The 72089-nt window shown below is 36.2% G+C and overlaps 4 protein-coding genes and 1 pseudogene across 4 annotated transcripts in view; 1 reads left to right on the top strand and 4 right to left on the bottom strand.

Moving 5' to 3' along the window:
• Positions 1-21973: 21973 nt before the first annotated feature.
• Positions 21974-22981, bottom strand: LOC126722909 (uncharacterized). The gene is made up of 2 exons (XM_050426065.1): positions 22726-22981; positions 21974-22642 (listed from the first exon to the last, which is right to left on the bottom strand). Exons 1-2 carry the CDS (start codon positions 22948-22950, stop codon positions 22109-22111), a joined length of 759 nt encoding a protein of 252 aa, XP_050282022.1. The 5' UTR covers positions 22951-22981; the 3' UTR covers positions 21974-22108.
• Positions 22982-26366: 3385 nt separating this feature from the next.
• LOC126722146 (uncharacterized) lies at positions 26367-31079 on the bottom strand (annotated as a pseudogene).
• Positions 31078-38210, top strand: LOC126722144 (uncharacterized). Its single transcript, XM_050425298.1, has 4 exons — positions 31078-31097; positions 34115-34271; positions 34489-34554; positions 37072-38210. The coding sequence occupies exons 1-4, from the start codon at positions 31078-31080 to the stop codon at positions 37246-37248; spliced, it is 420 nt and encodes a 139-aa protein (XP_050281255.1). The 3' UTR covers positions 37249-38210.
• A 14116-nt stretch (positions 38211-52326) lies between these two features.
• LOC126722908 (putative pentatricopeptide repeat-containing protein At1g12700, mitochondrial) lies at positions 52327-54618 on the bottom strand. Its single transcript, XM_050426064.1, has one exon. It carries the CDS (start codon positions 54350-54352, stop codon positions 52556-52558), a length of 1797 nt encoding a protein of 598 aa, XP_050282021.1. The 5' UTR covers positions 54353-54618; the 3' UTR covers positions 52327-52555.
• Positions 54619-66289: 11671 nt separating this feature from the next.
• Positions 66290-72089, bottom strand: part of LOC126722907 (RING-H2 finger protein ATL38-like) — a 5819-nt gene continuing 19 nt past the window's right edge. Inside the window, exons 1-3 of the mRNA XM_050426062.1 lie at positions 71259-72089; positions 70326-70423; positions 66290-67073 (exon numbers count right to left, since the gene is read on the bottom strand). The exon at positions 71259-72089 is cut by the window's right edge and continues 19 nt beyond it. Coding sequence (XP_050282019.1) covers positions 66644-67073; positions 70326-70423; positions 71259-71417 — 687 coding nt within the window. The 5' untranslated portion in view covers positions 71418-72089 and the 3' untranslated portion in view covers positions 66290-66643. The remainder of the gene's footprint in view (positions 67074-70325; positions 70424-71258) is intronic.

Below are 72089 nucleotides of genomic sequence, written 5' to 3'. Positions count from 1 at the left end.
TCATAGACTTCGTGTTTCTCGTAATGTTGTCTTTTGTGAACATCGATTATTTGTTGAACTCTCTCACTTTTGTTCTTCCCTGACTACCTCATCTGTTTTAGAAATATTTCCAGATGAGTCTCTTGTTCCTTCTACAAATACTTTTGATCCTCCTTTGAACTTCTCTCCAGATATTTTTTATGCTTCTCCCAGACAAGTCGAAGATGAACAAGTTGATGACGAGCTATCCCACATTGGGCCTGGGTCCCCTACTCCTACTCTGCCTGAGGATCCTCCACAAGACATTCAGCTCCACTATCTTTCGCTTGGGTTACACTGCTAGTCCATATGATTCTGCATTATTTCTTCGTCGCACTGATACAAGCACCATTTTGCTTCTTCTATATGTGGATGATATGATCATAACTGGTGATGACCTCAGAGGCATTCAAGAACTCAAGGATTTTCTTAGTCAGCAGTTTGAGATGAAAGATCTTGGACATCTCAGCTATTTCTTGGGTTTTGAAATTACTCATTCCACAGATGGTCTCTATATTACTCAAGCCAAGTATGCTTCTGACCTTTTGTCTCGAGTTGGACTCACTGATAGCAAAACTGTTGATACTCCAGTTGAGCTTAATGCGCATTTGACACCCTCGGGGGGGGGGGGGGGAACCATTGTCTAATCCTTCTCTTTACAGACGATTGGTTGGCAGCTTAGTTTATCTCACAGTTACTCGTCCAGACATTTCTTATGCTGTTCATCAGGTGAGCCAGTATCTGTCTACTGCACGATCAACTCACTATGCTGCTGTTCTGCGCATACTTCGATACCTGAAGGGCACTCTCTTCCATGGCCTTTTCTACTCAGCTCAGTCTCCTCTTGTACTTCGTGCATTCTCTGATGCTGATTGGGCAGGAGATCCCACTGATCGCAGGTCCACTACAGGTTATTGCTTTCTCCTTGGTTCTTCCTTGATTTCTTGGCGAAGTAAGAAACAAACTTTCGTGGCCCACTCCAGTACTGAAGCAGAATATCGTGCTCTTGTTGATACCACATCTGAGCTCCTTTGGCTACGATGACCTCAGAGGCATTCAGGAACTCAAGGATTTTCTTAGTCAACAGTTTGAGATGAAAGATCTTGGACATCTCAGCTATTTCTTGGGTCTTGAAATTACTCATTCCACAGATGGTCTCTATATTACTCAAGCCAAGTATGCTTCTGACCTTTTGTCTCGAGTTGGACTCATTGATAGCAAAACTGTTGATACTCCAGTTGAGTTTAATGCGCATTTGACACCCTCGGGGGGGGGGGGGGGGGAGGGGGGAACCATTGTCTAATCCTTCTCTTTACAGACGATTGGTTGGCAGCTTAGTTTATCTCACAGTTACTCGTCCAGACATTTCTTATGCTGTTCATCAAGTGAGCCAGTATCTGTCTGCTCCACGATCAACTCACTATGCTGCTAATCTGCGCATACTTCGATACCTGAAGGGCACTCTCTTCCATGGCCTTTTCTACTCAGCTCAGTCTCCTCTTGTACTTCGTGCATTCTCTGATGTTGATTGGGCAGAAGATCCCACTGATCGCAGGCCCACTACAGGTTATTGCTTTCTCCTTGGTTCTTCCTTGATTTCTTGGCGAAGTAAGAAACAAACTTTCGTGGCCCACTCCAGTACTGAAGCAGAATATCGTGCTCTTGCTGATACCACATCTGAGCTCCTTTGGCTACGATGACTTCTTAAGGATTTGGGTGTGTCCACATCCTCTACTACTCCCCTTTATTGTGACAACCAGAGTGCCATTCATATTACTCACAATGATGTCTTCCATGAACGGACTAAACACATTGAGATTGATTGTCATTTTATCCGTTATCATCTTGTCCATGGTGCTCTCAAGCTGTTCTCCGTATCCTCCAAAGATCAACTTGCAAATATCTTCACCAAGTCACTTCCTAAGGGATGCACTCGTGATTTGGTTGACAACCTCAAGCTGGTCTCACATCCACCTTGAGTTTGAGGGGGGCTATTAATGTATATTATGTTATGGGCTTTAGGCCTAGCTAGTTTACTTGTTTAGCACACTTGTACTTGTATTACACTTTACTTGTACCGTACACATAGGCTTACTTGTACTACACATATGCCTCTTATATAAAGGCACACGTGTATATTCTTTGATTTACGAAATACAATACATTCATTCTGTATTTCTAACACTAACATTGCCAGTAAACAAAGGTGCTAGACCTTAATGGCATTGAAAAGGCAACATAATGTCAATTTACACAATTGCTAAAATCATCACTTTCCACTATTGAGAGAGAGAGGTGACTGTTGTGTTGCATCTCTTAAGAAGAATCTACTCTTTACAATTTTTTTTTTTTTTTTTTTTTTGATGTAATCGACCCATAACAAAATAGATGTACCACGTTCAAAGCATGCTATTTGGGAGATTAAAAGTAAAGGAAAATGAACCCATCTAAAGTTTTTTGCTCTTCCTCTTGATGTTGACGTTTCCAACATCATCCAGAATCAAATTTATGTACTCCTCAAAACCCTGTAAGGCATAAAAATTAACATTTGAACAAATTTACATGTATTCACTTAAAATTGTGAAAGATGATAAAAATTAGGTTGATATCAACCATTTAACCAAAATTCAACATTTTAATGATGCACATCAATCAGCAATTTTGCCATTGTTAGTTGCAACATATATCTTTTTATTTGTGACAAATATGTTGCAATTTTGGCCATCAAATTTTACTCAAAAGCCAAGATTAGACAAACAAAAAAATTACATGTTCACAAAGATTTCAAAGTTCTCAAGGTGTAAATTTGACAATATCGCCCCTAAACTTGCTTAATATACATAACATATAGCAAAAATACTCATCATAAATGTGATTAAAAAACTCAAGCAATAAATTAAAATCCTCTGCATAATATATATATATATATATATATTTATTTATTTATTTATTTTAAAAAGACTATCCTTGACATTTTATCTTCAAAACATTATAACAGGGAATGCTGCAAAAATTTGGAATGATTTAACTATATATATCTTAACCATACTTGCTACTCCATATAATTCAAATCAAGACGTTTGATTTTCCCCCTCATTACTTAAACAAATTATCAACTAAAATTTTAAGAATAGCATTACATGCAAAACCTAGAAAAGCCCAACATTGAAAAGGATAAAATCAAAAATTAAAAGTCTCTAATAAACATTACCACTATCATGCAATATCCAATACAACCACTTTTAATAAGCACTATGAGAAGCAAATATACAACAAAATACCTAATCTACAAAAATCTGTAAAACCAAAACAAACAGTTGTTATTTATCTAACTCTCTCATGGGAACCTCTATTTTTAATAAGATCATCAAGTGACATCCAATGCAGTAGACAAAGTAATAGTCTTTGAGAGAGAAATGTGAACCTGTAAAAGGAAAGAAATGAGAATAATTATTAACAATGTTACTATAAAAAATTAGACACCTGAGGATTGAAATGTAACGTGTATGTATACTACCAATACACAAAGAAAGCAAAGGCAACAACACAAATCACTTCACTACCATTTCATTAATATTGAAGTTTCAAGGGAATCATCACAGTAACAAGTCAGCATGAACTGGATAGACCAATTTCATTACTGATTCATGTGCCTGTTAAAGTCTATATATTAACCATGGTGGATCATACATCCCATTCACCTCAAGATTTTTAATGAGATTCCACCCATCTACGGTAGGTTATTCCAAAAGTCTTCCAATATATATTAAAAAGACAGTTTTATTTATGATCACAATTAAGCTCTTTAAGATGCATGATGCACAAATTATTTTGGATAGTGACAATAATAAGTTCTTAATTTATTTTGTTCATAATAATAATAATAATAATAATAATAATAATAATAACATGTGTAATGTTTACCTTGATGAAAAGATTGTATCTTTGACCCCAACTTTGTTATTCCTGACACAGCCTAGTATTGGGAATTCAACAATTCCCAAGGTCTCAGCCTTCTATAAGCTAGGGAAACATGATGTGAAATTAGTTGTAACATAGATATGGTCAAGTACACCTTAACCTCAACACTATATAAAATTGTAACAAAAGAAACAAATAAATGATTTAAAAAAATATAAAATAAAATAAACAGAACAAAGCAATACAAAGGTAGGACTAATATAACCAAAGAGAAGACTATGAAATTCCACATCGATGATGAGAAAGTTATATATTTCAATTACATCAAGAAGATAAGGAAAATCAAGAGAGCCCCATCCAAACTATATATATATATATATATATGCATGTGGAGCCTTTTCACACATAATTATAAATGTTCATTTAAGAAATCTTCAATTGTTTTATAGAAGATTTACATATTGACTTTTTTATTTATTTAATTTTTATGTAAGTATGTTACCATGTGATTTTGTTAGCAAGTCTTCACGGCAATATAAAATCTATGAATATTAATCTGTTGACAAACTATGGAAAATATATTAATCTGTTGAAACCATTATTAATAGTAGTTGTTTCACTTCGTAAACAATTGATATACACTCTTGATCAAAATTAAGAGGGTTTTATGAACTTGATCTCATGGCTTCCATCAGATTTAAGAGGGAATCCTCTTTTTAAGTAAAATAATAAAACGTTCTAAAAGCTTTGATTCCTTTGAAGTTATTAAGGGTAAACAACTCTAAAATCTTAATGCACAAACACACCATGAAATAAATCATTAAAAAAATCAAACCTACTTCTCAAACGGAATCATATCAAAATCTCTTCCAAGACTCCAAACCCACATATCTGTCATGCTCAGAATTGGGGGACCATAGGCACTTAAAACACCAACTTGTATTGATCATCCACACACCTAAACTTACATAAACTGAATAATTTCCCACAGCCCCGTCAAATTTCTCTACTACTCTTCTAGTCCACAGCAATAGCAGCCCAACAAAGGCCCTTAAAGCTCCAAAGTGACACAGTCCACTAATAATCAAGATGGTAAATCATTGTTACAATAGTGCAGCCAAAAAATAAAAAACCATTTGTACAATACTAAAACCAAAACATTCCCAAAAAACCACAATACATAGTTTTGTTGCAAACAGAATGTAATAAACCATTTAAAAACAAAATCCCAATACAAAATTTTCTCGGTTGAGTCTAAAATTTTGAAAGCGAAAACGAAATAAAAAGCATATTAAGATCCATTTAACAGACAAAAAAGCAATTGAAAGATCTAAACTTATATGTATGTATATTATAACTAAAAATCAAAATTTTTGTATATAAAATCAGAATTTTTGTTTTTTCATAGAGTAGGGTTTTGATTGCATACTGTTACCAGAAGAGATTGTCTCAAATGGAAGTGGAGACAAAGGAGAAGGATTTGTGTCTAGGGTTTTCAGTTTTGGGGTTTCCTGCATATTCTCTTGCAGAATCCAATTGTGTTTCCGGGCTGAGTTTGTGTTTGTGTCTATCGGGTTTTTTTTAATTATTTATTATTATTATTTTTAAGATAAGTATCTTTTTTTTTTTTGAGTGAAAAAGAGTTTTTAATTTTATTTTTTAAATATTGTGCCAACGTGGAAAATTGTGGGAGCTTCAAATGTTTCGATTATATATATATATATATATATATATATATATATGTTGACGTGTTTAAGTTTTACTGGCCAAATCTACGCTTAGATGGATAATAATTAAAAAAAAAAAAAAAAAAACCACATCAGCTTCTAAAAATCTCTTTAATTTGTATGGCATATAGTTCACCATTTTGGAAGCAAGGCCACCATGACCTTTGCTGCAAAATGCAGTACGGCCACTCAAAACCCCTTCTTTCTCTTTTCTTTTTCTTGGCTCTTGCCCAACTCTAATATTTCTTGCTCTATGATTGTCTTCCTCCCCTCCCCCCCACCTGGGGATGCACGAACGCGGCAAAACGGCCGCCGCACCTGCGTCCAACGCGGCGATGCGCGAGCGACGCTGTTGCCTCCGTGTCGGTGTTGCGTCCTTTTTTTTTTTTTGTTTCCCGACTCGTGCCGACTCACGTCGACTCGGCACAAACTCAGGCCGATTCGCGCCAACTCGGGTCGTATTGGCCACAACCACCGATATCGGTGCCGAACCGGCCGATTCATGTCAAAATTCAAAAAGTAAGAAAGGTGCAAAACGCACCATTTGGACAAAAAGCCTATATCACATTATCTTAATTCACTTCTCATCTTCAGACTTTAGCTCTCTCTCACTCTCTGGTCTCTGTGCTCCACGCCACGGCGTGTCCCCTCTCTCACACAATCTTATTCTCAACTCACTCTCACACTCACACAATCTCACTCACACTTTGCTTTCTCTCCCGCCTCAGGTATCAATCTCAAGCTTTCAATCTTAGTTTTTCATAGCTCTCACATGCTCTGACTTTTTTCATAGTTCTCACACTCTTAGTTTTTCAATCTTAGGTCTCTGTGATCTTATTTTTTTTATTTTTTATTTATTTTCTATATAAGCTGTAATGTAATAATGTTGTAACTTGGGTTTGATTTTTTATTTAGTTAATAGTTATTACTCATTGTGATTTGTGATTGGGAATCTGTGAACACTGAACTGTGATATGATTTTTTTTAATTTTTTTGATTTTTTATATAGCTGTCTGTAATGTTGTGAGTCTTGTGACCCTAGCGTTTGATTTTTTATTTAGTTAATAGTTATCATATATTTGTCAAATTTGGTATATGTTAATATAATGTAAAAAAGTATGTTGAGCAATATATTAAAAATATAAATAAAAATATTTTTAAATAATTACCCTACTTTTTCAAAAATTACCGAGTCTCGCACCTGCACCCAAATCCGGAAACGCATCCGTGCTTCATAGCCCCCCCCCCCCCCCCCCCCAAGTGATAGAAAGTTGTTAGATCTAGAAGTTCTAGGTGGGTTTTGAAAATATACTATATGGCGAGATTGCTTAGTGGTTGCAAGGTCCTTAATAGCGTGATTTGGCCTTAGGATCGCTGGTTATGGGCAACTTTTGTCTTTTATGTGGAGGTAATCAAAACTCAAGACCCACGGCAAAAATAGGATGGTCTGTACATGCTTCTAAAACCAAATTAGAGAACAAACCCCCTAAACTGATTTTTCTCTTCTTATTTTTTGGTTTTTATACCTGACCTGCTAAACCTTTAACCGGTATAGCACTAACATTAACAAAACGGTCAATATCAAAACACTTAAAATCTACGGTTAAGATCTAAGGTGGGAACCGTACCCACTAAAAAACACTGAGGGTAGCGTATATAAATGAGAAGATGTATTGCCAAACTGCACCATCGGCCTTACCCTAGTGAGTTTCTTACGTGAGGGAAAAAAAAAAAATATTCGTCTTCTGTTTCTGTTTGCTTTCTTACATTTGACAATTTCATCATCACATTGAGCAATACCAACATCACATGTGACAATTCTTTTGTCACATTCAGTGGTTCCATTAATTTTTTTTTTCACATTTTACAGTTCCATCCTCACATTTTTCTGTTCTAAGTTCTAACATCACATTTAACAGTACTTTTATATTTGAGCCCACCACTAAAGTCACTTTTTTACTCACTAATAACCGCTCATTACAATAACAATTATTTTAAAAAAAAATTGTAGCTCTAACATTTTCCTCCTTTTAAAAGCTATTAAAAAAAATTTAGATCTAAAATCTAAAACAAAATAAATATCCCAAAAAATTAGCCCAACCACAATAATTACTAATAGTAAAGTTAAAAACAATTCAACTCAATTAACTAATTTTAACAAAAACAAATAACCCGACCCTTTTAAAAATTTTAAACTAAATATTTTTGTCCTTCATTGTTTACATTTTGACCATAATGAAAAGTGTCAGCCTCATTTGAGTTAGCAAAGCCTCCACCAGCTAAGTCTAAGAGAGCCATAATAGCAATGAAATGTTTTCTTTGTTAAAGACATATTAGTGCTACAAAATGTCAATTTTAACATAATTGGCTATTAAAAGGTCAATTGTCATCTCTCTACTTTGTTCATTCACATTTGTGGCTGACAATAACCCACACTAACTCCTTAGTGTAAGCAAGACCTATTGACATATGTATTAGTATCATAAATAATATGATGTGGTAGATGACCACTTGAGAAGAAGTAATTCAAACATAATGTTTGCTCTTGTATTTCTTGATGAAGTTGTTTTATAGACTCTAAGTGTGTGTTTGCGTCCAAATTAAAAGACCAGTTTACTTTATTATTCAGCTTATATTTGTTACTATTTATGAGCCCCATTGCACTTTTTGGTACTATTCATGGGTCTTATTATACTATTTCAGCTAACTTTTACCTTTATCTACAATACTTTCAGCAAAAAGTTTTCAGTTTTAGCAAAATAAGCGGATCTCAAATAGACCTTAAGGATTCTTATATATGAAAATGTGATAGCCTTGAAGGACTCAAAATGGTGGTCTTGGTCAAGCTTTGATTATTTTAATGTTTTTAGCCCTTGAATATTCACTTCATTAACATGAATCAATCAAAAGGTAGCAAGGTCCCTACCATTTCGCCATTGGGCCTTGTAGCCTAGTAGCACCCGGTGTCATTGTATACCTTTAGCTTGGGGGTTCTATCCCCCTCATTTACCCAGCAAAAAAAAAAAAAAAAAAGGTCCCTACCATTTTGTTCTTCTGACGGAGGAATTTGATTCACACATGAGACATATGTGGCTCCCACCATAACATAATGGCTCTTCTAAGACCACAACTTTTTTTCTTTTTTTTTTTTCAGAAGTGCTAAGACCACAACTTTTACCATAATTTGATGAAGTAGTCAAATGTGAATGATATACAATTACTTTCATATGAATTCATCACTTTATTTCCACTAATCACAACTGACCACTTCAAAGTTGTGTCTAAATGCTTTATAAAAACAAAATTCACAAAGAAAATAAAAATAAAAAATCAGCTAAAATTATCTTGATTTCTTCCATAAATCTTTGAATATATCAATTAACTTTCTACGTATTTCCCTTGGTAGCTCACATCACATTCAGGGCTCACTCTAAAATAACATAGTTGAGGTCATTTTCTTGATGTTTATATTTTTCTAATTAACATTAATGTGTGGAATTGATAGGGATATATTATTTATTTATATCTATTTATATATGTTTTAAGATATGCTTTACATCATCTTAGTGGCATTAGCTTGCTAGTAATACAGACATGGTTTTGCTAAGCAGGTACATGTTCCAGTAGGGTAATTTGAATAGGCTTCCTTCAGAGAAAACACAAATGTTACACAACCTGCAAATTTCCAATAAAGTTTTATTCGCATCAGCTGAAAATCGATAGTCATAAAACAAAAGCAAAGCAGTTATTCAAAAAAAAAAAAAAAAATGAGACTTCTTCTAGATTGCTACAAATACAGAAAAGTCTGCTCAAAGACAAATACATTGAACAAATCTCTATTTCTTTAATATGGCTCAAGAAAGACTCTAGCTAGCTTGGTTCATTTAGAAAGAGTAAAATAAAAATCCAAAAATGTTACAGTTCACAATTACATGAGCTGCCAGAGAATCTCATGAACCTAATGTACCAAATGTTATTATGTGACAAGATTGTTCCAAAATCATATTCCAATAGTCCTACTATTTGAGTCACTGATAATATTCCACATTCAAGAATTGTTACTAAAGGATTTAGTTTATTGAACAAAAAAAAGCATTATGTGGGAATCAATTATCAGTCTCCACAAACTAGAAAAGAGAGTAAAAACAAAAGTCATGATTAAATTTAGAATGTTCTTAGACTATGTAGGTAGCACGCCCAATTCTATAACTGGCAGATTGCATGCAAACCCTGCAATATTTGCTTGACATAGATTATATGCGTGAATCCAAGGTGTGGTTAATCATCTTGATGTTTTCAGAAATTGTCAAAACTAGGAATACTAAGAGTTGACCTTGATCAAAACAAATCATTTTGGATGATTGATTGTTAAAGCACTACTAACAAATTTTAAAATTTTATTGTGCTAAGTTGCCAAGAGAGTATAAGTCTATATTTGAAATAGAGATAGTAACTACAAAAATAAGCAAATACCTTGGACCCAAAATACTGACATATATATACATAAGAATAACTTTATTGCAAAGAGACTACTTTACAACTGAAAAATATTTACATATAAATTGACTCTATGAAATTTTGAATAGAAGTACTATCTATGAGACCCAAAGCAAAGGACCACTCATAAAGAGAACTACTGAAAGATGTTAGCAATTGATTTGATGTGCACTCCATATCTTCAAAACACTAACATATTCTTGAAATTGCCACTATATATCTATACACATTACAGGTTAGACCTATCACACTTGATTGAAGAAAGGTGAACATGCAGCAAGAATTTCAATAGAAAAACAAGCTCTCACTACATAGCCTAAGGTATTTTTCAAAAACGCAGGTATACTCATGTATAATGGTCACTTCAGGCCTTGAAGCACTTGCACATGTTGAACTCATCCTAAAGAAGCATAGTGACCACAAAGGATGCTAATTTCCAACATAACAGAAACTCTCAATGCCTAGAACCATAAACCAAGGTTTTGGAATCTCAAGACTCCTTTTTTTTGGGGGGGGGGGGGGGGGGGGGGTGGTAAGTAAACCTAAGACTACAGATTTCAAAGTGCATTATTTATATTCTCTCTTATTATCACTTCAACTTCTTCTGAAGGACATTTGGCACTCATCTTCCAAGACATAAATCTCATGCAAAAGGAAAGAGTGGAATTGAATTGCTCATCGGATGTAACAAATCCCAAAAATGAAAGCTATAAGGAAAATAAGGGGAATGTAGCAAGAAAAATTCTAATAGCAATAGCATACCCAATGAGAAAGGGAATCAAGCCTCATAAAATTAAAAATAATTTACACTTTACATAAACCATAATTCTCAACCATATGGTTATTGTACTTTTGTCACATTCAGTGCTACCCTAATTTGTTTTCACATTTGATAGTTTCATCGTCACATTAGGTAATACCAATATCACATCTAATAGTACTTTTGTCAAATTTGGAGTACTCTAATTTTTTTTCCTCACATTGGATAGTTTCATTGTCACTTTGGGTAGTACCAACATCACATTTAACCGTACTTTTGTTACATTCAATGGTTCCCTTATTGTTTACTCACATTTGAAAGTTTCATCTTACGCTAGACAATGCCAAAATTTTTGGGGAGCAACTTAAGATGCTACATGACCTAAACTAATATATATATATATAAGAAGCTTATTTGAAATTTCCCACTGGTGACCTCTCTCAATTCTCTCTCTCCAAGTATTTTTTTTGTTATTTTTCTATTTTTATATCTTAATTTATGATTTGTGTTAGTTTCTAAATTTTAAATTTCAAATAAGTTTGATTATATTCTTAAGAGAGATGCTACGTTCACAACATTTTTACAACAAATCATAGGTGGTTAATTGTTATTGGTTCAAATTTGAACCTATCACTAAGATTACTTTTTTGTCCCAACAATAACAACCTGCCACTTAAGATTTGTTGTAAAAATGTTGTGAAAATGTTGTGGACATATTATTTCTCTATTCTTAATGTTAAATTTCAAATTATTATTTATGGATATTAAGTTGTGTTATATTCTTTAAAAAAAATTGTGTCATGCATATATATGCATAATTAAATTAAAAATCTATTTTTCTAAATATTAAGATTTTAATTCAACTATTTCTTATTTTTATTTTTGTTGTTAGTGTTCTCGAGAAAGTAATTGTTGAAAAAGGTTGTTAGTGTTCTTAACTGGTTTAATTTTTTTTTTTTTTCCGTTGAAAAATATTTAATAGTTAATTGGATTTTTTTAATTTAAAAAATTCTATAGAAAAATTAAAAATTTGTACACAACAACATTTAATAAAAATGGAGAGACCTTAATAATTAATGAACTTGAAATATAGGTGACTTAAATGAACAAAAATAAAATTAAAGTCTTAAATAAATTTTGGTCAAATATAAAAGGTGCAATTTGCATTTTTGGCAAACGATATAAATGAAATGTTGACGTGTAAGTTTTACTAGCCAAATTAGCGCCGAGATGGATTAAAAAAAAAAAAAAAAAACACATCAGCTTCTAAAAATCTCTCTAATTTGTAATTTGTATATGGCTTACAGTTCACTATTTTGGAAGCAGGGCCACCATGACCTCCACTGCAAAATGCAATACAGCCACTCAAAACCCCTCCTTTCTCTTTTCTTTTTCTTGGCTCTTGCCCAAATCTAATCTTTCTTGCTGCGAAAATAGGACGGCCTATCTGTGCATGCTTCTAAAACCAGATTAGACTAGTTGCTAACTTGTGCGATGCACGGTAAAATTATTGATAATGAAACCTAAAGAAACATTGGATTATTTTCTTATTCAACATAAATTTAAAGAAACATTAGGTTATTTTCTTTTTCAATTGAATATGTAAATCTTTTCCATTGTAGTTTTACAGGTTGTCAATAGAACCTATTGAGGAGATATGCATTAAGAAATTAGAATACAAAATACTGTGGACAAAGTTTGGTTATAATCACTTGAAATGATTGTATGGTTTGTCTTCTCAAAAAATAATTTTAAGTATGGTTTAATAAGTCATGTGCATTATACATGACAACGATACTTGTCATTTTTCTATTGTTAATTGTAGCCTTAAGGTAAAATAATTTTTAGGGGCTTTAAGTACCATTGGGGTGTATAAAGGAACTTGTGAAGTTTCTATTTTGATATTCATCTAGATGTCAGGCTAAACTCTTCTACTCCATAGATTCTATAATTAAACTCATGTTTTGCAGTAAATTACGTTATACCCTTGTAAACTTCACTGGAGTAACATTCAGTTCAATCTGATGGTTGTATCCCAATTTGAGAAATGAGAGGCGTCTTGTAAGGTTTCACAAATTATAACAAAAAAAGTGTTTTTATGTTTTTGCATTTGAAGAACCTTTATTGAAAAACAAAGTTGGAATCTTGAAGAAACAAATCTCTCTCTTTCTAACCTTTTGAGAAATTAATAACTAAAACTGCAAGTGGATATAAGCTTTCAAAATTAATTATTTCATTTCAAAATGTAGAACTTATTCAAATTTCTTTGATCATGAAAACACCATGAATAAAACCTAATATCTTTTCCTAACTCTTCCTCAAAATATCTGTTTAATTGCTAAAATGAGAAAATTTCACTACATCCCAAAAAACTTTGGAAGTTAATCAAGATTGATTTTGTTTGCTTTATTAATGTATCTTAACGTCCAAATGTGGTATATAACGTCTAAGCTAAATAGAAACAAAAGAAGATAAGATTAGATGAGTATAAGGAATCAAAATACATATCTAGGCCTTTTATCTAACACCTACCATATATAATCAATTGTTGTAACATTTGATCAAGATAAACGGCCATTTGTTCTTCCTGATTTGGAAGGGAAAAAAAATAGAAAACTCAAAGCATGACAAAGATGCAATGGAAGAATTATGTATTAGCATTGTTAAAAGCATATAGTATGCGCATCAATTAATTATTTGAAGTTTTCATTAATAAAATGAAGTGTATTTTTCTAAAGATTATCTAAAGCATATATTGCAGCCCTTAAATCGTAGTCCATTGTTGAGCAACAATGAATCCTCCATCATAATAAGCATGCATAAGGTAAGGTTGATTAATCAATATAGAAGCAAAAATATTTAAAAAAGAAAAGTTCTATTCACTATAGATAACTTTGAAAAAGCATATACCACACTCATTGTTCATCAAGCAGATGATGAACAGATGTATAGCTCAGAATTTATGAGAAGCGCATAAATTCTGGCTAAAATCCTAAACTTATGTAATCAATTATTTTCTTTAAACTACACCTCAATATAGATTCAACCTATACAAAAGTCACGCAACATTGATCACATTTAAAAAATTCCCGTGACCAACAAATCCAATTGTGTGTGAATGTATACATATGAAGTTATGGAATTTTACTCAATTACAAATTAATAAAGAGATTCACCCTTTACAAAGCTACACAGTGTTGTTAATTTAATAATTACTCTCCTTACAATTAAATTTCAATTGTGTGAATCTATACATCCAAAGTCATGGATCATCATAAGAGCAACTAAGTTCTAGATGTTAATTATGAGGAAGGTGCATCTCACATATTAAAAAAATCAAAATTAAAATTCACTTAAGATACCACTAACAACAAAAGTAAGAAAGAAATGTACAATCAAAACCATTCAGACCTCAACCATTAGTAAGTAAATAATGCTTCCATAGCCTAAAATTCAAACACCCATAAACAAAAGCAAATATGAAATGTATGTACCAGCATAAATTTGACAAAAATAACCCATCTGCTACATTTGGTTATGAATGATTATATACCATGAAGGAAATGACCGCAAAAAGAAAAATAAAACATAGGACTCAAATTAAATTCATCTCCTTTTTGTCCATTTTTAAAACAACCAAACAAAATTTGAAGCTACAAATTTTCAGACAATCTTTCTTTTGTAACAAAAAAACACAAGATTGAGAAGATAAACCACAATTCAAAAGATTTAACACAAGTTAGATAATCATGTAGGTTACAAATTTTTGGAAAAATTTAACTTTTAACACCAAAATAAACCCAAAAAAAAAGAAAAAAAAAAGAAAAAGAAAACTAAAATCTCAGATATTAGAACTTCCAAAGGGCCAAAAAATTTAATAATCAAACTAAGAAATTATTGAAACTAAGCAAAAAAAAAAAAAGTATGACTGCAAAACAGAGGAAAAAAAAAAGATAAGAGTAGGTACCTGAAGATGATAAAATATTGGGTATGGTGGGCTTACCTTAATGGGCCTGACGGATTGGGTCTCTTGGGCCTGCGTAGGTATGGTCCCAGCTTTGGAGGCCCATCACTACTGACGCAGCAAGGGCCCATGATCCGGTAATGAGAATCCTTGCTCACCACGTTTGGAAGAATTGGGAATAGAGTCCCACATTGAAAAGATGTGAGAACCAAAAAGGGAAAGTCAACCCCTTATCACTATAAAAGGCGTAATACCCACAGAAATCGAGGTATGCTTTTATGAACCCTCTCTAACGCACTAAGTAAAACAGAGGAAGTCTAACTTGACCGTCGGAGAGTCTTTGGCCGGCACCACACCGGTGCTCTCTGAAGGATTCTTTAGGTTGTTTCGTCGTGCAGGTTCAATTCGAGTCGCGAGTACGGTGTGACCCATTGGTGACGGTAATCGACGTCATCAGTTGGCGCCGTCTGTGGGAAGTCGACGACCGGGTACGGTAACATTTCCTAGATAAAGGAGTTACATGGTACTCACGCGCTCGATGGCAACCACAAATGACGTCCAAGAAGAAGCTCCTACGACTGCCCTTGAGAGACAGGTCAAGACGCTCGCCGCAGCTGTGGAGCGCCTCACCAAACAAAACCACGACCTGACGGAACAACTGAATCAAAAGAGTGCAGCCGTGAATAGCCAGGGAGATCAAGAAGGGAACAGTGCGGAGAGGAGAAATAATGACGGACCTCAGGAGAGCAACGCACCGAGCAAACAAGTGCGACGGGACGCTAGCATCCCCTCAGTGACGGACACAGCTCCACAACCCATCATCGCAGAGATGCAGGCGATGAAGGAACAGATGGAAGTCCTGATGAACGCTCTCAAGGGGCGAGTGTCCAGCGATCTTGACGACCTTGTCAACCGGACTGACTCGCCATTTACGGCGTCCGTCAACTCCTTCCCCCTGCCGAGTAAGTTCCGCATGCCGAGCATGGACAGTTATGACGGAGTCAAGGACCCCCTCGATCACCTAGAGACCTTCAAGACCCTGATGCACCTCCAGGGAGTGGCGGACGCAATTATGTGTAGGGCATTCCCTACAACCCTGAAGGGCGCGGCAAGGATTTGGTTCAGCCGCCTGACACCAAACTCCATCGGCACCTTCAGAGAGCTGAGCGCTCAGTTCACTACACACTTCATTGGAGGACATCGGTACAAGAAATCCACGGCTTGTCTGATGAACATCAAGCAGAGAGAGGAGGAGACGTTACGGGCCTACATATCACGCTTCAATAAAGAAGCGCTCACGATCGACGAAGCCGACGACAAAATATTGGTGGCCGCGTTCACAAACGGGCTGAAGGGGGGTAAGTTTTTGTTCTCCCTATACAAAAACGACCCAAAGACAATGTCGGAGGTGCTTTACAGGGCCACCAAGTATATGAACGCTGAAGACGCTCTACTAGCAAGAGAAGACAGACCGAAGAAAAGAGACAGACAAGAGGATCCCCGACAGGACCAGGGGCGAAAAAAAGGACGGATGGGAGATCGAAGGGACGAGAGACGTCCAAAACCCATGGGTGGAAGGTTCACAAGTTTCACCCCGTTGACCGCTCCGATAGACCAAGTCCTAATGCAGATTAAGGACGAAGGATCCCTGACGTTTCCGGGAAAGCTGAAGAGTGATCCCAACAAAAGGTCAAGAGACAAATATTGCCGCTTCCACCGTGACCATGGTCACGACACTGCCGATTGTTACGACTTGAAGCAACAAATCGAAAACCTTATCCGACAAGGAAAGCTGAAGAAGTTCGTCAGCAAGGAAAGAATGGATCAACCCCAACAAGAACAACACCCCCGTCGAGAAAACGAGCGGCCAAGGCCCCCAATAGGGGACATAAGGATGATAATTGGAGGAACAACTGCGGCCGGATCGTCCAAAAAGGCTCGCAAAACGTACCTTCGGATGGTACAGAATGTCCAGCTGGCGGGCACGGTACCAAAGATGGCTAGAAGGGAAGGCCCCATTATCGGGTTCTCGGAGGAGGATGCAAGACGCCTACACCATCCACACGACGATGCACTCGTCGTCACCTTGCGGGCAGGCGACTACAACATCCACCGGGTGTTGGTCGACAACGGTAGTTCGGCCGACATCATGTATTATCCGGCATTCCAACAAATGAGGATTGATAGAGAACTGCTAATACCGACAAACGCCCCGCTCGTTGGCTTCGGGGGGAGTAGGATATTCCCTTTGGGCGCCGTCACGTTACCGGTGACGGTAGGAGACTACCCCCAACAAATCACTAAGGACGTAACATTCCTGGTGGTCGATTGCTCGTCAGCCTACAATGCTATTATTGGACGGCCCACTCTCAACTCGTGGAAGGCGGCAACGTCAACATACCACCTGATGATCAAGTTCCCAACGGAGTATGGGGTAGGAGAGCTACGCGGAAGCCAAATTGCCGCACGAGAATGCTACGTAGCTATGATGGAGGTGGAAGACCAGATCCAGGCCTTGAACATAGAAGAACACCGAACGACGGCAGAACCTACTGAGAAGCTAGAGGAGATAGTTCTCGACAGTTCCAATTCAGATCGAACTACCAGGATCGGAACGCTTGTCAAACCCGCAATCCGTCAAGAGCTCGTAGCTTTCTTGAGGAGCAATAAGGATGTGTTCGCTTGGAGCCATGACGATATGCCAGGAATCGATCCCTCGGTCATGGTACATAAGTTGAATGTGTTGCCCTCGTTCCCACCCGTCCGACAAAAGAAGAGAGTATTCGCCCCGGAGCGAGACCAAGCAATAGCGGAAGAGGTCCGCAAACTCCAAGATGCAAGCTTTATCAGGGAAGTCTACTACCCCGATTGGCTGGCGAATGTGGTAATGGTGAAGAAAACGAGTGGCAAATGGCGGATGTGCGTGGACTTCACCGATCTTAACAAAGCATGCCCCAAAGATAGCTATCCCCTCCCAAGGGTCGACATACTAGTGGACTCGACGGCTCAACACCAATTGCTAAGCTTCATGGATGCTTTCTCGGGTTATAACCAGATCCGCATGCACGAGGACGACCAGGAGAAGACTTCGTTTGTAACCAGTCAAGGTCTCTTCTGTTACAAAGTAATGCCATTCGGTCTGAAGAATGCAGGGGCAACATACCAGAGACTAATGAACAAGATGTTCGCACAGCAAATCGGGAGGAACGTCCAAGTTTATGTCGACGACATGCTGGTGAAGAGCCGGAAGGAGGAAGACCATTTGGAAGATCTCAAGGAAACATTCGGCACACTCCGATCCTACAACATGAAGCTCAATCCAGGAAAGTGCGCGTTTGGTGTAACGGCAGGAAAATTCCTAGGATTCATGGTATCTCAAAGGGGGATTGAAGCTAACCCGGACAAAATCCGAGCCATAATGGAGATGGCCCCCCCGAGAAACGTGAAGGAAGTACAGAGCCTTAACGGCAAGGTAGCGGCATTAAATAGATTCGTGTCGAGAGCGACGGACAAATGTTTACCTTTCTTCCGAACATTGAAAAAGTCATTCGAGTGGACGGACGAGTGTCAACGAGCATTCGAGGAGTTAAAAACCTATCTATCTTCACCACCTCTACTGAGCCCCTCGCAACCAGGTGAAGAGCTCTTCCTCTATTTGGCCGTCTCCACTGTGGCCGTCAGCGCGGCCTTAATCAGAGAGGAGGACAGGGCACAGAAGCCCGTGTACTACGCCAGCCGGGCGCTCCGCGGTGCCGAGGAAAGATACCAACCTATGGAGAAACTCGCTTTTGCGTTGGTCACGGCGGCTCGCAAGCTCAAGCCCTACTTTCAAGCCCATACCGTGAACGTAGTGACCGACAAGCCCTTGCGAAGGGCACTAAGTAATCCTGAGGCCGCAGGTCGACTGACGCTGTGGGCAATAGAATTGAGTGAGTTTGACATCAAGTATCGTCCACGTGTGGCCATCAAAGGACAAGCTGTAGCCGACTTCATAGCTGAGTTTACGCATGACGCGGACAAGGGGGCAGAAGAACCCCCTCAGTGGAACATCTACACCGACGGATCATCCAATAAGCGAGTTGGAGGAGCCGGCATAGTATTGCTGTCACCTGAAGGAGACAAGATTGAATGTATGGTCCGTCTCGACTTCCCCATTACCAACAATGAAGCAGAATACGAAGCAGTAGCAGCAGGACTCGACCTAGCCAAAGCCGCCGGAGCTGAAAGTGTGGTCGTGCATTGCGACTCTCAAGTCGTGACCAATCAAGTAAACGGAGATTATGAATGCAAAGGGGAAAGGTTGAAGAGATATCTCGATCAAGTGAGGGCTAGAGTCGACGGGCTAAAAGCAACGTTCGTCCAGATCCCCAGGGGAGACAACGAGCTCGCTGATCGGCTAGCCAAAGCCGCTTCAGCAGAACACATGATAACACTGGGTAATGTACTTCCCTTTGTTCAAATCTTTCCGCTAATAGACCCCGACAACATGCAGGAGATACGCTCCGAAAGAAACTGGACTACGCCGATAGCTTCATACTTAAAGGACGGGATATTGCCTGAGGAGAAGGAGGCAGCGAGAAAGCTAAAAGTCCGAGCGGCAAGGTTCGTCTTGATAAAAGACATTCTTTACAAGAGAGGTTTCTCCCGTCCTTACCTAAGATGTCTCGGGGTTGAAGAGGCAGACTACGTGATGAGGGAAGTACACGAAGGAATATGCGGGAACCATTCTGGATCGCGGTCGTTGGTGCACAAGCTGTTACGAGCTGGTTATTACTGGCCGACCATGCAAAAGGATGCTGAGTCCTATGTTAAAAGATGCGACAAATGCCAGAGGTTCAGCAATTTTATCGGACAGCCAGCTGAAGAGCTGACCCCCATAACGGCTCCATGGCCGTTCGCTCAGTGGGGACTGGACATCATGGGACCTTTCCCAACGGCGATAAGGCAGCTAAAGTTCTTGGTAGTGGGCATTGACTACTTCACGAAATGGGTAGAAGCGGAAGCCTTGGCCACCATTACAGAAAAGAACATTAGAAGTTTTGTCTGGCGGAACATAGTATGTAGGTTTGGTATTCCTAGAGTCCTTGTCTCAGATAACGGGAGGCAGTTCGATAACGGCCCCTTCCGTGATTTCTGCTCACAACTAGGAATAAAAAACCACTACTCATCCCCCGCCCATCCTCAGGCTAACGGTCAGGTTGAGGTCACAAACCGATCCTTGCTAAAGATTATCAAAACTCGGCTCGAGGGGGCAAAGGGCATATGGCCAGAAGAACTGCCAAGCATACTGTGGGCATATAGGACAACGGCGAGGACTCCGACAGGAGAGACACCGTTTCGACTGACCTACGGGAGCGAGGCAGTCATCCCAGCGGAAGTTGGGCTCACGAGCTACAGGGTTCACAACCACGACGAGGGAAGGAATGACGAATCCATGAGGCTACAGCTGGACCTTATAGACGAGGTCAGGTCGGAAGCAGAACAGAGGATCGCTAGATACCAGGATCGCATGTCCAAACATTTCAACTCCCGGGTCCGACAAAGAAGCTTCCAAGTTGGAGACCTCGTACTCAGGAAGGTCATGGGTACAACTAGAGACCCTACACAAGGAAAACTCGGCCCCAACTGGGAAGGACCCTACAGAGTTACGTCGTGGAAAAGGAAAGGGACATACCACCTGGAGACAATAGACGGAGAAAAGCTACCACATCCGTGGAATGCCGAGCACTTGAGGAAATACTACCAGTGATAGCGACACGACAACCAGTTTCTCTTTTAAGACTTTTTGGGAATTATTAACTTTTATTGGCACTGTTTAACTATTTTTGCTACAATATTGTCGTGCCTTTTTTAAGCCCAAGGGGGCAGGCACTTTTCCTTTACGCATTCTACAATCAGATGCAATTTTTGATCTTCTACTTGAATGTATGTCATTGCAATTGCCCACAAAAGTTAACGGAAACGATAGAAGTCCGCAAGATGGACGGATTATCCTACAGGGACGATCCCACTACGTCCACAAGGTGGACGGATCATCCTACATGGATGATAACCATAAGTCCACAAGATGGACGGATACAATATGAAGTCCACAAGATGGACGGATCGTCCTACAGGGACGATCACCCTGAGTCCACAAAGTGGACAGATCACTAAGGTGATGAAACAAAAGTCCACAAAGTGGACGGATCACTAAGGTGATGAAACAAAAGTCCACAAAGTGGACGGATCACTAAGGTGATGAAACAAAAGTCCACAAAGTGGACGGATCACTAAGGTGATGAAACAAAAGTCCACAAAGTGGACGGATCACTAAGGTGATGAAACAAAAGTCCACAAAGTGGACGGATCACTAAGGTGATGAAACAAAAGTCCACAAAGTGGACGGATCACTAAGGTGATGAAACAAAAGTCCACAAAGTGGACGGATCACTAAGGTGATGAAATATGAGTCCACAAAGTGGACGGATCACTAAGGTAGTGAAACATAAGTCCACAAAGTGGACAGATCGCTAAGGTGATGAAACAAAAGTCCACAAAGTGGACGGATCACTAAAGTGATGAAATATGAGTCCACAAAGTGGACGGATCACTAAGGTGATGAAACATAAGTCCACCAAGGTGGACGGACTACTTAGGTGATGTGACATAGGTCCACAAAGTGGACGGATCACAAAGGTGATGCAATTAGTCCACAAAATGGACAGATCACTAAGATGTTGAAATACATGAAATAAAGTCCTTGAGATTGACGGACCGTCCTACATGAAATAAAGTCCCAAGGTGGATGGATACAATAGATGGACGTTTTCGCAAAGTGGACGTATACTGGCTACGTTAAAATTATCTACAAGTCCGTTAAATACGCGATATATTTAAAAGTGATGAACAACGCCACAAAGTGGACGGTCCGCATAATAAACCCCTCAAAACAGACGGAGAAGGAAAATCCTCACCGATGTAAAAGCTCAATCAACACAAGATAACAAGTCTGCAATGTGGACGGATAATCACAGATTAACAAATATTCTCACAAAAATAATCCCTCAAGAAGGTAGACGGAGTTTTAAACAGAGCACCAAACAATTATAAAAAGCATGTGAACTTTTAAGCCAAAAGCCCCAAAGGCAAATGTTCAATACAAAAAAAAAAGGGACGGTTTGTCTTAACAAATGAATAAAAAAGAAAGACGGATTGTTCACAAAATAAAGTACATATGCATCAATCTTTCTTTTCTTCAGCATCTGGGACATCCTTCGACGGGGCGGACTCTCCGTCTCCCTGAGCAGCACCGTCTCCAAAAAGGTCCTCCGTATTTTCGGAGGCGACGGGGAGGGCAGAAGTCTGGGCTTGGTCCTCAAGTTTGACCATTGTCAAGTCCAGCTCTGGATAAGCCTTCTTGACTTGACGGAGGGAATCATCGAATCCTTGGAGGAAGGAGTCCGACAGCTCGCCCAAACAGGACTCCGAGCATCGGTACTCCTCGACGGCTGCCACTTTAGCCTGACGGATCTCTTCTTTGAGTTGTTTTATCTCAGCTTCTTTGTTCTCTATGACCGTCAGCGAAGTGGCCGTCTTCTCCTCAAGCTCCTTCCTCGCCTGCTCAGAAAGCTCCAGCTTCTTCACCATCTTAGACCTCCATCTCTGAAGTTGTCCGAGCTCTTCCTCCGTCTGCTGCGCCTTCGCGCGCACCCGGTCCAAGCTACTCTCACGGTTGAGACACCGGTCAAGTAGTCCCTTCATCATAACCAAGGACTGCAAGTAGAAAAGAGACCGTCACATAATGTAAGTAACAGGAAGAATGAAAAACAAAAACTTATTTGACAAACATAACCAACCTGAGCGACGGCGAAGAGGCCCGTCTCCCCCATGGCCTCCGTCGAATGGTTTCCCAGGTCTTCATAGTCTTCTGCCGTGATGATGGACGACAGTTTCTCCAATGCATACTTGGAGTCATCACGAAGAAGGGAAGGGGGTCTCTCTTGCTTACCGTCTGGGACCGCCATCAATCCTTTGCCCTTCCCCTGCTTCGCTGGGGTGACGGCCTTGTTACCCTTAGCCATTAAGCCAACCACAGGTTCAAGAGAGACCTTTGGTTGCTTAAAGGGACGGTCGGATTTTGTCGTCAGTTTCCTTTTAGGGATTGAAGCTAATGCCTTAGGAACCTCCTCGCCGGATTCCCTCTTCTTGACGGCTTGGGACTTGATCAAAGCCCTCCTCTTTGCGTCATCCATCTCTGCAAATAATGACGGATGAAATTAAAACAAAATAAAGCAAAGTAAATGACAAAGTAAAGTTGACGGGCTTACGTTTGTGAACTCGCTCGTCGTATCTTATCGCTTCTTGGGTGGGCTCAGGACCGTCGCAGTACCAATGTATGGTCCTCGGGTTCACCAACTTCGCCCAAGTCCTTTCCTCCGGCGTAGTCTTCTTGCAAACCTTTTCAAGGAAGCTAAACTCCTCGAGGCTGACTTGTGGGCGCCGTCTACCTGCAAAGAAAGATGATCAAGATATACACATATAACTGGACGGATATGAAAAGCAACACAAAATTTAGACGGATGCATACGTGTCTGATTTATAACTGCCCAAGTTGTGTCGACGGGCATGAACTCCGTCTCCCCTGGATGGTTCATCCATCTATCACCCTCCAGGAAGAAGTACCGACTCTTCCAGTCTCTATTTGAGTCTGGGGTCTCAAAGATCACCTTCAACAAGGGGCTCCGACTGGCAAAACTGTACATCCCCCTCGATCCAGAAATCTTGTCTGGACGGTAACAGTGAAGAAATTCACGGACCGTCAATTTCCTTTCCCCGTTTGACATTGCACCGTAGAGAATCTCCATGGCTATGAAGACCCTCCAGGCGTTAGGGGATATCTGGGTGACGGACAACCCCAGATACTGCAAGAGTTCCCTATGAAGGGTAGAAAGCGGGAATCGAAGTCCAGCCTTCAATGCCTGTTCGTACACTCCTACACCGTCTACCCCTTCGTAATAACACTTCTCCGACACATATGGTAGACGGATGGAGACATAGTCTGGGATTTGGAAGTTGGTCCTGAAGGTGCTGAAATGTCTCTCCCTGATGACGGATGTAAACCTATGGACAGTCCACTCTGGCAACATGATGAACTGCCTTAGTCCATCAGCGCCTACAACGGACTCCAGTTGTTGATCCCCGTCATCATCGGAACCCTCTACTTCGACTATCTCCACATCCTCATTTGTTGAGGATGAAGAGGAGGCAGACGGACTCCTACTTTCGCCGGGGCTCTCTTGGTCTTTATGACCGGACGGGTATACATCCTCGTATTCCGTCCCATCACGAACCACCGACTGGTTACTTGACGCACTAGACATTTCCTACAATTGACAATAAAACCTAAGACCGACGGGTTTGAAAGTGTTGACGGGTATGGAAAGCCTAACAACAATGCATGGAAGAGAATGTAACTTGACTATAGTAAATTAGAAGCACTTACCAAACTTAGCAGAGGACAGGTAACGGTTGGTGTAATCAGCGAGTATTCGTCCTCGACGGATTGCACAGATAAGGTTGACGGCTTTGCTCTGACAGGGTTGACGGCTTCGCTCTGACAAGTGTTTTCTGAGTGAAAATTGAAAAATGAAAGAGTGAGGCGCCTTATATATATAGGAAGTGCACGGAAGACGAAGCGACGCTTCGATCCTATACAACGACCATTCAGAGAGTGACACGTGGCATGCTTAATAAATGCTGACAACCTGTCAGTACGTACCAACAGATTTGTACCTGCCATGTATCCGTCAACTGGATGATTCTTCCTTTGACGGGATGATCCAGCTAGGACCGTCGTTCTACTTTGCATGAATCCGTCATATCCATATGTAAGGACCGTCACCCCACTGATCCTTTGACCTTAAAGGTGACGGATCATCGGGGTGAAGGGGGCAACTGAAGATGATAAAATATTGGGTATGGTGGGCTTACCTTAATGGGCCTGACGGATTGGGTCTCTTGGGCCTGCGTAGGTATGGTCCCAGCTTTGGAGGCCCATCACTACTGACGCAGCAAGGGCCCATGATCCGGTAATGAGAATCCTTGCTCACCACGTTTGGAAGAATTGGGAATAGAGTCCCACATTGAAAAGATGTGAGAACCAAAAAGGGAAAGTCAACCCCTTATCACTATAAAAGGCGTAATACCCACAGAAATCGAGGTATGCTTTTATGAACCCTCTCTAACGCACTAAGTAAAACAGAGGAAGTCTAACTTGACCGTCGGAGAGTCTTTGGCCGGCACCACACCGGTGCTCTCTGAAGGATTCTTTAGGTTGTTTCGTCGTGCAGGTTCAATTCGAGTCGCGAGTACGGTGTGACCCATTGGTGACGGTAATCGACGTCATCAGTACCCTTTGAAGAATAATCGATAATCATTGATTGCAGATCAACCAATTAGTTTCAGAAGTGACATGTTCCACGGAAAAGAAATCCATGGTTGCACCAGAAGACATAATAGTAGAGCATGGACTAATAATGACAATGCACTCATGTCTTACCCTGCATAAGAGTGTATAGAGGAATATCTACTGTTAGATAGACTACCAAAATAGGGAACAATGACTACAAAAATTGTTAAAATATAAATTGAACATATTCAATGCTAAAGTGTGATTCAAACTACTCCAGTTTTCTATTTAACATAAACAATGCTTGGGACTCACTTTGTAGTTAAGATATCATTGGTGGATTTAGTGTAGTTTAGATACAAAATAACTGTAAGAAAGGATAGAAAACTATAAGATTTTTTCCCTTATAATTCCTAAATGACAGAAAGTTTTGCCTAGGCATTTCCACGAACACTTAGAGGGAGCAGATAACACAAACCTCTAAAGTAAATCTTCAACATTTGAAAAAAGGAAAAAAAAAATTAGAATAAGCCTGGAGTTTTGTCTACAACCATTAGGCACTAAAGTTGGCTGCCCAGAAAACCTTTTTATAGTCTAATTACATATTTTCTGATGTGAACCCCGTCAGGAATAACAAGACCCAACAACGAAAGGGAACCCAAGATCGTTCTATGGACAGATTCAAATGGGAGACCTCGACCCGTTGTTTATGACAAATAAGAACCACGGTATAAGGAAGACGCCACAAACGGTGGTGGAAACTCCGTTTGATAAGTCGAGATGAACGCCACGGGAATTCCCGATAAGTTCGAGTAGTTCTTCAAAGAACCAAAGAGAATAAACCTCACAAGTTTTATCAATAATATCTCAAAAACGTTTACAGACTTAGATGACTATTTAAGAGCTCCTTAAAACTTGACAGACAAGAAAATATATTTTAAAATAACTCCTAATTGATACCTAACCATATTAGGAATAAAGTTTGACCTAAAAAGCATTAAATGCACCTAAAAACAAGGAAATAAATCACCTAAACCTAGAATAACGTTTTTTACATAGACCCAAAATATTTCATGCCAATTCTTAGCCTTAACCGGATCCTTCTAGAACTTGAATCAAGGTGACGATTTTTTGTTGCTCACGTGGATCATGCTCAATTGGCCTCCACGAGTTTGCTTGAGCCCATAACTCTTGGATGAGTCTGTTGAGTACATCCTTGAACTTCTTTGCTCGTGCTCTTGTAACCGGCCCAATTGGTACTTGAACGAGATCCTTCAAAGCGGTGCCTTGATCTCCATCATTCCCCTCCTCTTGAAAAGGATTTGCCCTTAAATCATCACCTACATCAAAATGACTCAAATTAGTAACATTAAAAGTGGCACTTACATCGTACTTACCAGGTAAATCTAGCTTGTAAGCATTGTCATTGATACGCTCAAGGACTTGGAAGGGACCATCTCCTCTTAGGAGCAATTTGGAACATCTTTCCACCGGGAATCTTTCTTTTCTCATATGCAGCCAAACCCAATCTCCGGGTTCAAAAATCAATTTGCAACGTCCCTTGTTGGCTTGTGTGGCATATTGCTCTGTTCTTTACTCAATGTTGAGTCTTGCTTTCTCATGAATCTGCTTCACAAAGTCATCTTTCTTTTTGCCATCTAAATTAACGTGCTCCGTCAAAGGTAAAGGAGATAAATCCAATGGAGTTAAAGGATTAAACCCATACACAATTTCAAATGGCGAAAATTTGGTAGCAGAATGAACAGCTCTATTATATGCAAACTCAACATGTGGTAAACATTCTTCTCATGTTTTGATGTTCTTTCTAATGATTGCCCTCAATAGAGTAGACAAAGTCCTATTTACTATTTCAGTTTGACCATCAGTTTGTGGATGACAAGTAGTGGAAAACAATAGCTTAGTACCTAGCTTACACCACAAAGTCTTCCAAAAATGGCTCAAGAACTTAGCATCTCTATCCGGAACAATTGTCCTAGGCATGCCATGTAATCCCACAATCTCTCTAAAGAACAAATCAGCAACATGTGAAGCGTCATCCGTTTTGTGATATGGAATAAAATGTGCCATTTTAGAAAATCTATCCACGACCACAAAAATTGAATCTCTTCCTCGTTTAGTCCTAGGCAATCCTAACACAAAATCCATTGAAATATCAATCCAAGGCTCATTAGGAATTGGTAAAGGAGTATACAAACCGTTGGGCTGCACTTTGGATTTAGCTTGCCTACATGTGACACATCTACCACAAATCCGTTCGACATCTCGTTTCATGTGAGGCCAATAGAAGTGTTCCTGAAAAATAGCTAAAGTCTTTGCAACTCCAAAATGTCCCATTAATCCCCCACCATGTGATTCCTGCACTAATAACTCCCTCATAGAACAATTAGGCACGCATAGCTTATTTTCTCGAAATAAGAATCCATCAAGCTTAAAGAACTTACTAGAGGCGATTTTCTCACAAGCTCGATATTCCTCACAAAATTCGTGGTCTTCAGCATATAATTCTTTAATGTGTTCAAAACCAAGCAATTTTGCATCAAGTGTGGAGAGTAAGGCATACTTGCGAGAAAGTGCATCGACGACTACATTCTCCTTACCTTGCTTGTACCGAATGACGTATGGAAACGCCTCTATAAACTCCACCCATCGCGTATGCCTTTTGTTTAGCTTGTGTTGGCCCTTCAAGTGTTTCAAGGACTCATGATCAGTGTGAATCACAAAATCCTTAGGCCATAGGTAGTGCTGCCACGTCTCTAAAGCCCGAACCAATGCATATAACTCCTTGTCATAAGTTGGGTAGTTTAAGGCTGCCCCACTGAGTTTCTCGCTAAAGTAAGCAATTGGTCGTCCTTCTTGCATAAGAACGACTCCTATACCAATACCTGAAGCATCACATTCAATTTCAAATGTTTTAGAAAAGTTGGGCAAAGACAACAAAAGTGCGTTAGTCAGCTTCTTTTTGATTAATTGAAATGCCTTCACTTCAGTAAGCAGTGCGGCTAAGCTACTGAAGTCCTTCACAAACCACCGGTAGAAACTAGCAAGTCCATGAAAACTACGAACATTACCTATACTTGTGGGACTCGGCCAATCTTGGATTGCACGTACCTTCTCTTCATCAACCTGTATACCTTGTGCACTAACAACAAATCCCAAAAATACAAGCTTATCAGTGAAAAAAGTGCACTTCTTTAAATTAGCAAACAACCTTTCTTTCCTTAGCACATCTAAAACGGATTTCAAATGTACTACATGATCATCTGTGTTTTTGCTATAAATGAGTATATCATCAAAATAGACAACAACAAATCTGCCTATAAATGCACGCAAAACATGGTTCATAAGTCTCATAAAGGTGCTTGGAGAATTACTCAAACCAAAAGGCATAACTAACCATTCATACAAACCATATTTTGTTTTAAAGGCAGTTTTCCATTCATCTCCTTCTTTTATTCTAATTTGATGATAACCACTTTTTAAATTAATCTTAGAAAATATGCAAGAACCATGCAGCTCATCTAACATATTATCTAAGCGTGGAATAGGATGACGATACTTTACCGTTATGTTGTTGATGGCTCGGCAATCAACGCACATTCTCCACATCCCATCCTTCTTAGGTACAAGTAAGACCAAAACTGCACATGGGCTCATGCTCTCCCTCACGTGCCCTTTCTCCAACAATTCACTTACCTGCCGTTGAAGCTCCTTTGTCTCCTCGGGATTGCTCCTATAAGCTAGTCGGTTTGGAATGGTTGCACCGAGAACAAAATCAATTTGATGTTCAATCCCTCGGTTTGGAGGTAACCCATGTGGTGTTTCCTCGAGGAAGACATCCTCGTACTCCTGCAAAAGAGAAACAATAGAACTAGGCAAAGCAAGGTTAAGTTCGTTAGTGTTTAAAAGTGCCTCTTTGTACAAAAGTACAATCATTGGCTTATTTGAAAACATTACTCGCTTGATCTCACTCACCTTTGCATAGAAATTCTTTTGTTTTCTCTCTTATTTTCTCTCAATGGCTGAACTTTGATTTTCTTTTTCTCTCTCATTTTGCTCGGCCTCTCTCTGATTTTCACTCTTTTTCTTTTGCTCACTCTCTTTCTTTTGATCACTCTCCTTTTGTAATCTTACTTGATCCTCGTATACTTGCTGCGATGTCAACGGTACAAGAGTGATTGATCACTGATTAAGTACAAAAGAGTACTTGTTCGTAAAGCCATCATGCTTCACTTGCCTATCAAACTGCCATGGATGCCCTAGCAATAAGTGTCCTGCTTGCATCGGTACTACATCACACAACACTTTATCTTCAAATTTACCGATTTGAAATGCAACTAACACTTGCTTGTTCACCCTGATCTCACCACTATCATTTAGCCATTGCAACTTGTACGGTCTAGGGTGTTTTACCATGGGCAATCCCAATTTCTCCACCATAATTATGCTTGCAACATTAGTACAACTACCACCATCAATAATCACACTACATACCTTGTCTTTAACGTAGCACCTAGTGTGAAAGATGTTCTCCCATTGTATTTCATCAACTCCTTTTGCTTGCAAGCTCAATGCTCTCCTCGCCACCAATGTCAATGCGCCAGGGGCTAAATACTCCTCCTCAAAAACATCCTCTAATGGCGGCATGTCGTCGATGTCAGAATCTTCATCATTGGTCACAATTTCACCATTGGCTTGTAACACCATGACTTGCTTGTTTGGACATTGACTTGCTATATGGCCCCTGCCTTGACATCTAAAACATTTAATATCACGATTCCTAGAGGTAGAGGCTTCGGTTTTAACTTGAGGAACGTGGCTGGTGGTCGTGGACTTGGGCTCGAGTTTGGGCGTTTGTGACTTGTCCAACGGCTTAGCAGGACTCGATTTCCAAGAAGTAGAACTAGAGTTATGGCCTACACGTGTCCCATTCCCTCTCTTGAGTTGTTGTTCCACTTTGATAGCCATATGCACCATATCTTCCAGTTCCACATAATGCTGCATTTCTACCTTACCATGGATCTCCCGGTTTAAGCCAAGCAAAAATCTAGCCATTGTAGCCTCCCGATCCTCCTCTACATTAGTGCGGATCATAGCAATCTCCATCTCCTTGTAGTAGTCCTCTACGCTTCGACTCCCTTATCTAAGACCTTGTAGCTTTTTGTACAACTCTCGGTAGTAGTAACTTGGAACGAATCGCTTTCTCATCACTACTTTCATCTCCTCCCATGTGTCTATTTGGTGTTCTCTATTCCGCCTCCTATTTATCACAAGCTGATCCCACCAAGTAATAGCGTATTCAGAAAATTCAATCACGGCTAATTTTACATTCTTTGTCTTGGAGTAATTGTGGCAATCAAACACGAACTCCATCTTCTTCTCCCACTCAAGATATGCCTCAGGATCAGACCTAACTTGAAAGGACGGAATCTTCATCTTAATACCACCCAAGTTGTTATCTTCGCGATTCCTAGCTTCCCTAAATCTTCCTCCAGGTCTCCTATTGCTATCAATGGAATCCCGATCTTCTTCTTCATCAAGACCAGACCCATAACGCTCTTCATCCTCCTCCCTCGGTGGAACTCTTTCCTTTCTACGCAAATTACGACCGTTTTGTGGTTGCTCCTCACGTCTATTCTCCATTTGATCTATCCGTTCGTGAACCTGCGTCATCTCCATCTTCATCACACGCCTCATCTCACTCATCATGGCCTCCAAAAACACTTTCGGATCAGCCAATTTTGTATCATCTTCGGCAATGCTCTTACCACTCTCACGAGACATGATTGCTGCAAAACAAAGGTTAGAAGAAAGAAAAAAAAAAAAAAAAAAAAAAAAAAAAAAAAAAGAACCTCACGAATCACTCCCTTATGTGTTTACACTTAAGAATGTGGATCACTCTCCACTCGTGTTTCACTCAAAATAATATGGCTTTTACCCTCTGATGTTCTCACCACTCTTGCCTTTTTCCACTTGATAATTCTCTTTTAGTTCTTTTGAAACTAAACAAACAACTCAAAATTTCCAGCAATAATTCACCAAAAACTAATCAAGGAATCTCAAATTTGAACGTAAGGCATATGGAAATTTTCAGATTAGAATTAGAAGGAATATGGCAGCTTTGGAATTTTGGAAGCACAGAATAGTGAAATTTTTTTTTTTTTTTTTTTTTTGTTCGGACTCCTTTCTGTCTTCTTCTTCGAGTCTCTCTCTTTTTTCTTTTCTTTTTTTAATTTTTATGATCAACAACTAGCTTTTGAGAATAATGAAATAAGATTTCGAAATAACTAAGAGATGTGAGACCAGACCAATAGTTTAGACATCAACAAGACAAACAAAGATTGAACAGATAGGGTAAAGGAAATTCGGCTAAGAAGAGATAAATATGTTAAAGGATAGGCAAACCTGAACTAGAAACCTTGCTCTGATACCAAATGATGTGAACCCTGTCAAGAATAACGAGACCCAACAACGAAAGGGAACCCAAGATCGTTCTATGGACAGATTCAAATGGGAGACCTCGACCCGTTGTTTAAGACAAACAAGAACCTCGGTATAAGGAAGACGCCACAAACGGTGGTGGAAACTCCGTTTGATAAGTCGAGATGAACGCCACAGGAATTCCCGATAAGTTCGAGTAGTTCTTCAAAGAACCAAAGAGAATAAACCTCACAAGTTTTATCAATAATATCTCAAAAACGTTTACAAACTTAGATGACTATTTAAGGGCTCCTTAAAACTTGACAGACAAGAAAATATATTTTAAAATAACTCCTAATTGATACCTAACCATATTAGGAATAAAGTTTGACCTAAAAAGCATTAAATGCACCTAAAAACAAGGAAATAAATCACCTAAACCTAGAATAACGTTTTTTACATAGACCCAAAATATTTCATGCCAATTCTTAGCCTTGACCGGATCCTTCTAGAACTTGAATCAAGGTGACAATTTTTTGTTGCCCACGTGGATCATGCTCAATTGGCCTCCACGAGTTTGCATGAGCCCATAACTCTTGGATGAGTCCGTTGAGTACATCCTTGAACTTCTTTGCTCGTGCTCTTGTAACCGGCCCAATTGGTACTTGAACGAGATCCTTCGAAGCGGTGCCTTGATATCCATCATTTTCACTCAATTTTCGACATAGTAGGACATAATGTGATCCATTCTGCGCTTACAACAGAGTAGCACAAAATGCAAAGAATTTGAATTAATTTTCAGATTAAATTCGGGTTTTGAATAATCAAGTACAGTAGATTTAAAATATTTTTTGACCTTTTCATCAAGGAGATAGAAGGGCGATATCCTTCTTCCTTTTCACTATCTTTCTCTTCTAAATCAAGATTTAGGGATTAAGACTTGATAGTATATATGTACAATCAATGAATACCTGTACTAGTTGCGGTTGCGCCCTTAGATTTCTCATTCTCTTTCTTTCTCTTCCTACGCCATTCGTATGTTTTCTCCATGCAGTTTTTTGTTTTGATGTTTATATACTGAAACGGAAAAACCTAAAGTCACAATTGTTTTTTTTGGTTTTTATACTTGACCTGCTAAACCTGTAACCGGTATAACACTAACATTAAATAAACGGTCAATATCAAAACACTTAAAATCTACGGTTAAGATCTCAAGTGAGTACTGTACCCACTAAAAAACATTGAGGGTAGCGTATATAAATGAGAAGAGATGTATTGCCAAATGAGTAATTCTTAGGTACTCCTGGAGCATGGAGAATGGTGCTCCCTCCTCTCACATTCATGGTGGGGTCCGCTCATTAAATTCGTGGTGGGGTCCACCATAAATGTAAGAGGAGGGAGCACCATTTCATTATACTCCAGGACTACCTAAGAATTTTCCTTGCCAAACCCAAACGGCACCATCAGCCTTACCCTAGTGAGTTTCTTCATTCGAAAAAATAAATAAATAAATAAATAAATAAATTCGTCTCCTGTTCCTCTAGAACCAGGATGGTCTGTAGATGTAGACCGCAGTTTGTATCTTTTAGATGCAAGAGACCGTTACTGAGGCCCACTAAGCTGCCAAGACCAGTGGTGGAAAATGCCCCCTTCGTGCTCCCTATCAACATTCGCTGCAACGCCTGCTCCCAATATATTTACTAGGGCACCCATCTCGTTGTTTACAAGGAGGAGGTTCTTGATCAGGTACCGTATTTCTTTCTCTATCTCTCTCTCTCGATCTTTATAATTATTTTTTGATAAGTAACGAAAATTTATTGATCCAAAATTTTCCTTAACTGAAAACTCAAAAGTTTTGGATGCAACGAAGAAAAACGCAGATCCTCCCATTGAGGTTAGAAGAATAGGAAAAAAAAAAAAAAAAAACTATGAAAAAACTCAATATCTATGGCTGATTTGAGGGAGTCATATAAATATATATATATATATATGACTACCAGACTTTATAAATGAGCTGTCTTATTCTATAAAATGAACAAGGTGGTACCTTATATTAAGAATTTTTTTTTTTTGGTTATTGTTTCCTAGTTTTCCCCATGTTCTATCCCACGACTCTTTTCTTCATGCAAGATTTGAATATCCTACATTTAGTGAACTGAATTTTTAATGGTTGGTTTCTCATTGCAGAGGTATCTAGACTTTGAATGCTGCCTGCTATGCCTCAAGTGTACAAATTGCTCTGCTAAGATTTGGATTAGGTCAAACCCAGAAAACAGAGACTATTTTGTTGAGTCTAGCGCTACCAAAAAGCGTCAAGTAAAAATTTAGATTCCCTCCCTAATCTTGACATCACAATGGATTTGATTTCGTCAATAAATTAAAATTATTCCTTTTACCAGGCTGCAGTGTCGAAAAAACCGAATTACGAGGTTGCAGTGTCCAAAAAAAAGGAAAAGGGAAGCTGAAGAGGGTGGAGATGCACTGAAATCTTTAGAGAACACAACCTTGGGCTCTAAAATAGAAATTGCTGCGCTGGATGAGATGAAATCCATGGAGGTACTTGTGTTAGTAATTTAATTTTGATTATTTGGGTACAGATGGCATCCTTAAGGGCTCAAACAGCCTCTGTAATTTGTCTTTTACACATGTTGCCTGAGATCATCATCACTGTATGTGTATCACATTTTTCCTTAATGGGTAATTATGTATAAAGTAACACTTTAATGGGAACTGAAGTCGTATAGTTTGCCTTTTTTTTCCTTCTGTTTTGCAGTCCCAACATGCAATTGTGAGTGCAGATGCTACGCTTGAGGACTCGCCAACCAAAGTTGCCAAGAGGGTTTGATTGATGTGCTATGTGTATCTAGATTAGAATTTTTTTTTTTTTTACCGCACACACTTTTGTTGACCTCTTTTCGTGTTGTGAATTCATGCGTTACTTGTCGTGTAATTGGCGAGCATTTGTCCTCTGCAATCAACTGGCCATGGGATCTTATTAAAGCCAATAGAATTGTGTGGTTTAGATTTTAGCGGGTACCGTACCCCAAAAAAATAAGGGGTACAGTATAATGACCCATATATATATATATATATATATCACCAAAAAATTCTAATCCTAATCATTTTGCATCTATTACTGCAAATTTCAAAAAAATCTACATGTCAAAACAAATTGCAAGAAATTAAGGAAACCCTGAAAAACCCATTCTTGTCCTACAACCAACTCTCTCATTCTAAATTGTATGCTATTTATAATATAGATTAGGGGTGTCAATGTTCGACCCAGCCCGCGAACACGACACGAACCCGACACGAGTTTTTTCGGGTTAGGGTTAGGCCTTAATGGGTTTGGGTCGTAAATGGGTCAACCCGAAAGCGACACGATAAGAAACGTGTCATAAGCGGGTCAACCCACGTAACCCGTAATAGACACGTTTAACATGCCAATTTAATTGTGTCAACCCGAAATAACCTACTTAACACAACCCATTTAACTCGTATAACAAATAAATATTTATTTTATTTTAGATTTGTTAAATAACTTTCATATGCAACATATATTTTAAATTTGAAAGGAAAAGTGAGTAACTACAACAATTTACAAGGGATATAATTGGAAATTAAAACTTTACAAACCCTAGAACTACTAATACTTTTTTTTTTTTTGGGCATAGAACTTTGCATTTGGCGAGTTCCAAGGATATTATATTTTTGTTGAACTATGTTATTTTATTTTTGTTAAACTTTGTTCTTTTGAATTTGGGTTGAATGTCTTTTGGAGTGTAAATAACTTATTTCTAGATGAATGTTATATTTTTGTTGAACTATATTATTTTGAATGTGAGTTGAATACTTGAAGTATATGCATTGTTTTTTGGGATGTAAAAAAAATTATTTCTAAATAGATGTTATATTTAATATTATACAGGTTAAAATGGGTTGTGTTATATTCGTGTCAACCCAACACGACTCTTTTATTAAGCATGTCAAATGGGTTGGGTCAGGTCAACCCGCCTTATTAACAGGTCGGGTTAGGGTTGAAGAATCATGGCACGATTATTAAATGGGTCGGGTTAGGGTTGAGCCATTTAGTCGAATACCCCTACCTCAACACGACACGAACCCGACACGCTAACCCGAATTGACACCCCTAATATAGATTCCGCTCCTTTTAAAATATTTTCCAAATCTATGTAAAATTGTATAGTTAATCTTTATCAAAATATGCATGTGATTTTTTTTTAAAAGCACACGTATCAAAACAAATTGCAAGAAATTTAGGACGTAAAAGCCATAAAAACCCCTTCCTATCCTGCGCCCAACCCCCTTATTCGGAAGAATAAAAAAGAACTCAAAACTAGTCACCATATCCATTGGTAGCCATAGCACAACAACATTCAAAGAATACATATAACTAAATTATAAATTTTAAATTTAGATTCTTAAATGTGTGACTAATTCGTGAGGAAACTATTCACAATTGTTGTATATTTTAAGAGAAAATTTGCTTAAGATTTAGATGTTACTACTCAATATAGAAGTTGGGACTATAAACAATGAATTTTTGAGTGATGGTTTAACTGTGTAAACAAAAAAAGCTAGAGTTCAAAATCCTTTTAGTATCAAGAAAGAATGTAGAGCACAATTTTGTGAAGTTATAGCTTCTTTTTTTTTTTAAAGAACTTTACCATATTTAGTTTGGCCCCGAAAAACATTTTTTGCTCCGCCACTAAATGCATGTAGGTAGGACACAGTTACACTTCTTTTTTTTAATGAGTGTACAAGCACACACGTTAACTAAATCCATTAACTATTATGAAAGTCAGTTAAGTAGTAATCTATATATGGAAGCCTCTTTATTCATGGTTTCCCTAAATACTACCGTGGCAAATAAACAGTCCAAAAACATTCTAAAACTAAGTGGTGCATGAGTGCATCATGGTTTTAGTTTTGATAGTTATATAATTATATGGAGGGTTAACACTTGGCTATAAGTGATGCCCATATATGTTATATTAAGGCCTCAATTGGAGTTTTCCTAAGATAGTTCAATCCAAAGATAGAAAGCCCTTGCCATAACAGGCTTTACCTTTTGAATTATCTCAAGCATGTGCCTATTCCAAATTGTAGTAATTCAATGGCCAAAGAGTTGCTAATCTATAGTTTATGGGAAGAGCTTAAATAGGATGTGCGGCTAAATGAAGAAGTTGCAAAGTTCTCAGGTGAGTGTCAGTCAAACAGGTGGCAAGAATGGAGTTTTAGTACTGTTTTTGTGCTAAAAGCAATATAAATTTGTTGCAGAAATAACCAAGCAAATGCTATAATTTGAAGTTTTTTCACATCTGTTGTGTTGCAGTATTCGGGCAAGCATCTGATAGCTTCAATGATGAAGGGCTTAGCTCTCCACCTAGTAAAATGGAAGGGTAAATGCCAAGGCACCACTTCGAAATCACCAGCAACAAGTGAACTCACTTTCTACCGAATACTTATGTCAGCATTGTCATGGGTCGAAACACCATTAGTCATTACATGAATAAGAACTAATGAGATTGAGAAAATTTCAAAGTAAAACTAAAATTGGTCATGTTACCGACTGTTAACAGCAAAAATTGTTAACCAGAGATACTGTTGCGGAGTTGTACTAATGGGAGAGAACCAACAACTAAAAAAGGATTCAATCCAAATTGACACAAAATAAAGATGAGTCAATATATTTCGAAAATTTTTCCATACTACTCAGAAACATAAGTGATTGTCTTACAAACTTTTGGGACAACAGACATTGGTAACTATTACATAACTTGAGATACGTAAATAAAACTGTGTCAATAGCATTCATCTTTAAGCTTTAATTACATTTAGCGATTCAGGAATTTTAATATCAAAGCAAGATTATTTGTATGAAGGAATTGCGGGAGGTGGAGTTCCTAGTGCAAACATCCTGGCAAAGATGCAGTAGCTGATAGAATTGACATTATTTTTGTGTCCCTTGGTATCTACCAGCCACTCTGCTTCTTTCCATGCCATAAGAGAAGGCATCTTGACTTCAAGTTCCACTGGAAACTTAGGGGCTCAGCCATTAAGCCTCTCCAAGTATGGACCTTGGATATTAGCTGCTGCCGCCAGCACCATTGACAGGAAATTTGTTGCTCAAGTTTGCTTGGCAAAGGACAAGTGTACATTCTGAGCTTTTCATTGAAGTTGTACCATACTAATTTTGTTAAATGATCTAAGAAGGGCCTCTCCATTAATAGCTTCAACTTCAATGAAACATCATTTCCCTAGATTTAGGCTGGAGATGCTGCAAACTACTCTGCAGGTGCTGACCTAGATAATTCAAAAATATTTCAGAAATGGTTCCATGAATTCTTACAAAGTACAAGGACAAATTGTTTTCTGTGAAACCTTATGGGATGACACTGTTAACTTTTTTACCCAACAGTGTAGAAACCATTATGATTGACTTTTCCATTAACTGATTTTAGCTTCAACTGCTCGTTACCATCAACACTGGTAAGTGTAGAAGATGACCCAAAGTTTGTTACTACATCAGATCAACAGAGTAAATAAATTTCTATACAAATTCTCTTCAAATTAATCACCAATACCCAAAAATAAAAAAGAAATTTCTTAACGAGAGAAGAGAGAGAAATTTAATAAAATATTATTATTTTTATCTTCTTGTTACAGTGCACATCTATAAATAAATGTGCACTGTAGCAAGAAGCTAAAAATATTTAGGTATGCCTCCACTGCTGCAGCATATATTTTGGTGGAGCTAAAATAGCTATATAGCTATTTAGAGCATCCACAGCAATGGATCTATAATTTTAGCTATTTAGTTTCACCAAAACTTACTTTATCTATTTTACCTACATACATGCTGCAGCAATGGATCTATTTTAGCTTTCAACACAATAAAATAATATAAACATCACAATAAAATAATATAATCACTACAATAAAATAATATATCCCACTATCCCAAAAAACCAACCACAAACACCTCTACCATCAACCACAGCCACAACCACCGCCAACACCACCACCACTACCACCATCGGTCCACAGCAGGAATAAATAAAAAAATTAAAAAAAAAAACCCCAAATCTCCAATCGTTTTCTACAGCCACAACCACCACCAACACCAGCACCACCACCAGCAGTCCACAACAGGAAAAAAAAAAAAAAAAAAAAAAAAAAAAAAAACCCAAATCTCTAATCTTTTTCCTCAATCACGGCCACAACCACAGCCACTAGCACCACCACCAGCAGTCCACAGAAAAAAAAAAAAAAAAAAAAAAAAAACCCCAAAACTCCAATATTTTTCCTCAGCCACGGCCACGGCCACAACCACCACCACCACCACCATCACTAGCAGTCCACAGCAGAAAAGAGAAAAAAAAATAATAAAAAAAAACCCACAACGAGCAAGCACCGATCACGTCGGCGAGCCGGATCGGCAGAAAGGGTGGATCGACGGCTTGGGTGATCGGAGTTGAGAGAATGAGAGATCGGAGTGACAGAGCGGCGGCTTGGGTGATCGGAGAATGAGAGATCGGAGTGACAGAGTGGCGGCTTGGGTGATCAGAGTTGAGAGAGTGAGAGATCGGAGTGAGGGAGTGAGAGGCTGGAGTGCGAGAGTGGGAGACCGGAGTGAGGGAGTGAGAGGCCGGAGTGAGGCAGTGAGAGACCGGATTGAGAGAGAGAGTGATGTTCAGAGAAGGAAGAGAGAGGCTAAGACTCTTGAGTCTGAGATGAAAAGAAAGAGAAGGCAGAGAGAGAGGGAGAGAAAAAGAATATTTTAATGGAAAAGGGGAAGAGAAGTTAAATAAAATATATATATATATTTTTTAGCTTTGTGCTATAGTGCACATCTATAGATAGATGTGCACTGTAGCTGAACATCTAAATTTTTTAGATATGCCTCCACTGCTGCGTGTGATTTTTGTGATCAGTGGTGCTAAAAAATAGCAATATAGCTATTTAGCACCACTGCTATGAGTGCTCTTAGCTTCATTGTTGCAAATGCTCTGAGAGTACTGGTCTTTCATACATTGTACCTAATAAGCTGCAATAATATCAGTCAAGAAACCTTAAAACCATGGTTTTTAATTTTAAACATGTTTAAAAATGGATTGTCCTTCCATGATGAACAAGCAAAAAGGAGACGAGAGCACCAATGCAATTTCAGAGAATATAATGAATGTCCAAATTTTGTTTATGTAACATATGTGTCAATGTGTGTGATATTTTGCAACTAAGCACTCCTTGTGAGTGCCCAATGGACAATACTTGTAACAGTGCTCCTTAGTTAATAAATAGATCCTTTGTTTTATCAAAAAAAAATATAATATAATGAAACTATATATATATATATGAAAAATTTTGGCTACAACTCCCACTAATAAAATTAACAAGACTACATATTTTGGAAATCAAATCATTAAATTGCATGTTTTTTTTTATATATTTTCTTTAACACATATGTCGAATTTTGTGTTAATCGGATTTTATTTACTATACAATCTATAAACTTATTTTTTATGCAACATTTTGGACCACAAAACTTGAAATTTAAATATATGATTAATAACATAGCTATTGATCTTTGATCTTCATGAAAATTTGAAAGCATGGAGGATATTAGAAGAAAATGTAATCTAATGGTGGTTTTATCAAAATTCACATCCAATAAAAAGATATTGGATGGAGTTATAGCTCTAAGTTATAACTAATTTTGTTTCCGAACTTTTTCCATATATAAATATATAAAATAATTAGAATAATATAAAATAGAAATTATTTCCCTAAAAATACTTATATTTTTAGGTAAAGTTTTAATAAAACCTTGAACCCACATCCACTTTGCAAACAAACCTTTTCTCTTTTTCTTTTTTGAGAATAACTTTGCAAACAAACCTAGTCAGCTTTAAACTAATTATTTGTTTTAAAGTTCTAATAATGTCTAATAACTTTTCTTTAATACAACAAACTTTTCTTTAATACTATGGGCTTTGTTCATATATATGTTGTAATATAAAACCCAATTTCAAATAACACATACTGAATTTTTAAAAATATACAATATATAATATATTAATTTAATAATGTTCGAATAAAAAATTATGATATCAAATTTTCCTGCGCACTGCGCAGGTCTGCGACTAGTTTTGTTAATAGCAGAAGCTTGGTATGTAATGCACTTGAAAGTTCTATAATCACTTGTTACTTGAAATTTATGCTTACATTTTCTATATCCTTGAATTTTTTTCAAATTTTTGTTTTCTTAACTATGATCAAAAGTGAAATTAATGTTTTTCTTGTTGCTGCATTTTATAATAAGTTCATTTTGCTTACTCCTTTGGCCCTCCCCATCCCCAAAAGAAAATATATATAAAAAAATAAAAAAATAAAAAATAAAAACTGAAAGAAAGAAGGAAAATGAATGATTCTATAGCTAATGCACTTAGTCATAACCTTTGAAGGTTGAGGAATCAGTTGAACAATCTTACAGTTATTACTCTAGATATAATGGAAGTGACAGATCCTCAGGTACACTTAAGTTCATCTTGTGTTACATGTCTCTCTCAACCTCTCTTTTATTTATGTTCTGAAATTGCATGACTTAAAAGTTGAAAGAGTTGTTGAATTATCCCTTTCCAAGTTATTTTTCAGATTTCTTGGGCATATGTCTTTTGTCCAAATGGTAAATTTCCCATGAAGCATGAAGAACAGGTGTGTGATGCCTTCTGATCAAGGTTGTCAAAATTAGGATCCTACGTAGAATCGTTGAAGGTAGGTGGGATGGTAAACCGTAGGATCAGATCGTGAATCGTAAGATCCTACATATTTTCAAATTTAAAGCAAAAAACATATTAATAATAACTTTGCATGTTGAATAATCACGAAAATTATAAATTCATTCATAAAAAAACTAAGATTTGCATCATATGATGTAATTTGCATGTCATATATTGCTAAGTCTATACTAACAAAACAACTATATTTAAATTTTGACCCAATGTATTTAAAATGTTCAATAAATGTTTAATTAGCAACCAAATACCAAAATATTTATCAAAACACATGGAAAATATTTTCCAAGTTCTAAGTTCCAAGTTTTAAATTCAAAATAAGTTAGCAAATAGAAACTAGCTAACTACAATATAAAATCCAAAAGCAAGATGAATATTAAGGTAAAGTGAACATTTAATTATTCACATTCTAAGGTTCTTATAACCACCGTCCTAAATTCCTAATCATCATCACCCATTTCATCATCTATGTAGACATTATATATTTGTATACTAGAACTGCAAAAGACATCAAGATACAATTTCATACTTAACTATTGAAGTTATACCACTCAACAACAATTAAAGAGCATGCTCAAAAAAATCAATCAATCAATATACAAATACAAGCATAATTGATAAAATTATATAAAAAAAATATTTAAGTAATATTAGAACACAAATTAATATATTGATCAAACAAATTTAACAACATTATAGTTTAAAAGGCAGCAAAACCAACATCAAATTCTTCATTTAGAAATGATAAAGCATTCCTTCATTTTGATTATAAGTAAACTAGAAACTAAAAAACATTTGAATAGGTTAACATAATTTTATAAAAATAAAATAAAAAGTCATACCATCACAACATGAAAAAATTAAAACCATTAAAGCTTCATCAAAACAAAAAATTTATCCCAGAAAAAAAAAATTATGTTTTTGCTAGGATCGGTAGGATCCCATATGATCCTATACGATCCTACCATTTTTACGATCCTAGTGCGATCCTAAACATTTTGGTGAGGTGAGATCATAAAATCATGCAAGCCTACGATCCAAATCGCAATTTTGACAACCGTGCTTCTGATATTTATATGGAGAACTAATAATCACGGTAATCTCAATTTAAAGCTGTTAAAAGTTTCAGGTTGCTTTGATTGTTCTGCGTGGACCAGTAGTAGAGGAAGTACATCAACAAATCAATCTGTGGATATATCAGGTGCCTTGCTTGTCATGATTGCTGTCTATGCATTATGATTTTCCTCATAAACCTTTTTTCTTTGTTTCAGCACTATGAACATTGTTATTGCATGCTGAAGATAATGCAAATATATATTTTTTAATTAACAATGAGCAGTCACTTCTAAATTTCAACTAAAACATTTGGATTAAAGTTAGATTTCTTGTACTTATGCACAGTTTCAAAGATTAGGAAAGAACTGCTAATTTGGGTGCAACTGGTTATGAATGTTTTTGTAACTTCAAGGAATCTGCTGTTGTAGTTATATGTGTTCAAAAGCTTAGATATTACATATACGTATTTTTCTGTTTCTCTTGATTTTGATTGAGTGCGCTTCATATGATTCATACCCATTAAAGAAAAATCTTTCTTCAGAAGCTTTTAGCAAATACACTATCACATAAGTGTGTCATGTTTGTAGGTTTGGTTTGAAGCCATGAAATGTGACAATAACATGAAAACATAGAGCAAAAAATTGTTGTCATTGTCATGTACACCTCTATGTTCCAGCTTTGATTGCCCTTATGCACTGATGTGGTTGGGCTATAACTTAAAAAATTGATTGTAACTGTAAGGGCAGGTTTTGATTCTTGAGCCTAAACAGTAGAAGGACTTAGGCCTAAAGAGCCTAACGCAATGAATTTTTAGAGAGTGGGCTGAAAAACTAGGCTTCAATGAGTTTGACAACGCTTACAATGGACCAAAGACGGTAATGAAGTAAGGAAAAACAGAGGAAGACAAGTCTTTTGTAAAGAAATTCCTCATCAGCAAAGTCCGAGGAGAGTAGTTCTTGAATTTATCACTCTAGAACTTGATTACAGTTTCAGTTCTTTATGCTACAATGTTCTTTCTACCGTTTTCCGATCCCCTCTCCCTGGAGGATCTCTTACAATATATAGTCCCCTTTAGATGATCTTGACCCTCCATTTGTTAATCATGCAGGCCATCACTCTAGTGCTAGTCTCATCAAGCATCTTCCCAAACCTTCTGTGAGATGCAGCAACCAAGACAGAACTATTCAAGGGCCTTCTTCGCATAAATGCAACCAGGAGGTTTGGTGGGATGCATTAAATGTGGTGGTAGCTACCATCTCTTTAGTTACGTTAGGGCTAACCCCATCTCCTAAACTATTTCTCTATAGAACAACCTCCTCTGGTAATGTGCCACTGACGTGCCCCTCCATCCGAGGGTGGGATCTCCTCGGAATCGCCTTGGCCTCCTCGGTCTTAGGTACGACACATGGCAATGCTACCTGATAATTTTTAGACCCCTTAAAAACACAATTGGATTAACCTAGGTAATTAGCCAAGTTGTTACTTAGTCCAAATTCCAAATCTAGGTTATCACAATTAAACAATCATATCATGCATAGCAGCGGAAAGATAAATAACACAAAGATATAATCATCCAAGAACCCAAACTGGTAAAAACTTGGGGAGGATTTAACCTAGCTATCCTCAAGGTAAACCTAAATCCACTATCTTGAAAGAATCGAAATTCATACAATAAGACTTATAAGCCCCCACGCTTGACTTCTTATTGCTACTCACCAGTAGAACTTACTAACACGACCACGTGCAAGCTCCAAATCCACGGACTCCTTCTTTCTTGGATTCTCCAGCAAGTACAAGCACCCCCGCTTATGTTTCTTTAAGTTCTTATGGCAGCAACTGAATGATCATCAAGCTCTTAAACAAATCTCCTTCTTGATAATCCTAAACTTGTGTAAAGGAAAGCTCCTCACAGATCTCACAAGAGATTTACACAAACAGCAATATGAGCCACACTAAAATGTGGCTAGGGTTTGCCTTTTATACCTAGGGCAAATTAGAAAACCCTAAACATTTTAAAATAAAACTAGGACTGAGTTGGAATTATGCAGAAAACGCCTCTGACCCGATTTTCGATTGATCAAGCATAAACTTCGATCGATCGAACCAGGCCGAGAAGCTTAAATGAATCATGCAACAGCTTATTTCAACTTTACATAAATGAATCAACTTTGAGTAAGTCTAAACACGACTAAACATATTGTTTTGATCATGGTTTGCCAACAATACACATTAGAATTCTAAATACATAAAATCCTAAGTCTTTAGAACCTAACACTACCTTATCAAATTACTGTACCCCACAGCAACTTTGACAATTAATGAAGCATTTTGAAGTAGGATCATTCATTATCTCTTTTTCTAATATCATTGCTAGAATAAATGCTAGTACACAATATCTTTAATATTTACTACTTTAAAAATATATCGTTTCCCTATTGCTAGTAATGTTATGTAAAAATGTGTAAAAATGTGTTTGCAGACTACTAGACTTCATAAGGGAAAAGAGCATGCCGAAGCCAGATAGCTCATTTTGTGTTGTTTATGGTGTTGTTGGATATTAATGTTCAGCTCTGCATCTTACATTATTTTTAATTTTTTGATAATTTAATATTTACAATAGTAATTGGGGGGGAATTCTAACCATGATTCTTCTCATAAGGAAAAGAGAAAAATACCATTGAATTACAAAACTCTTGACTAATCTTATTTTAAATTTCATTCAACTAATTATGATGAGACACCACAGATTTTTATCTCAATAATATTTGGTTATTTATAGAATTCAAGTCTGCACCTATTCAAAGTTTAGTAATTCATTTGGATTAGTTTTTTTACTAAAAAATTTATTTATTTATTTGCTTAGATTTGATAAAATACAAAAAAAATTTATAATGTATCATCGTACTTAAAATAAAAAATAAAAAATAAAAAATAAAAAATAAAAAATAAAAATCCTTTTTTCAATTTGATAGTAGGGAGGAAGATTTGAACCTTGACATTTTAATTGGAAATATCAAACGTTCCAATTGAGTTAATAAAATAAATTAATAAGCTAAAATATAAAAAATTATTCAAAAGGATTCTAGAGTCTAGGCTATAGTTTTGACTTAGACCTCCTAGTATTTCAAAGTTCAAAACAAACCATATAGATTTCAAATTGTAACTATCAATCCCATGAGTTGGCTAAGTGGTTCTTAAAGTCTCATTATATATATATATGATATCAGGAGTTCAAAACTACTAAGTGTCAGATGGGGAGGACTGTATATAAGGTTGGCTTGATGCATTTAGAGGCTTAAAGTAAAAAATGAATTGGGATTTTTTTTATATAGTATTTAACTATGATTTTTTTTTTTTAATATAAAAATTTAAATCTTACTTAAACTCTATTATCTTGTTTTAGATGAAAAATTACTAATTAAAATAAACCATGTAGATTTTTTTTTTTTTTTTTTTTTTTTTTTTTTGGTTGAGAAAGTCTATAGACACAAAATATTTGTCAAATCTTTTTCACACATGTTGATGGTGGCAAATTGATAGTGGTGATTGGTAAGTAAAAGGGTAATCTTAGTAATGAACCTAGATAAGTACTAGTAAGAGTTTATCAACTCAATTGTTATGAAAAATGTGAAGAAATTTTTTGTGTATTGCTCTTTTTATTATTATTTTTTTTAGAAGTGCTATATTTACAACATTTTCACAACAGATCTTAGGAGTTAAGTTGTTACTCATTTTGACTGGAACCCACAACTAAATTTACTTTTTTGTATACCAATAATAACCAATAACAACTAACAACTTGCTACTTAGGATTTGTTGTAAAAGTGTTGTAAAAAATTTTGTAACCATAACATTTCTCTTTCTCTCTCTTTTCTTTTTTTTTTCATTTGATTAAAAAAATACTATTTTATTTATTGATTAATATTTGAACTTAATTAATACTATTATAATGAAAAGAAAAAAAAAAACTTTATTGGTTAATTTATTGGTTAGCTAATGTTAAGAGAGCACAAGGGCATTTTATCTATACAAACCATTTACAATTGCACCATTGTCATGACTCAGGGCTATATTATGCTCCATTCCAACCATTTATAGATACTTTATTAAAGATTGAGAATCTTACAAAGTATATAATAATTGCTATCTCCGATAAACAATGTGAGCCATTAGTGGCTGTCAGTGTCACATTTTCAACAATGTGGGCCATCAATATCAGGTGTTCAAGTCTTCAACAATGTGGGACATCAATATCAGGTGTTCAAGTCTTCAAGCCCTTAGATACCTTAGGTTCACCGTTCACTAGTTAAAATCAAGGGATAATTACACTTTACCCACCAGTTGTTTGCCTCTAATTTGATTTGCTTACCTATGGTTTAAATTTTGACACTTTACCCACCTGTGATTCTCACCATTACTGTGCCATAACCCACCACTCTCTCACCGTTACTCTAACACATATTATGTAAAAAACAAAAGGCCAAACGAATCAAAACACTCCTCAGCTCATGAGTGAGACGAACAACATGAATAAAGTTACTTTGTAGTTGCTCTAAATCTTAAATTTATCTTCTTAATCCCTCTCTCCTTTTTTGGGTGAATATCAATTTTCATCTGTTTCCTTCCCCTCATCTCTCAATCTGACAGCACAAGTCATGTAGAAGCCGAATTTGACTAGTAGAAGCCATCCTAACAAACTTTGGGGAATTCATATCAACAAACAGGAAATTTATCCAAATAAAGAAGACCCATAAGGCCAAACTCAACTGGGTATGTAAAATATGAGACAAACCCAAAAAGAAATTGACTTTTACACAGCTATTTCAAACACAGATAAAGTTAGAAATTCAGATTATAAGAATGAAAAAGATTATAGGCGACCTCATCCGCCTCTGGGACCTCCGCGACCACTCGATCGAGCCGCTCTGCGTGCTAAACAATAGCAATACCTTCGAGTTCTGTGCTTCGCTCACTTCGTTCCCACCCAATCACTACCAATTTGGGTTTTCAACCATGGGTTTAAAGAGAGAGATAAAGATGATGAGTTAGAGAGAGAGAGAGAGAGAGAGAGAGAGAGAGAGGAGAAAGGACCAGACATCAAGAGCTTGAACCGAGAGAGCCTTAAAGATCTAGGTTTTCGGCCGGTGGTGGCGGTAGCGGTGGTGTAATCAGTATTCAACCTGTGATTTGGGTTTTCGACCGTCGAATGCGGTGGTAATGGCTTGAACCAAGAGATAAAACTTGATTGAGAGAGAGAGACATCCAATGGTTTAAGAGAGAGAGAGAAATCCAGGGGTTTGATTGTGAAGTTTATAGCTTTGTTGGTTATTTTGGATGATTTAGATGTTTTATTATTGATTTGGTTAGGTTTTGATTTACTGGATTTGGAGATGTTTGGGATGAAATTTTTTGTATTTAGTTGAATTTGTGTGTATGAGAAATGTTGGAAAAAAGAATATTTAAGCACTCTGTCCTTCATTCTTCATTCAACGACGAGAGCTAGCTTACTCCATCAAAGAAGGCATAGTCAATTGGGAAATTTTCATTACCATAGAGACTTAGGAAAGGGTAAATGTTAACAGTGAAAGGTGCATTATTCTTGCTTAGAAACTAGACAATCTGAGTCATTAAGTCAGTGATCTTGTGTAGGTTGATCTGGGTTTTTTTTTTTTTTTTTTTTGGGGTATGTTCTTCATGTTCAAGATTTGTGTGAATGGAGAGAGAGAAAAATACCACCTTTTGATCTTCTTTTTCTTGCATTTTTGTGCTATTTTTTGTTTTGGGAGGAGAGAGACATAAAACTTGAGCAAAAATACCGATTTACCCTTAATTTTAACAAGGTGGGTTACGGCACAGTAACAGTGAGAATCACAGGTGGGTAAAGTGTCAAAATTTAAACCACGGGTAGGCAAATCAAATTAGAGGCAAACCACAGATGGGTAAAGTGTAATTATCCCTAAAATCAATCATGTAATTACATTGACCAAGCAACACAAAAGCTGGTACCTTCTCCAACAAATAAATAAATAAAACTTCAATGCTATAATCCAAACCTAGTAGTGAATGCATGCAACTAGATGTAGCATAAATCCACCTAAGCATTGATGACCATTACCATCTTTGTTGATTTAAGTATCTCGGTAACACAGCATTCATAGTGAAATAAAGTGATACAATGTTCTTATCAATTTTTTTTTTTTTTTTAAAGGTGATACAATGTGTTTAAGTAGTATTTCTATATTACTATTTCATTTCCTCGGATAGAAATCTTTAATTGACATGCCAATAAATATACAACATCTATAAATATCTAAAAGCTGAAACATAGAAATTATTGTTGATACGCTCCTGTTGAGCCACCTCATCAACCACATCATTAGTCTTTTTCATATTTATTTTTTATCATATTAACTATATAAATATATTGACTTTACAAATTCATTTTAGGCTCTTCTCAAAAAAAAAAAAAAAAAATTCATTTTAGGCAGTTTTAAATTTACATATTCATTTACTTTAATTTTTATGTTATAACTAAATAATAAATCAATGGAAAATCAAACCAAAGTGCTGTCTACATATATTCCTCTTAGGCGGTTTTAAATTTAAATATTATTTTGCCCTTTTATCTTCCTTATTTTAGCTCTTCTAATTCTCACCATCTTATTATAAATTTGGCAATGGATCTCTTCCACTCTATGCATATTTTTCCTATACAAAAAAGGCTCTCTCTCTCTCTCTCTCTCTCTCTCTCTCTCAATTTTTTTTTTCATTTTTTGTTGGATTTTTTATTATTATTTTTCTTGCATTTCTACCTTAGATTGATGAATGTTTGTGTTTTTAGAATTCAGCTTTTGATTGCTTATAATTGAAAAATGAAGTCAAAGACAAATAAAAATATTTTTAAAAAATTGTCTATAGAAAATGTATTCACAGGTCTTGCTTAATCATTGATGGTAGAAAAGATACAACCTAATAGCTGCCCATAGTAGGATCTCCAACTAGAGGTTTGTACCCTCATTGTCCTGTTATTAACTAATTCATATGTATTTCTTGATGCAAATATTTTTTTTTTATCATTTTTAAGAAAAATCGTATTGTTTTGATTTTGGTACAATATAAATTATATATATTACATTTGTGATTGTCACTATAATAAATAAAAATATGATTATGAATATTATTATTTATTAAAATAGTTCAAATTGAAAATTATATATATTAATGAGACCCCTTTAAAAATATTATCACGCGCAACACGCGGGTTCCACGACTAGTGGGATTAAAACCCAAAATGGAAGGAAAAGGGCAAATGTGAACCGATTGATCAAACAACCCTAAGGAAAATATTTTTTAATCACAAATTATTATAAATATATTTTCAAATGTTTGGATATATTAGTTAATTATTATGAAAATAAGTGTCACCTGCGAAATTCTAAGCAACAAAAGAATTTGTAAAATCCAACTACCCATAACTGCAAACAAGCAGCACATTATATAATAGAACAATGTTAACAATATAGCAAAAGAATACCAATGGTAGGAAGGGTGGTCACAATCTCTCCCAAAAAACATCAATGATATGAAAAGAAACATCTCTTCATAAAAAAATACCAATGTTAACAATATAGCAAAAGAATACCAATGGTAGGAAGGGTGGTCACAACAAGGAAAAAATATTTTCTAGGCTTTGAGCTTGTTTGTTGATCAATTTATCAGTTGGTTGTTTGGGATGTGGTTTTGGGCTTATTATTTGGTTACAGCTGAAGCTACAGCTATGCTGACTTTTTGAAAATCTGTTTGGTTTGACAGTTAAGGCTTTTCGAGTTCCATAGTTATGTGGTTGTTCTCTTTGTAGTTGGTGGACCATAATGTGTATTGCTTTGCCCTCTTGTATGGAATGGAGCCTTAATTATGTTGGTTAGAGAGGACAAAATGCTCCACCCCGTTTGACCTGCCCTGTTCCACCCCACATGGGAGGTTAGGTTTTCACCCCGAGTGTATGCATCTGTGTGTATCTCATTTAACATATGTTTAAATTGTTTATACATATCCTATTTCTACAACAAGAACCCATTTGGTAGTTTTGTTTAGTGGTTCTTTATTTGGTTGGTTTGGAGCATGGGGAGTAACTGGTAACAGATCCATTCCGGAATTTATAGTCGTCATTGTCACTATGTACATTTTTTTTTTTTCTCCATATTCTTTAGGCTCCTGTATGTCTCTTTTTTTTCTTTTTTCTTTTTTTTGGGGAATAAAACATATTTTATAAAAAAAATTATTCTATTTATATTTTAATTTTTTATGCATATTTTATTATCATCCCAAAACACTGGTCTCTCAACACTCTGACCTCACCTCTTCTTTTTATTATCAGACTCTGTCCCTTTCCATTGCCCTTAACTATCTGTGAAACATTAAAGTGCAGAATGTTTTTCTTTAATTTTTATTTTTCTAAATTACCCTATTTTATATCGAAGTGCAGTTGTTAGGATATGGAGGTTTCAACTTCATTGGATCGATTAAAGTCTGGAAAGATGTAATAATATTAAATGACCTGAAGTTAGACAAATAGTTTATTAATATACTTGTTCGTTATCTGTATCTTCTGATTAAAAGTACCATGGATGTGCTTGTATGTCTTCAAGGTCAAAGTTGCAGCTCAAATGTGGAGTTACAAATTTTTCTTTCAATGGGAGGTGATAAACTTCCAATTTTTCATTGGAAAACTATAGCCATTGGCTTCTCTTCAATGTTCATGGCCAGAGAACTTTTTACTCTTCCTTCTGCTTTTTTCTTTTTCTATGATATTTTCTTTTGAGGGAAGCAAGAGAGAGCATACAAATCTTTTACTTTAAAAGTTAAAACATTGTTACACAGTCATCTGTGTATGTTATATGGTCTTGACATATTGATTGTTCATTTCATGTTGGCATTATGTATTGTTTCTTTTTGAAATGTAGCATGTATAAATATGGCATCTCAATGTGTTATACTAATAGTTATGCCTTCCACTTCTATGTTCCATGTTTTTTTACTAATGTGTGAGAGTTAATGCAAGATGGATTTTGCTCTTCAAGCTTGGCTTTGTTCTGGTTCCACTCACTTTATATCTTTGTTACTTTGTCAACATTTTCTCTTGTTTGGATCCATTGTGGTGATAGTGAATTCACTTGTGTTTGTGTGTGTGTGTGTGTGAGAGAGAGAGAGAGAGAGAGTGAGTGAAAGAGTGCGATATCTTGAATAAAGATATGAACAAGATATTGTAGACCTGTTATTGAACAAGATATTTTAGATCTGAACAAATAAATAGTTAGTGTCCAATTAAATTCTCTAGATTGCAAAGAAAACATATCTCAAAGCTGCAAATCAAGCCTTAATTAAAATACAACAGTTATCTTTTCTCATCAGCAATCACCACTCAAAAATTCATTTTTTCCTTCATAATTAGATTTGAAAATATAAGTAGGTATAGATATCCCAGCCTCCATAGCGGCGATCATTGTCACACATAACTTCACATACACACATAAACATTCCTCAAGGGGTATGTTTGTGCATGTAGAGAGAGATAGAGAGAGAGAGAGAGTACCAAAAGTGAAATTAAACCCTATCTCATCCTAAGAAATATGAGTTCAACCCCATTATTGATTCCCCAAAAACATCATCATCATCATCATCATTGCTGCAATAAAAAACAATTACTTGAAACCTTAAGACAAAATTTTACTCAAATGTGATCAAGTTAAGCTTCCAATATACTTCAACTCCAACAAGAAGATTTCAAAGAACAGTAACATACAAACAGGGATCATAATGCTTAATTAGCATGTTAAGTACCTTTCCTACCATTGGTATTCTTTTGCTAGAAAATTTGAAATGGAAAAAACATCAATGATATGAAAAGAAACATCACTTCATAAAAAAAAGAAGTAAATAACCACTTCTGACAAATATACATACACCTTATAAATTGACTGGCAAAGTCTTAGTAAGTAATTCTTGAAGTGCTTTATCTGCTGGATTTGCGGATAGCAAGTCAAACAACATGGATGCAGTGGTTGCATTTGCTGAAAAACCCTTGTCAACCATTATCTTAATAAGTTCCATAGCCTTTGCTGTCTCATTCTGTTGCAGCAACCCTTGGATGATTGTGTTATATGTTCGATCATCAGGAGAGATATGGTTCCCATCCATTTTCTCTAGCAACTCACTCGCTTCATCAATTAGCCCCTCTTTGCAAAACCCTTTGATCATTATAGTGTAAGTCCGAACATTGGGTTGCAATCCTTTTGTAGGTAGACCATAAAAGAGTTCTCTTGCAACTGTAAGATTTCCAAAATTACACAAACCATCAATTAAAATGTTGTAAATCACAATATCGTTGCCCAATGTTTTGTCTTCCATCTTATGAAACACTTTTACTGCCTCAACAACTTGTCCATTCTTGCACAAGCCATCCAACAAGATAGCATAGGTTTGGGGATCTGGAAGTTGGCCACATGCTTGAATCTTATGAAATAGCTCTAGAGCAGCCTTGTGTCTCCCCACTCGACAAAACCCACCTATAAGAGTGCTGTAAGTCACAACATCGGGAGTTACTCCCTTGTTGGACATCTCATGAAAGAGATTCATTGCCTCATCAATTCTTTTCTTTTTACAAAATCCATTAATCAATGTGCTATAGCTAACAACATCAGGTGAACAACCCCTCTCAACCATCATGTTCAATGCTTCAATGGCATCCTTCAATTTATTTTGCAAACAGTATCCATCAATCAAAGTATTATAAGAGACTATGTCAGGCTCAATACCTCTTTGAATCATCTTATCAAAAATAATTTTCGCCTTTTTCAACATCCCCTCTTTGCAAAATGCATCCACCAATATATTGAAAGTCCTCACACTTGGCACAATCTTCCTCTGTACCATCTCGTTTAACAAAGTAGTAGCCTCTCTCCACCGGCCAAAATTGCATAGGCCTTGAATCAAGGAATTGTAAGTGGCAAGGTCCGGCTGAATGCCTTTACTCATCATTCCAGATAAAAGGTTCAAAGCCTCAGTTACAAATCTATCCTTACATAAACTATCAATGATTGTGTTATACGCTGTCAAATCAAGCTCAAAATTCCCTTCTACCATCTTCCTAAGCAACCTAATAGCCATACTAGTCTGTCCAATCTTACACAGACCATTTAGTATTGTTCCACAAGTAAATGCATCAGGCTTATATCCATTCTTCTCCATTTCTTCTACCAACCTCACAGCTCCAGCAATCTTACCTTGAAGACAGAGCCCCTTGACAAGGGTGTTTAGAGTAACAGAGTTTGGGTGATAACCAAGTTTCAAAATTGTTGCCAAGACAGAAAACCCAAAATCTACTCGGTTCAAATGGCAGAAACAGTTAACCAAAATACTAAGAGTATAAACATCAGGAGAGATACCAAATGATTTGATTCTATTAATTAAAGAAATGACTACTGGGTAATGCTTCAATCTTGCAATGGCACCCAACACGTGATTAAAATTGTTAACGCTAGGCAAAGGGCGCATGTGAAGCATTGTATCAAACAGGTGTAAGGCATGACCAACATTCCTAAAGCTTCTAGATTTGCACTGATCTCTAACAGATTCCAAGAATTGATTTTGATTCAGATTGTGATTCGGGTTTTCTTTAGCACTAGCAATACTAGCAGCAGCAGTAAGAGTAGAATAACAATAAGAACGAAAAGAAGAGTGGGAAGTACGAAGCAGCGTACCCATTTTCCTGAAGATCCAGCAAACAATTCGGCAGACGAAATCAGAACGAAAAGATAGAGTTTGAGAGATAGAGAATAGGGTCGGGTCGGTTTAGAGGGCAGTTTACTTGAACTAAGCTACTGATCGGTGAGAGTGCATAAAAAACATAAGGGAGAGACAGACAGATTGAGATAGTGAGAGAGAGAGAGAGAGAGAGCTACATTTTTACAGTAATAGCTTAAGTTGATTATCATACGGCTTAAGTTGATTCTACAGTAATAGCTTTGCTTAAAGCCTCACCAAAAAAGCTACATTTTTTTTCCCAAACATTCTAAACTATATTTTATTGTATATTGATGTAAGTCCTTTTATGTATCTACAGATAATAGGTTTTTTGTATAGGGAAATGGTGCGAATGGGCCTATTAAAAGGCATCTAGGTTTTACTTTAATTTAATGGTAATTAAACCCTATTTATACACACAAATATTTCGTCCATACAGTGTGAAGATAAGTGTTCCCATAAATAAGAAAAAGATCACTGCAATCATTATTTATAAAAATTGAAGACCTTATTATCATCCTTGTTCAATCGGACTCTTCACGATGAATCACAAAGATGTCTTCTTTTAATTTCAAGTAGAAAAGTTGTCCTAATATCTAAATGACGCAATTTCATGTCCGGCATTGACACGTAAATTCTCCAGCACATTTTCATCTACCAACCCAATTTTAATCGAATGAAAATGAATAATAATAAGAAATTTATCCACCTATTCATTAATTAATATTAAAGAACACGAACACCTTACATTTTTTAATCTTATAGATAGAAGGACAATTTGCTTAGTACAAATTTTATGTATCTATATATTTATTCTCCACCTCCTCTTCTTCTTTCATCGTAAGTTGATACATGAAGTGATTATATTATTACAGTAGATTATATGCTGATACAATAAGGATAAATTTCATGAGTTTTTCATAAATTTCCTCCCCTAATTAAATTAACTTGCAACTCCATCTGTAAAGGATTCAAATCCTTCAAACCACTTTTTGTATTCCACCAATTATGGTATGTTTTAAACTTAGATTATTTTATAAGGAAAGTCAAACAAATGCATGGAAAGTTAGGATTGATGAAAGATATAGTAGAACATAAAAAGTAGTACAAATGATTTGTACTTGAAAAACCCAAAATTTGGGTGTTATAGCAACACTTAGCGAGTAACTACCTCGAGGAATTAATTGCTCCATCATTCTTTGGATGTGATTCTCACAATCATGAAATCAATAATTGAGTGTTTAAGAAGGGTTTTTAATATAGGTTATTGTCATAATGGCTTAGTTTTTCTATTAACGTATCTTGTACACTTTCTCTTTTATGTTCTAAAAACCTCTCTTGTACACTTTCTCTTTTTTGTTATATTCATCCTCTCTTTACTAATTTTATGTGACTGTCTACAATTTTTTTTGATTGTGTTATTATTTAAATTGTGATAGCATTAATGGACAAAATTTAACCATCACTAATTTGTTGGAATCGTTTTCCTTCTTTCTCCTCTTTCCAAAATGAGAATTATGGAAATTGATGTTGTCATGATTTCTTCACCAGTGTGTATTAATAATGTCAAAATAAAGACCCAGGATATTGGCAAATTATTAAGCACCATTGGTCATTTCAACCAATAATATTTTTTTTTTTTTTTTTAGAATATTAAGTATTTTAAACACATACACACAGGGAGAGAGGAGAAGGTTTTTTAAAGAAACTAATAATAGTTGTTCACATGTTTGTAATCAGCAAGTTCTTACTAATAAGTCAATTTGACCTTCCATAATTATCACAAAATATTTCATGTACCATGTGCATCCCAAGATATTTTTTTACCGAAAGACCCCCAATAACCAAGGTTTGGTTGAGTTCATTTATCCTAATTGTATTTCAAAATTTTGATAACTACAGATTTATATCCAAATCAAAATTTTGACCATGTTTGAATGGACTTAACCAAACATCAATTGAAAACCCAACCATTTGATCAAAGTAATGTATTCCATTCCATAACAAAGAGTAGATAATTTCTTCCATTTTACAACTCACAAGCCAAAATTGTGCTTCAGTCAAGTGAGATATTGCACAAAAAAAATTATATAATTTTCAATTTATTTTTTAAAAATGGACCATGGAGTTCCTAAAATAAAAAAGTAGAAAATTTTCAAGGAAAATGTGTTGTAATTCCCTTGAAAGATAGGTCTTAAAGATTTGAAAGTAATGGTGCCTTTGTTATTTTTTTTGGAACACGTGACATAATTTATTTTAAACTGTACGCTATTATAGTTTGAGGATATTTCTTAGAGCATCCACAGCAAATGTTCAATAAAAAATGTCATTTTGACACACCAAAAGCTTATTTTATTATTTTACTATATCATTTTACAACATCTCGTTTATCAAATGTTTTATCATTCAATTTTATACATTAAAATAATATTTACTACATATTAAAATAATATATTAACTCCTCCCACCAAAAACCAAGAAAGAGAGAGAAGAGAAAAAGTCAAAAATGATGAGAGAGAAATGAATAAATTTTTTCTTTTTTTTAGCATTCTTGTCCGTACCATTTCAAAATGAAACGATACTGTTCACATGTGGCAAAAATTATGAGATTTGAAACATCTCATAAAGGGGTTTTTTTGGTGTTTGGTGTGTTAAATGTGCTAAATATTTGGCATTTGGCACATCTGCTGTGGATGCTCTTAGAGTAGTTATATAATAGGTTCAATTCCTTTTTAAATATTTTCAAAATCTAATTTAAATGGTATGGTTAATCATTATAAAAATATGCATGTGATTTTCTAGAGATATTCAATTCATTCTAACTTCTTTTGATTAGGATATGTGTTCAAGTTTGTTTATATATTTACCTCACCAAAAAATCAAAGTAACAATTATTGAAAATTTCACAATAATCCACTTGTCAAAACAAATTGCTTGAAATTTAAGAATACAATGCCTAAAAAACCCCCTTCCTATCCTACGACCAACTCCCTCATTAGGAAGAACCAAATAAAACTCAAAGAAAATTCCACAAAATGGTGCATCCTCATAAACATTCACCCATTAAAATTGGTCACCATATCCATTAGTAGCAATAGCACGACAATAGAAGAAATTTCAACCAAATTTGGTGAGATTTCGGCTAGATTTGCTCTCTTTTCCATTAACCTACTCTGACCGATGCCAAAAGAGATTCAACTCGCCGGAATTCAAGGTTCTTCTCAATCAATAGAGGTTGGCGTTTGTGGGGACCTAAAGTGATCGAGTCGAGTCTAAGTTGGTCACAAACCTAATCTAGATCGACCTGTGGACAACCCTATATAGTCCAGAGTCCAATCTATCTAAAATCCAAGGAATAGTAATATCTCATTGCACTTCCTATCTCTAAGTCCGGGTTGGGTACTCATTGAACTTCTTTGTGTTGTAGCATTTAATATTAAATAAGTAAAATGGATAACTTAAATGTAAAGATATTGGAATCTATATCTATATATATATATATAGACACACACACATATAACCAATGCTTAGATGAAATTTAATTAGATTCAAAATTGAATTTTGCTTTTGTTAGTTTTCCATACAAATTAAATTGTTTAGATTTTTGCTGTTATTTTTTCTCTTAACTAATGAGTATATTTTTTATACTGTTTCTATTCAGATATTTTGTATGTTAGGATCTTGAACGTAACAAATTATAATTGAGATGAACGATCTCATGCATCTATCCTCATTCAATTTAAAAGATACTATTAGACCAATTTATTCTTTTATTTTGTGTTGTTTTTAGTAGAATTTCAAGAACAGTGATTATGAATAGATATTGTATATATAGTATCCAATGGTGATTTTCAAAATTATATATATAATAGCAATGTAATGAGAAACTTGACGTAACCAATATCATGAAAATTGCAAGAAAAAACTATTTTAGTACCTCTGATTGTCCTGGTCGAACTAATATCATATATATTTTATAACCCAAGCCAAGTATGGACCCAGGTGGGGGCCCAAGGGGGCTCAGGCCTCCCCTGGGTCCAATTTTTGTTTTTTAATAGTTATTATATATTTTATTTTTGTACTTGGGCCCCCCTTCCAAAACCTTAGGCCCCCTTCTCCTCAATAAGCCTAACTAGCCTCACCCAAATAACAACTATCCAACCCAAAAACTTAACAAAAATAATAAAAACATTCACAATGGTGATTGTATTTTAGTAAAAAAAAAAAAAAAAAAAAAAAAAAACTATTTTACCACTAAAGAACCAAAAAATAATGTGTTATTGGAGAAGTTAAAGATAAATTTTTTGCAACTACAGTAAACTAGTATAAATACTAGCTGACTATAGCAAGTTGTTAAAAATAAAATACAATATTTTATTAAGATTATCTCTTCCTTCAATTAAAAAAATCAAATTATCTCTCTTCCTTTATTATTTTAATAAGTTGTTTATATTATTTTAAATGAAATGATAAAAAAAAAAATAGAACATTTGATATTTGGTGTATTATAAAGTGAGGTGGTGGAATAGATAAAGTAGCTTTTTGAGATGCTAAAAGTTAAAATTTTTAGCATCACCACTGTGAATGCTCTAACTTCAACCAAAAAAAAAAATCACAACCAGCCTAATATTAAAAAAAAATATTATTTTGTCTTTGTTGGTAAATGATTACATCTTAATGTATTTAGAAACACTGATTTTATGTATTTATAATTTTTTAATTACTATATGATGCCTATTTGGAGGGTTTTTTTTTTTTTTTCCTCTCTTTATACTCCGGCCTCTGCTAGCTTAAAATCCTACGGCCGTCCCTAACCCAAATTAACATCAATAGCACTACTACAATTCATTATTCTCGTGCATAAGCACAAGTTACATACTAGTTATTATAGAAGATAAGGAGTTAGTAGAAATGTTTAATCCCACATTAAAAATGAGAAAGATTCCTATATTGTTTTAAGTTTGGTGATTAATGGGCTAAAATGTATTGAAGTCAATATTGAGCCAAATATGTATGCAAGGGTGAGGTGATAGCCCATTCAGAATAAATAGCCTATCAATTAGTGAGTTAATGGCCCAAATTTATACATAGTTTTTATTACAGAATATTAATGAACAAGCCATTTGAGCCTATTTATTTCTTCATAAACTGCTTAAATGATCCATTAAATTGTGTAACTAGCCCATTAGCATTATATCCAACAATTAATCTTGTAACACCCACTACATCATAATTATGGACCTATTAACCATATTAATCAGATTAATTTGGCTCATCAATTTCATGAGGCTCATTGAACCTATAAATAGACTCACTCAAACCCATTTCAAGTTATAGCAATTACAAGCATTATAATACACTATACAGTAGAGAGATTTCTCGTCGAAGAAATGTGTTCTTTTTTGTGGAACTTTGGGTTTCAACACCTTATGTAGAGATTGTTGTTCGAGTCATTCGACATTTGTTCGGCTGTTGTTTTTCAGGGGACAAGTTAGAAAATGTTGCACCAATTACAAAGCTTAACGAGGATTTAAATCTCCTTAAAAAGAGTGAGAGTCATGCCTCAGTCCAAATAGTGTTTGTATATTTCTCCCAAATAAATATTATTCAGAAGTATTTTATTCAGTTTCTCTTGCGTAATTTCAATTATTATTGTGTTTACACCAACGCTTTGTATCCCGAATCTATAACTGTTATGGCAGTTGTATCTGTGGCAAGGAACTCATTCACCCAACACTATCTTCTTCTTTATTTCCAAGTTTTAGCAAAAAAATTGATAGCAATTGTCTTCTCCTTTCTCTCATAATCAGCCTGATCTAGTGATCTTCTTCTTCTCAAACTAGTTCATCCTCATCTTCCAAATATTCCACTTGAGGTCTCTTACCCTTTACTTCTTCTAATAGTTCCATGAGAGCCGCATTTGTTGTTACATAATTTCTTCTTGTCAAGCCATGAGCTATGAAAGACCACGCACTAATGACTCGTGTACAATATTGTTCACTCCCTTCTCTCATCTTGACCTTGCCCCTTTTTTCTGTTTCTTTTCTTCCGAGCCTGGTCTGCTTTACAAATCACTCTCCTTACTTTCTCATGATTGGATTGGAGTGAAGTTCCAATGCTAAGGAGGGACGTTGGGAGGTACAGCTAGTCCATTCCCAACAAAACCAATCCCACAAAAACTTTTCTAGTACTAAAAGCAAAAAGAATGACATGGGCTTGAGTAAGAGTGGGCCCAAGAAGTTGACCCAGGGTAGGAATTCACTTAACCAAGGTGAAGTGAATAACATCAACAGCTGGGGTTTTGACACATGCCCCACTGACTCTAAGTATAACCCATCTGAAGGTAAGTTACCTCCTTTAAGCCAAAATTTCCACTTCGGAGCTGGGGTAGAAGGAAATAGAGACAACAATGGGAAAATGGGTAATTTTTCTCAAAGGGAAAGTCATTCCAATAGGCGACAAAACAATAGAACGAATTCATAAAGATCCAGTAGACATCATGGGCTGGTACGTGGAGGAAGCAATGGAGGCGTGGAAAAACATTTTTCCATTGACAGAGGTGAGTGTTCGTATGGGGTTTTTGCCGATGGAGGACGAAGCTTGGATCACCACGCCAAATCCGTACTGGCACTTCCTTATGGACTAGCCGAAATTTCAACCCCTAATAAGCATTCCGCCCACGCAGCAAGGGAAGCAATCCTGGATGCACCTTTGCGAAAAATCACTGAGTGCTTTGGAAAAGATTCATCTAGAACTAGCCTTTATCTCAGGTAGAAAAAGCTTCGATAATGTGATCATCACTTAAGAATTAGTCTACACAATTGAGCGAAGAAAAGGGAAGGAAGGTTTCATGATAATCAAAGTCGACCTTGAGAAGGCTTATGATCGTTTGGAATGAAGTTTTGTGAGGAGTATGCTTATGAGTTTGGGGTTTCATTTGGACACAGTGGAGCTTATCCTAAGTTGCATCTCTACTACCTCGGTAGCGTTGCTTTTTAATGGGGATCAGATTGGTGAAATTTTCCCTTCCTGTGGCTTGAGACAAGGTGATCCGATTTCACCATATATATTCATCCTTTGTATGGAGTACTTGAGTACCTTAATTAATTTGAAGTGTGAGGAGGGGAGTTGGAAGAAGATCAAGGCATCTTGTAGCGGTCCCAGATTCTCCCATATTTTTTTTTCCTGATGATCTCCTATTGTTTGCCAAAACTAATGAAAGAAATGTGGAGGCTGTTGTGGAGGTTTTGGATGATTTTTGTAAGCTTTCAGGTCTGAAAATCAGCATGGAGAAATCCAAAATCTTCTTTTTGCCTAACGTCACCGGGGAGGATAAGTTGGATATTGTGAACCTTACTGGGATTGGGGAAACTAATAACCTTAGGAAGTACCTTGGTTTCCCGATAATCCACAAAGGAAGGAGAAGGAATGAATTTCAATTTGTCGTGGAAAGAGTCCAAGCCAAGCTGGATGGCTAGAAATCCAAATGCCTTTTGCCGGCTTGGAGGCTTGTGCTCATTAAGGCAGCGATGACTGCCATACTCAAATATATCATGCAGTGTCATAAACTATTGGTCAAGGTATGTGAGGAGGTAAACAAATTGGCGAGAGACTTCCTTTGGGGATCTATTGTGGATAAGAAGAAAATGTATCTTGTGGGGTGAAATAAGGTCACAAATCCAATTAGCTTGGGAGGTATCGGGATCTTTGACATGAAAGCAAGGAATGCAGCTCTTTTGGCGAAGCTTTGTTGGCGGATTGTTTCCAGCCCGGAAATGTCGTGGGCTCAAATGCTCACCTGCAAATATCTTACCCCGCATCGCTTGAGGGGAAACTCTAGGAATCAAGCTGCCTCTCGGATTTGGTTAGCTTGTAAGAAGGGAGGGGCTATTTTTAACAAGGGTCTAAGATGGTCTATTGCTAACGGAGAAAGTGTGAGTGCTTGGGCTGACTTTTGGCTCCCTTCCGAACCACTCAAGCAACAAATTGAAGGTCCTTTAAATGAGAGGGAAGACAAGCTTCCGGCCTAGAGCTTGATAAATAGCGTGGAGTGTTTCTCTTTCGTACTCCTTGACAGAATCCTACAAGAAATTAAAGGTATCCCCATTGCAACAAATCCTTCCCATGAAGACAGGCTATTTTGGGCTTTCTCTAAAGATGGCTCCTTCTCCCTAAATTTTGCATATCTCATAGCTAAATGGTTTAATCTTTTGAACCTCAACACTAGCCCTCATCAATGGGTGTGTAAAGCACATACATCCCCTAGAATAAAATTTTTTATTTGGTTATGCACTCATTGCAGCATTCCTACTAAGGAAGTTCTTGGTTCAAGAGGGTTAAATCTTGACCCGACGTGTGAGTTATGCAGTGAAGGGGCTGAATCTATCATTCATACACTTAGGGACTGTAAGGTTGCTAAAGCGATGTGGAAAGATTTGGGTTTTGAGGAGAATAACCAAGATTTTTTGGATTGAATTTGGAAGATTGGCTGAAGAAGTTTTGTGGGACTTCCACCAGTTACCCAAGACCCCATGTACCATGGAAAATTCTATTTCCTTAAGCAATATGGACTATTTGGCTGCAGAGAAATAAAACCATATTTCAGATAGGTAGAGTAGCAGAGGGTACGAGTTCTATATGCCTAAAAAAAGGAGTGGAGTACTTTGCAATTGTTTCCAATGAACCAAACAAGCCGAGTAGAGTGCAGGTACAAGTGAAGTGGAACAAGCCTCCTACGGGTTAGGTGAAGCTGAATACAGATGGGACTATGCATGGAAACCCGAGTAAGGGTGGTGGGGGTGGTGTTTTGAGAAGCAACAGTGGAGACTGGATAGGCGAGTTTGTGAGGAAGATGGGCAGCACTTCGAGCACAGTGGTAGAACTTTGGGCTCTGAAGGATGGGCTCACCATGGCAAAAAAAATGGGGATTGAGAACATTTGTATTAAAATGCTGAGTTTATTGTTCAGCTTGTTTCAAAGCCTTCTATGGTCAATCTAATGCTTGAACCTCTCCTTTCTGAATGTAGGGACCTGATTCAGACATTCCCTAACTCTTCGGTGGCGCACATGTTCAGGGAAGCAAATGGTTGCGCTGACCGACTTGCAAGGATGGGAGCTGAACTTGATGTAACTGATTTTCTTTTTTTGTTTGACATGTGGTGGCTGAAATGCTGGCTAGAGATAAAGCTGGCCTTGTTTGTTGTAATAGACTTGTTGTTCATTAGTTAATTCCAAGCGTTGTTTACCAAAAAAAGAAGAAGTTCCAATGGTTCAGGTTATTATTTCTTATCCTCACTTCCCTATTGGGCCTTATCAATGGGCTTACCCGTATCTTGAGCATATTGGATGAAAACAACCCCATGGTATTGGTTGGTGGCCTACTCTTGATCTAGGCCTTGTTATGTAGACCGGTCTTAGACTTAAGGTAACCTATAGTTTTGTTACTAGGATTATTATTATCTTCTTCTTTTTTCCTTTTTTTTCTTTCTTTCTTTCTTTTCCTGCTTGGTTATACATACATGGGCTTGCTCAGACCTCTAGTGGATTTCGGGGCCTTGGCCCATCACCATCTAGGTTCAAAATGGGTCATGTGTGCTTTTTTGTGCACTTTGTGCTTGCTTAGAAAAGTCTATGTTTGTTAATGGCTATAGCCTATATATAATATCGGAGTCTATGTTAACAGCTCTCTTAGAAGATACTAGTCTTCTGGAAAAGATTCACCCAGAAAAGTTATTAATTGCCATGAAAAGATTTACTTTTTATGTCAACTTGTTTTGTTGACATGAACATTTTAAGCAACATAATTTACTACATGATCATTATAAGACAACTATTTAGTATTTATTTGACGCAAAAGTCATATTTTGCAACCTTTTTTTTTTTTTTTTTTTTTTTTTTTTTTTTTAGCTTCAACAAAAGTTGATGCAAAAAGTGTTTTTCTTCTTTTCTTTTTTTTTTCTTTTTCTTTTTTTTTTTTTTTTTTGTTTTTGGATTTTTTTGTGGAACGGAGATCTGAGATTATTGGAATTAGGATAAGTTTTATAATATAGAAAAAAAAAAAAAAAAAAAAAAAAAAAAACTACTACATGATTGCCTTTTTGACCCCTACAAACAAGGGAAGATTCCTTTATTAGAAAACTAGAGAAGGTAATCATACCAAGGATAGGTGGCACACAGGCATTCATAGAATAATCTGGATACGTGGCACACCGGCAATCATAGGATTAATCTAAACGGTGTTCTAATAAAGTGCTCGTCCTTTTTTTATTTTCGTTTTTTGTATGAGAACAAAGTACTCAAGTTAACACAGAGACTCAGTCAAAAAAGTTAACATAGAGAGAAAGGGTTGTTTGATGCTTAAAAATTGAAAATATACGATTAAAAATATATATGAAAATATGTATGGGTAAAAAAATATATAAAAATACGTGTAATGTTGTTTAAAAATTGAAAATATATATTTGAGTGAGTGTACTAAATAAGTGACAGATCCTTTTCTCCCCTTCTCAATGATTGCGGATCTAAGTTTTCATCAGAGCAGCGTGAGGCATGTTTTTAGAAAAGCAAATTTCTATGCTCATGCCTTGGCTAAGAGGGGTATATCTTAACCTGAGAGTTTCTTCTTTTCTTTTTCTTTTTCTTTCTTTCGTTTTTTTTTTTTTTTTTTTTTTTTTTTTTTTTTTTTTTTTTAAGAAATCAAGATGTCATGATTTAGTTTCTAATAACTGATAAGTTTTCTCTAAAAAATAAAAAAATAAAAAAAATTAGTTCCCTAATATATAGGTTTAATAGTATTTTTGTTCCGAAGCCTTTATTTCATGTTTTGAAATTGTCCTAACATTTTAAATATTTTATTTAGTAGTTAAACTTTTGATATTACTCAAAATAATCACTTCCTTTAATAAATTTGACATGGATGAATAATGTTTGATGGGACATTATTTTAATAATAATTTTGATGTCACATGTAATACCATGTAGACTTAAATAAATTTAAAACAAAAACCGAATCAAACTTAAGTAATTTTAGTATTACATAAAATTTCATAATTTTTGGCACAATAATTTTATATGATAGACTGCGATTTACTATATATCACTTTATGAATCCATAACTTTATTATTTACTATAACATCTGATGGGACATTATTTACTATAACTTTTTATTTTATTATTTTGATACTTTTTTTCTCTCTCCTCTTTCACCCTCATCAAATCCTCTCTTCCCTTGATCCTCCTTAATATCCAAAAAAAGGAAGAGAGAGAAAGGGAAAGTGTTGGTTGGTGAAATGATAAAATAAAAAATAAAAAATGACTGTTTAAAGAAAATAAATTATTTGATTTGGGTGTTTTACAAAATGGTTGCATAATAAAAAATAAAAAAATTGGTTAGTTAAGATAGACGAAAAATTTTAAACGAACTTATGCGAAATATTCTAAAGTTATCAAATCTCTTTTCTCATCCGGAGAAAACCAAAAGCACAATAATTATATGCACTTTTCTTGACAATGAAAGTAAGAAAAAGATAATCTAACTTATTCGGGAAAGTGCATCCCCGTGAGAAACATTAGCAAAACTCAAACCTGTCTACAAAACAAGATATCCCAGAGCTAACAGAAAAGACAGACAGTACAGATTAGAGAATCCAATGTAATAATTCATGCTAAAAGACAAGGTAAAAATGAAAGACAAGTTAACAGTGAGAAAATATATGAACATAACTTGCGTCACAACTCTTACCACATCATTAACATATGCAATTATAAACAGCAGTAAAAAAGTAATCTCATGTGAGAGTGATAGTTCACCAATCATATAGTCACGTGTCATCAAGTTAAGACAAAAATTGTGGCAAAATATGGTCATAGAAGAACTAGCTGAAATCCGACCCCAAAAGAGAAAAGATGGAACATGTGCTTTCAAAGAGTAGGGGTGCAGTGGTGCATGCACGTGACAAAGTGAAGAAACTACCACCTCCAACAATCTTGAACTAATTCTAGACTACTAGTTATACAACTGAAATTACAAAACTGCCAATGCTAGCCACTGTCAAAGGGAAGAAATGAGGGGGGGTAAAACAAATCATTGTTGCAATATATACAGTAAGCCACAAGGAAAAAAAAAACAATCAAGTTCCTAGGTCACAGTTCCAATGGATTCAATTCTCTAATTCTTTGGACATACCCATTTCAACTCCCAATTATCTCAAGTCCTGATGAATGCAAGCTTGGATTCCAAGAAATTGACTAATTTAGGGATTTGATGGGCTTTCTACATGTTTGGTTTCCGAACCCTTGATGATCTGGTTACCTTCAGTTAATGGGGAGACATTCTCCCCAGCTTCTGCTCTATCACCCTCTGGTGAAAATTGACCCTCTTGAGTTGGGCCCCTCTCACGGTTGCCATGGGTTCGTCGTGGAAACCCATTCCCAGCAGCTAGACAGGGATAAGAACGGCCATTGAAGGACTCCACACTGTAATGAGATCGAACAGCTGAACTGAACAAGGGTTGCATTAAGCGTTTTCTCTCAGGTAACTCGCGCAATGAAATTCGACAAACAGGACATGTCGAATGTTGCTGCAGCCATATGTCTATGCAGGTGACATGGAAGGAGTGCCCACAGTAGGGGAGGATACGCAATACATCTTCACCATGGAATTCTGCAAGGCAAACTGTGCATCTGCCACATTTGTAAAATATTTAGTTAGCAGGATTCATTAGCAGGAAATGAGAGGAAAAAAGAAATATAAATAACTGTTCATGGGAAACCAAACTTCAAATCTAATATTACACTCCTACAAGTTGCTTATGAGAACACCACAGCACAAATGTCTTGGTACAAGTTACCAAAGATTTAGGGTGCCACCATCTTATATCATAATAAAAGACTAGGGAAAAAGAAAAGAATAGAACAGAAACAAGAAGAAGAAATAAAGAAAATGCTAAAGAAACGTTATCTGAGGAAGTCATATGCATTATTGAACCCTTTCTTCTTCCATCATTCTTTATGAGCACAAAGTGGATTGTTGATCTTTTCTTCAATTTTTTATAGTGCAACTCAAAAGTGCCAGGCATTATGTCATAACAATAAGAGAAAAACACTGCAGTCTTAGATTCACAAAAACATATACAGAAATGATATTTCAGGGAAAGCAACAAAGAAGAATGAAGGAGAGAAAACCCCTCAACATTGAAGGATACTATTTATGACCTTTTATAAGTACCACCATATCAAATTAACAAAATATATAACAAAAGCAGACTAAATTGATGCCACAATTTAATGCCAAGATTTGTTCTGTGTGCTTAAGACGTAAAAGCACTGTCTAGAGGTTTGCATGTTTTCATCACACATTGAGGCATGGGTAAGAAGGATATACTTAACTCTATCTCCGTTTTGCCTAGTGCAGAACATCAATGCATAAATCAACATTTGTTTAGAACATTGCTTTATACAGAACAGATTAAATTGTCAAATTAGAGAGGATGCGGTTACAATTATCTTGCTTGGTTTTAATTATATATCGGTATGTTTGACTTGATAAAATCACTGTCATAATCTTATGTTTTGTTAAACTTTTGACAGCAAAAACCATGTTGCCATTTCCGGATACTTATTACAATCTGATGGTCCAGATATATGCCAATAGAAACTTCCAGAAATGGGAGGAAAAAAAAAAAGTGATTTACAAAAAGTTCAAATAATAATTGAGAATGGTAAACAACGCTAAAGGACCCAAAATCGAAGGAAATTTTCAATTTTTTTTATTAAGTAAAAATTCAAGGAATTATAATGTGCATGACTTTACAAAGGGATGCCCATGCCCCATTATTAGACCAAATACAGAATTTGACCCTGGCCTGACTGGAGGTTAAAGAAGATAAAGAGGAACTTCACAGAAAGCTATCCTCCTACTTGCCAATCTCCTCTATTACTGCTTAAGCTTCCCCACTAACGGAAATCAAGCTCTTAATTGTGCATGCTTAAACTTCAAGCACCCCATCTCTACGAAATGGCATCTTTGCAACTAGTGTCAGGTTCTGACACATCATGTCCTCAGCAGGTCCAGTTTCATTGAATCAAAACTAGAAGCAGATCACTGATTTTTCCATAAAACATTCAAATACTACCTTATCAAGGGCATGAAGGAAAAAATCCCAAATGACCAGAGAATAATCAAGACCTAATATCCTTCAACTTATTGCTAGCAATGGGGACAAGGGTTCACATTATACTGTAATCATCATCAGTCTTTCTTTTTCTTTTCTTTTTTCTTTTTTATTATTATTATTATTATTATTTTATTTATTTTTTTTTTGGGTTATGCGTTGTAGACAACATTCTATCAGTGAATCCACACAAAAAGCTAGGAGAGGAAGAATTGAAGTGATAAGCTACATGGTTAAAATATTTCCTGTAATGCTCCACCAACATATGATGTGGTTGCTTTTAATGATGCCATACAGGTCCCAATAGTAGTGATTAAAAAAGCCTAATCTGTCTCCATCAATCTCCATATAATACCACTAAAGCTTACATAGAGCATATGACATGTTTCCACAACCTAAACTTCCATCTAGAATTTAACCCACCAAACTAAATATCCTTTTAACAAGACACATATCAGATATCCAGCATAACCCCCAATCCTGAAAAAATAATGTCTCAAATGAAATAACAAAATTTAACTACACAAAATAAGCCTCCTATAGAGGTCCATCTACATGCAGAGAATCCACAAGACAAAACCAACCCTAGGGAATAATAGAACCATCATCAAGGTTTACAAATTTCCCAAATCGTCATAATAAAGAATTACTAATATGAATCATCATCAAGGCTTACAAAAGGTGTCTTATTTGCAAACAAAGGCAATGTCCTTAGTATTTTACAGCATCACCACATTATTCTACAAATAATAGTTAAGAAAATGGCAAAAGGTGATTCTTGCGTAAGAGATAGTCCTCCCAAAACCAGCATATCTTTTCCTCAAACCAAATTCTTTCAAAGATGTCCATCACAAAATTGACAGGTGAGTTGTAAATTTTTGGGAAACCCTATGTACACTTCCTATATACTTAAATATCTTTAATTTATAAAATTTCATATTACTTGATAAAAAAAATTAATTAATTAAAAAAATGAAAGAGAGAACATCAAATGGAGGTCAATCAATGAGAAAGTTAATCTTGTGTTAAATTACCGATTCTCTCAAAAGCTTAAGCTTATGGAAAATGGTAAATGGAATCATTTAACCACATGATTCTAACACGTTGCATTTGCAGTTCAATCTAGGTTTATGCATTGGTCTGCTCATAATCTTGCTGAAAGAAGTGGCAAGATAAATAATATAAAATATGGATGACTACATACAATTTCTCCCACAAAGCCACTCACTGACATTGCGTTTCACTTTACAACAACTTTTCATCCTCTACTGGATTATATTTCTTACTGATTGCAGTCCCTTTTGTGTGGGTTCTTCTCACTTTTATCTCTTTGAAATCACCAACACTGATGGAAGGGTGCATTTTTGGAGCCACCTCACTACCAAAGGATTTCCAAGATCATTCTCTTATATACACCAAATAGCTACAATATTTACTGGCATAAGGAAAGATTGGTGAAAATTTGTTTTAGACTATCGTCCCAAACCAAAATTCACTCAAACTCTCCATGCCTCAGCATAATTGATAAATTACGCTAAAAACAGTAAAAGATAAACGATGCACTATGTAGCACATTTTGTCCACACACAAAGTGATATATGCTTTTACTTTAGGAACAATAGAAAAAGTATAACAAACCCTGCAAATTGTAGACACACAATCATCTAGAATGAAAGAATAATCACCTATATAGAATAGGATTGGAGAAGGACAGATAAAATCCAGTACATTGAAGAATTCAACAATGAAAGAAACAACATACTGAGCATCTTCTGAAGCTGAGAAATATTCATCACTGTACTTCTTTGTCGGAAATTTGGCTACAACTACAGGTTCAAGGCCATGTAAACCTCGCTCCAGCTGTACCATTACAAAAAGAAAAAAAATTGAACAATGTAAGTGCACAGACAGAGCAGAGCATTTTATTAAAGATACCAACACTGCTATAAAAATAAATGAATCATAAAAGACACAAGCTGGACTTATAACATATTGAATTTATATCGTACCCAGAAACTCAACAAAATACTAATCCAAAACATAACAAACGAATATTTCAACTCTTGTGCAGCTTCATGAAGTGGTAAGTTCAGAGTTCAGATTCTCAACCAAATCACAAAATGTAATTACCAAAACTAAACAATACACTCAAGAAGTATCAAAACACCAAGAGATCAAATCAAGCCATATGAGATTGACTGCAAAATCCCATAATAATTTACAGAAAAATAATAATAATGAATTACAACCAAAATTTCCTCATCTGAAACCAAATGATACAACAAACAAGAAATCCATTTATTAGAGGATATCCACAAATGATCAAATCTGCAGCAATTGATTTTTGATAATTCCACAAAACTACTAAAGTAATTAACTTGTGCAACAATGAATTCCACTTAGTTCAACCGGTAAAATCCCAAAATGGGTTCAAATCTTGCGAATGCCAAAAATCAATTAGTGTCTTGCTACGATAATAAAAAGCAATTATCATTAAGCGAAATATATGTTCAACTATAAAATAAATAAAAATATTATCTTGTGCAACCAAACAACTGAACAAGTCAAACAGAAAACTACAATTGAACAAAAGAATCGAATAGAGCAAATGGGGCAAAAGATATAATACTAATAAAATAAAGAAAGAAACTTTAAGTAAAAACATAAAAACAAAAAAATAAAAAGCTGAGCTTACAAGACCAAGATCGGATCTGGAAGCCACAGGAAAGGAGCGCCTTGAAGCATTGAAGTGAATCCGAGCACAGACAAGGCGCGTGCACACAAACACGATGAACATAGTGCTCACTGAGAAGCCTATCACAGTCATCACCAAGTTTAAACCCGTAGATATCATCTTCTCCAACCTTGCAAAGCTTAAATTTTCACACAAAAAAAAAAAAATATATATATATATATATATATGTATGTATGTATGTTACAGAGCTACACCAATTATGTTTATGTCAAGTCTGTTTTGCTAGCCATAGAGTGAAACAGAATTCTAGTCTTACTAAAACTAGAAGAGTGAGGAATAGTAGAGTGACAACAACTATAAGGTTGTCCCATAAAAAACCCAGATCAGGATTTCTATAACTGACAAAAACAAAGTGTCTTAATCGAAGGTAAACAGTTGAAAATCCCGAGGAACTGGGTTTGGTTTGGTTTGCTTAGAAATGTAATATATGGTATTTTTTTTGTACCCCTTGTAGTAAGACTTAAGAGTTGGATTCAACTCTTTTTTATAGATAGCTCTTTGAGTAAAGGGAAGGGTAAAGAGGTGGTGACTGTTTTATTGTTGCAGAGAGTGAGAAGGCTCTGGGGAAGAAGAAAGCCATGGTGGGATTTGGCAGAGCCAGTGTTGACTTTCACTGAGAAAACCCATTTATCAGAGAGAGAGAGAGAAAGAGAGAGAGAGAGATTTGTGGAGTGTTGTAGGATTTAATTTTTATGGGGGGAGATTTCGGATGTCAGATCCAAACGCAATGTAACATGGAAAGGAATCCATTTGTCTCTCTCTTTTGTTTTT

This window comes from Quercus robur, chromosome 4, assembly GCF_932294415.1.
Source record: "Quercus robur chromosome 4, dhQueRobu3.1, whole genome shotgun sequence".
Lineage (NCBI taxonomy): Eukaryota > Viridiplantae > Streptophyta > Magnoliopsida > Fagales > Fagaceae > Quercus > Quercus robur.
Note: the sequence above shows the minus strand (reverse complement) of the source record. Positions and strands in the feature narration are given on the sequence as shown.

Coding starts and splice junctions, on each gene's coding strand:
- LOC126722909 (XM_050426065.1), bottom strand. CDS start 22,950: ATGGCTAAGGGTAACAAGGCCGTCACCCCAGCGAAGCAGGGGAAGGGC. Junction 22,643..22,725: donor GCCTCTTCGCCGTCGCTCAG/GTTGGTTATGTT, acceptor TTCTACTTGCAG/TCCTTGGTTATGATGAAGGG.
- LOC126722144 (XM_050425298.1), top strand. CDS start 31,078: ATGATTGCTGCAAAACAAAG. Junction 31,098..34,114: donor ATGATTGCTGCAAAACAAAG/GTTAGAAGAAAG, acceptor TCCTTTTACCAG/GCTGCAGTGTCGAAAAAACC. Junction 34,555..37,071: donor CAACCAAAGTTGCCAAGAGG/GTTTGATTGATG, acceptor GTTGTGTTGCAG/TATTCGGGCAAGCATCTGAT.
- LOC126722908 (XM_050426064.1), bottom strand. CDS start 54,352: ATGGGTACGCTGCTTCGTACTTCCCACTCTTCTTTTCGTTCTTATTGT.